This window comes from Pavona decussata, unplaced genomic scaffold (genome assembly GCF_977016875.1).
Source record: "Pavona decussata unplaced genomic scaffold, jaPavDecu1.1 SCAFFOLD_49, whole genome shotgun sequence".
In the NCBI taxonomy this organism is placed as follows: domain Eukaryota; kingdom Metazoa; phylum Cnidaria; class Anthozoa; order Scleractinia; family Agariciidae; genus Pavona; species Pavona decussata.
Genome location: NW_028145471.1, coordinates 740,211 through 812,299, shown reverse-complemented (window position 1 = coordinate 812,299; position 72,089 = coordinate 740,211). Strand labels below are relative to the sequence as shown.

Sequence of the window (72,089 nt, the reverse complement as noted above, 5' to 3'; positions counted from 1 at the left end):
GCCGTCCTTTTCTTCTCTTCATGTCGGTTCACCTCGCCACGTTGCCGATACAATCTACGGATTTTTGAAACAAATGCGGTACTCGTAAAAAGAACACTGGCTGTTTCCTTTATCGAGCTCCCGTACAAATATTGGTGATTAATCACCCGCCACCTCAAGTCTTCGTGCAGAACCTTCATGATTTTGCGAGTTCATCGATGAGCTTGGTAACCTCTCGGTCGAATCATGACTCTCGAATCATGCTGTTGAATCATGTAAAAAAAATCTGGGTCTATACACAGCAATGAAATCAGCTGTAAACAAGAGCTCAAATCATCGTTAAACGTTCAATCTGACTCGATTTGTGCATTTGCATAAAATCAAGCATCCAGGAATGCCATCTAATGGGATTCAATTATTCAAAGCTCAACTCTTTTAACAACTTCGACATTAACGTTTTTCCATTTTTGATAATAATGTTGGATGCATCGAACGTCGAATAACGTTACTCTTAATTTTTTTCTTAAATGCCCATCCGAGTTATTTTCAAGCAAGGTTGGCTAACCTCTTCCCCCACTTTTGCCGCCATCTGTGTTTTAATCAATAATTAAATTTATAGTGAAAAAGAAATTCCCGTCAAAAATAATCGACTTGCAAAAATCACTGCTTAATATTAGAATTTGTAGTGAAAAAGAAATTGCCCCCAAAACAATCGACTTGTAACAATCACTGCCAAATATACCAAAAAGTAAATGCGTGCCTCAACCTATCACACTTTATCCTCGTTTTCCCTTATTGCCATTCCTCAATCTACATTATCAGTTTTGTACTAGGCACTTATCTAAAAACATTCTTACTTAGTGCCAGTTTATCAGTACTATCCTTTTCTTCCTATTCCTCCCAGTAGGCTGTCGTAGTATTTTACAGTATTTCGCACAAAGCCATATTAACCTGTTGAAAGGTCAATGTAAATTAAATATATTTTTTTAATTTTTTGTTTGTCTTCGAAGATGGAACACTTTCAATTTAAGAGACTAGCTTCCCTCTCCGTAACATGCCGTGTAGGGAACGATGCTAATCGCACTCTCACTTACATTCGTCAGGCCATTTCCTCATTCTTTGGTTGAAAGAAATAAAATATTCATGAAAGATTTTATCAGTAGTTTTTTTCTCTATCTAACTCCAGTGCTGTTAAAATAACACCAGTCCTCAAATTGAGTTATTTTTACATTTGCGAAGACAAATGATTGATATAACTCTCTATGGAGTTCTCGGCGTTATTTCCAAATATAAAGGCTTCTTTGTTAGGGAGTTTCCTGAAGATTCCATTTGATTTATTTTATGTCATCTTTCTTGGCACGATTATATTGATTATAACTCAACTAAAATTAGCAAAAATATTAATGTAATGATAAAAATCAAACAGCTCTCAGGAATCAAAGCCATCAATAAGCCTTTACTATTCTCTCATCTGTCCTTATTTATCATATGGATGTTTCCTGTGGTATATATAACTTCCATATATAGCTATTTGTTTAAGTAGCAAAAATACAAAACAGGGCAATTCACAATTGTCATGGAATAAATGTGAAGGAATATTTTTCGTGATGGAGAATTGTTATTGTTCCCACATTTTGATCTTGTTGCTCGTCATTATGCAGACCTAGACCTCCTTAAAATTTCCCGTTGTAAAATTGGGCACACTTGTTTTCTTTATTTGATGTTAAAATTCCATTTCTGAAGTAGTTTTTAGCTCTACAACAATGACTTTGAAACAAACTCCTGAATAACATTAACGCGTAGGCTAACTTTATTGCTGTGACTCAGTGAAAGCCCGTGTCTGAAGGAAGACATAGCTTACCCGTTTCACACCATTTCGGGGGCGGTGCTGACAATTTCTCACTTACCTAGAATTGACTTTTTTTAGCTCATAGTTCATACGATCACACAACCTGTCATCGCAGGAGGGTTTATTCACACAATTCAATATGATGAAGGTCCTGATAAGATCCGAAAGCTTAGACTTCCGTTTAATGCCGTGTAGCGTCTTAAATGCCTCGCATATTCAAACTTACGTGTATAACATTTGTTGCTGACAATTTACTTCGACGTGTTATGATTAATAATGTAATGTATTCAATAAATATAATTTTTGCTCATTTTGTAATTTATTTTCTCGACTCGTTGGAGGCTCTGAGATTGATCTTTACACCAAAGCCAAGCGAAATATCTTCCTGTATGGCTCAATCGGTCAATATGTACGTAGGTCTAGTATTTACAAACGTCAAAGCGATGCCGCACTCTGAAATGGAAACGGATATGGCGGTCTCGAGTGTTTGCATTATGGGCTTTTTTATTTAGTTATCGAAATGATGCCTCATGAAACATCATCCATCCTTTCCAAACTTTTCAGCTGGTTGTAGTGGGTTTTTTTTATGCACAGTCTCTAATTTTTTTTTTCAGTGGTGTGGAGAAGCTCGGATATCGTCGTCCAAAAGGTTCAAGAATTTAGAAAATATCTTTCTACAATTGTATACTCTGTAGAAAAAACGTAGAGGCCATCTTGCCTTGAGGGAACTGAAAAAGGCGTTAAAAATTTGGATATGTGCATTAATGACAGATAAGATACGACGTTGATGGTAGCCTGAGCTACGACACGAAAAGTAAACTACAGTTTTGTTGAAAGTTTTTACTGTTATTTGAAAATGTGGGCCTGATACTTTTCATTCAAGTTTGAATTGCGTCCACCATTTAGTCCGATAAATATTGACTTTTTAAAAAATGCTATAACAGAATATGCAAATATTCGGGAACTGTCATGGTTGAACTTGTTCCAAATTATACGGGAAGAAAATTTGCATTTAAAACTGCGCGATAAAACTCCTACGTCCTTTTTAATTACCCTGCTCAGTATGAGAGGATGACTAACACCTTTCACGTTTTCACATTAAAGCCATCCTAGTAGATGGTAATTAATTGTTTTCCGTCTATCTTTTCTGATAAGTGTCAGTGTATGAGGGAGATAGAAACGTCTAAATAAATAAATTAACAAGGACCGGTTATTTAGGTGTCAATTTAAGACAACTGAGACGAAAAAACTTCCTCATTTTTCAAAATTTTAGACAGTAAAGTGAATGGTTGTGTAAACACAGGAAGACATGAATATAAACGATGTTTAACGTGTAAATACAGAACCACCTGAAGCTAGTTATTAAAACAGTTGACAAGGCTGTCACCACAATTGTACAGGTACAGTACAAAGCACGACAATTGCGGCTTTTCAATTTACATTTCTTTCTGGAGAAATGAACGCCAGCAACACGGAGAAACAAACGGCCATGTCGTCACCAGTTGGCATAGATCTATTCCTTTCTGTTTTGAATATTTTTCTTTCCATCACTGCGTGCCTGGGAAATGTTATGATCCTGGTTGTTCTTCAAAGAGTGTCTTCCATTCATCCACCGACAAAACTCCTGTTTCGATGTTTAGCGGTCTCCGATCTGTGTGTTGCTCTCATTTCGCAGCCAATTCACGCCACCTCGTTGTTAAAGAGGACTATAAAGATGAACTTGACTGTTTTAAGCTACGCCACACAAGTTAATTACCTTTTCAGCTTTATTTTGTGTGAGGTATCGATTTTTACATCGACTGCTATCAGTGTCGACAGACTTCTAGCACTACTCCTTGGGCTGAAATACAGAATCGTTGTCACTTTATGGCGAGTTCGTGCGATCATAATTTGCTTTTGGTTAATAGGTTTTTCAGATGGACTGATGTTTATTTTTCTTAGTCAGGATATCGCCTTCACCGTAGCTATTGCCCTTTCTGTAATTTCTGTATTCATTTCAGTGTTGTCCTACACGAAGATCTTCTTCATACTACGTCGGCGCCAAGCTCAGGTAACTGAACAGCCGAACGGATCGAGAGTCTCACTTAATATCACAAAATACAAACAGACGGTCTCCAGCATAGGATTTGTGCAGGTGGCTTTGGTTGTTTGCTATGTTCCTTTTATTATAATAGCTACGCTTGAAACGTATACGAAAACGATTCAAATCGCATGGGATTCGATAGTAACCCTTCTCTTCTTCAACTCGACTTTAAACCCTATCATTTACAGCTGGAGAATCAGAGGTTTAAGGAGAGCAATGAAAGACACAGTGAGAAAGGTTTGCTGCCCCGCGAGTTTGACAACTAACGTTGATCGAGATACCGACGAGGCGGTGCCGCCAAGTTTAGTTGGAAACTTTAATTGATTCACTAAATGGCGTATTATGCGTTCAAATGTGTTCAGAACGGAAAATCGGAACACTCCCGACTTTGAAGCAATATATCAATTGTTATAGCTATGAATAAAAAAGTAATCATCATTTGGCGTGAAAAAAACGGTATTGTATTGTCCCTGAATGCAAGGTTTTGTGATTGCTGTCAATTTGTCGCGTCCTTGGGCCATCAACAAGACTGCAGACGGAAAAAACATCGGAAAGCTGAAGGGATAAAAGCTTTAATGGATATCTCAAAGAGTTTTAATTGAAGAAATATTGCGCAATATATCCTGTTTTGACCAAGGATTTGTGAGAGAGAATATTTGATGAATAAAGCTGTAATTCCATCGAATTGCTACTCATATTTCCTTATTAGGAATAACTTTAATTCTGAAAGTAATGGGTGTCTCTAGCTCTGTTAATATTGATTTTTACAAGCTACAAGCATTTTCAAAAAGAACTGAGGCAGTCTTGGTAAAATGCGGCATTTAAGAATATTTTAACATTGACATTTTACTTTCCTTTCTCCCTTAGTAATCGATGTTGTATGACTTTCGGGATTATATTTACACCTACAGACTATCAACACTCAACGGGGAAAGGGGGATACGGGGAGTCAAAATAGAGGTCAACTTTTCAACAAGATCGCATTATATAAAGTAGTTTGGCGAAGCCGTTTCAACCTTTTTTGCACATGCCTCAAGCAAAGTAGTTTCTAGAATTAGATACGGCTATTGAGCTCAAAAAAAAAAAAAAATGGAGTCCCTCCCGATCTATGCCTAAAGACATTTGATCACAATTTGTTTTTCGATGGAATCAATCTTAAGATCCCACGCACTCATGAGAAAATACCCAAAATGAAACAAGAAGCGTCACAAAATTGGTTTTCCTCAAAACTGTTTTCATTAAAAATATATATTCACCAAGGGAGGCTCGTGATAAGTTAAAGATCGCCGCTGAAAATTGAATCCTTTATGTTTTGATGCCATGGCAACGATATCAACGACATAAGAAGCAATAGATAGGTAATTGAAAATATATTTAGGTGCTCTTGTAATTTTTATAGATCTCCAAGAGCAAGGTTGCGTGATCGATGGAAGATTGACAAATGTGTATTACTCTCTAATAGAAAAATTTCTCGGGGACCAATCTAACATTTATCTCAATTCCTTTCAGCCAGGCCTGTAGCCAGACGAAAATTTTTACCAAGGCATCAAGACAATTAGAAGAAGAAAATAATAATAATAATAATAATAATAATAATAATAATAATAATAATAAAAATAATAATCTTTACTATAAATGACCAACTTTTAACACAACCCTATGCACTCCTAAAATTTATGTACATTTTCAGCAAATATAAAATTCTCGTATTCAAATTCTTGTGGTATAAGGATAAACATGGTCAAGGTGAAGCTTTAAAATATTTCAGAAAAGGAAAAAATATATTTAATCTACGTTAAAAAACAAAGGAAATATTTGCTTCTGATATATATCATACACTGAAGACTACCAAAGCACATATTCAAAAAGAAAATTCAAACATTACTATTTGTAACTTTAGAAACTCTGGACAGTTATGCTGACACTAGCACTCTTATTTCTGAAATAAAAAAGTAATCTTAATTATAACTCAATCATAAATCATAATATTTTCCTTCTTTCTTCATAACTTTTTACTCTTTTGACAAATAATGTATTCAAAATTGACTTTTTTAACGCCTCCAATTAGTAATTCGTGTATGTATGTCCTTAACACCGCCTGCCTAGATTAGCTCGCTATTTGCAGGCGGTGTTCATTGTAAGTGACTTTTTGGAAAACTAAATAAATTTGAAACTTGAAACTCGTCCGATTCGCAGTAACCGCGTATTTTCTTTTAAAAACGTATAATTTTTATGCACTTCCGTCTGTTCCCCTAACTAATCGATCGATCGAAAGTTTCAGAAGTGAAGTGTGGTCGTTAGGTGTTGATAGGTAAAGACATGTCACTTTGAAAAATTCGTTTTCTGCTTGGACAGGTGAATCGGCATTTTGAAAACGCCGAATTAGTTTTCGGAAACTGAGTCAACAAAAAACGTGTTAATTAAACGAGTTTGAGTGGACTGAGCAGAAGTCTGGTGCCGCTAATTGCTTTATGGCTATTTTGAGGCCACGGTACCCGTATATATATAGTTTGAGCGAATTTCAAAGTCATTTTAGACTTACGACGGAATTGTATTAGTTTGATCAGTATAATTTCCTGAGATGAATATTGAGAACCAGATGGAATTTTGATGTTTCTATTTGGCCATTATATTTCTTTTACACAAACTGATATATATCTACTAAAATATAACATTTAATGGCAGGAGAACTTGGCAAGCTCTAGCGAGCTTTTCAAAGAAGATCACTATACTTCAGTGAACTGAATTAGATATAGTAGATGGATATAATTCCTATATCTAATATTTGTACGGGTTTTGGTTGTCTTAGGAATCAAGTAAAAGCTAATAAAGTTTTTAAATTTTGCACATAAACTTTTGCACACTTTTTAAAGGAATTATAGCACTTCACTATTTTTAAGTAATTTGGTAAGTTATTCCTAATGTAAGGATAAGAATATAACTAGAATATTTGGTAATCAGAGGAACAGATCTAGTTCTCTTAAAAAGCCTCTTGAGAATTAAATCTGTTCCTCTGATTACCAAGTATTCTAGTTATATTTAACAATTATTCCACGAGCGCGCGTTGGATATGAGATGATAGATAGCCAACGAGGCGCGTAGCGCCGAGTTGGCTATAATCATTCCATATCCAACAAGCGCAAGTGGAATAATTGTTTTATTAAAAACAATCAAGAAATATTGCTAGATCTTACTGATTACGCTGTGCAAGAATAACTAGCAGACAATTTAATGGCCGCCATTTCTCGGCCATGGTATAATGGCTCATATACCATGGCCGCTAAGCCAATCAAATCCCTCGAATTGCATTATACAATGATTCAGTTTTTAATAATACGTAATATTAACGCGCCTATGATATTTAAGTCGCCTGTTGTAAAATATCTTTACATGATTATGACTCTGTAAAAAACCCGAAACATTGTAAGTTTCAACTATCTCGCAATAAACCAAAACTTTGCTTCTACAATTAGATCAATTCTCAGCCTTGCTTTCCTCATTTAGTTATTCTAGTTGGTGTTGAAATGAAGGGGTAAAACGTTGATGGAATCTCATTATGTGATGTTTTTCTTCAATTTTTAATAAATCAAGATTAAATCCCCTATCAAAATGTTTATTCTTTTCCGCAATTCTTGTGTGCCCTCCTTTATATGTTACCGATCGGTGAGAGACCCCCCCTCCCCCCCCCCCCCCCAACCAACCCGGTATACAATGGAACGACAATTTCTGATCGAAGCGATCGAACTGAATGCCGGTCATCTTTTTCCCATTCTCCCGCTCGGTGGTTTCCTAAAACCATAATGGAGGACATAATTGTTACGATGCTTTGTGAAGATTCTGAGGAATCTGAAATCGTTAATGAACTTGTAGACTGAGGAATGTGACGACTTGTCAGTTTGGGTGCCGCGAATTGTTTTATGGTTATTTTGAGGCCACGGTGCCCTTGTATATATAGTTTGAGCGAATTTCAAAGTCATTTTAGACTTACTCGCGCCTCATTTGAACAGCTCTGACAGGAAGTCGTTAATACAGGGCGAATCCCACTAAGTAATACAGATAGAGAGCGTTTAACTCTTGAAGAGCAAGTTCTTATTTTCATCTGGACGATGGCTAACCAAGAGATTTCAAGACCAGTAGCTGGTTGATTCAACATAACCCTAAGTAGCATGCCGAGAGCGTTAAAACGTGTCGCTCTTGGTTTGACTGATCTATGTGCTACCTACATCAAATGACCCGACGGCGAGCTAAAAATAATTATACAAAAGGAATATTGATAGACATAATGACCTCAGAAACTTTCTGAGTAACATTTTTATGATGGACTAGTAGAGAGTGTGTAGCAGTTGTACGATTTGTACTAAATATTGCTGAAACAATAGAAAGGACACCTGAAAGTAGCAATTGTTTGATGTCTACTCAATATGTGCAATACTGTGATGCACTGGATTTAAGCGAACATAGAGCAACTGACAGTCTTTAATGCCAGGGGCGTAGCCAGCCAATTTTTTTTTCCATTTAAGCCCGTACAGCGTAAGTCATATATATCAAACTTTGCCAACGTCCAACGTAGGAACAGGTGGTCTTACTAGTTTTATCGCTGGCAGTCAACATTCCAATGCTTTAATTAATACAGATGCACAGCTGTTTCCTTTTCCTTGTGGGGATTTTGTTATATTAAAAGGACAATTTAAAACTAAAGACTGCCTGGCATGATCATGTACATAACTATGTAACAATTATTCCATGAGATCGCGTTGGATATGAAGTGATAAATAACCAATGAGCGCGTAGCGCGAGTTGGTTATGATCACTTCATATCCAACAAGGTCGAATGGAATAATTGTTTTAGTATATTCTCAAATCGGGTTTTTGCCGCCGATTTTTATTTCAACAATTTTACAAAGCGGTCAAAAGAGCATACAACTTCCGGTCACATGCGCGCGGTGATCACCTGATTATTACATCACTGGATGAGCTGAATGAAATTTGACAGCTACACAAACGACAAACTGTGGTCAACTGTTAACGAAAATCAACCTTGAAATATTCAACCGTTCAAATGCAAGGAAAAAAGACGGCTTCGGAAGCTTTCAAGTGGTCAAATAGTGTCAAAAAGATCTTCGCGTCGGATTCGTCCTCAGAGTCTCCAAGGCCGCCTTGATGATTTTTTGTGCTGAGCAGTGAACCAGGCTGTCGTCTGTTTAACTCAAAATACTCGACACCTTGTGGCGTTGTTCTTAGGGAGAGCATTCCAGGGTTCAACTGCCGCTGATTTTCTCTTCCTCGTCGTCCGAAGTAAAGGGTGAGATAAAACCACGCCGTTCTCTGCAGTTGGGCTGGATTTTGACTGTCGGCCGGCCCGAGTTCGCCGCTTTCAAAGAGCCTCTGGATTTGATCTTTTGACACTGCTTTCTTGTGGACAATTCCAGCTATTTTACCCGGCTTTCTGAGATCCTTTACAAAGGCATCCAAAATTTTATTGGCTTCGGTAAACACAGCGTCGGAGATGATAGAAAAATGCTTGTTGTTTGGTGGCGAGCGAAGAAAGCGATCTATGGCGGCTCGAATGGACTTCATGGATGTGTTTTTGTAATAAGTGCCGTCTTTCTTCCTTGCGGAGGTGTAGAAACATTTAAGGCATTCATTTAGCTCCTCTTTGGACATGTCTTCAATTCGTTTCGAAAATTTTGTGGCAACAGGACTTGACAGCCATTCTGTAAATGACAAGGTGAGAATTTTTGTCGTTGTTACGCAGTTATAAAATTATCAAAATATCGACAGTGAACGTAACAATTGTTGCTTGTTTTTGAGTAAAACTCCCAGATACGTACCATTAAATATGTTCATGCCGAACTTTGTGGCTTTCTTCGTTTTTTCTGGAACAGCATTGTCTAGTATCTCTTGAAGTTTAGTGGGAGACAGCTCTTGAAACCTGCCAGGATCGGTCATTATGGAGAGCTGACGTAAAAAACTACGGGCGGAAAATTTTTAAACTTGGCGCACTATTTTCCATATTAGGTAAAACTCCGACTAATGGCTCATAGTCGGAGTTTTTGAGCCAATTAGAGAACTAGAAATGCAATAGTCGGAGCTGAGAATATGCTAAAACGGTTTAACCATCACTCAAATGCAAGCATTCTTGGTTTTCTCGCACAGAAGTCGCTGATGACTCTCGAGGTCAATCGGCATCTCCCCGTATGCGTACGCAAGAGCTAGAGATGATAGTCGCTCTGTCAGTGGACCGCACGTATGTTTTCGCTCTTCTCATGGTGCTAAATGATCTCTCTGGTGTAGCAGTAGACACTGGCATGGTGAGGAGAATGGTAAGCACGGTGGCAACATTTGGATAGAGATTTTCACTTTCACTTGTGCAGCTTAGTGTATCCCACAGGTTATTTGGTCCCCCCCCCCCCCCCTCGGCAAGCGCCCATCCCGTTGTCGAAGACCACTCTATGACTCAAGTCGTTGGAGTAGGCATTGTAAATCTTGTTAGTAGTTTCTCTGTTGAGTGATCCGAGCTGCGTAGGTATGATGTATGGACCCAGGAACCGGTCATTGTGGTTGATCAACCTGCCATTGAGCTCCTGAATAAGATGATTAACAAGGGGCAAATAGAAGGCTCTGTACAAATACTGCTGAGGTGTAACAGCAGGTACGCTGGCTTGGTTACGCTGGATTACAGATATATTTGGCACACCGGGTTCGATTTCAGAACCTGCTTCCAGCTCCTTTGCACGCTTAAACAGGTTACTCCAAAACCGTTTGGTCGTTTCTCTCCTCCCTTAATATACTGATAACTTCCTTTGACTCCTTGGGTGCCTCAATGAGGTTGATAGATTGACCTTGGAGCATGGTGGAAAGTGCGACTGCATTTGAAAGGACATGCTCTCTTGCACATAGCGCAATTATAAACTCGAACTGCAGGATGGAGCTCACCTACCCTCTCGCCTTAGCGTCACCATTCTCTGCGAGGCTCTCTAATGCCGGTATATACCACCACTGGAAAGGCTGTCGGAAAGGTATACAACGAGTCAGCCCTACTTGCTCAGTCATCGTGTCTCACACAGGGTTCGCAACTTGGCGCGCCGTTCCATCTCAACCCTTACTGCCGCATCTTGAGACAAACACTCCTGAAATGCCAACAGTCTCTTAAGAGAGTAATGAAACGCTAGCGCTATCTGCTGTTGGGATCCGAGCATGATTCTCACCAAGGACTCCTTACAAGCATGTCCAATTGCCAAGTTCAAGGAGTGAGCCTTGCAATCGACATAAACTGCGTCTGCATGGTAAGCGATGCCAGATAATTGCTTGGACACCTCTGTGAATCCCTGCCATATTTGCAGCCCTATCATAGCCCTGTGCGCTCATGCGGTCAATATTCAGGCCATTTCCCTGCTGGGTCTTTAGAAACCTCTCGGCTAGCGCCTTTCCTATGGTACTCTCACCTTGTACAAACCCAAGGAACTCTTCCCGTATCAGCACCGTCTTGTTGTCCTCTCGCGTGTGCACAAAACGAGCACAAATGGAGATTTCCTCCAGGTATATGCGAAAAACACGCTTTATTTAGTTCTCTCGCTGATTGATTAATTAAAGTCATTGACAAGCATTTTGAATGATCAGCTTATGTCCCTTCTACTTTCTTTCTAGCGGGTATTCGCTATTGGATAGTAAGCAAAAGAAAATACAGCGTTTCGGCAGTTAAAAAAAAAAACTAATTACGATAATTTTTATTAAGCCCGTGCTTGATGGCTTAAAGGCTAGCTACGCCCTTGAATGCCATTATTGCACTCAACATCTAAAGCTCAACACAGACAGGAGATATCAGCTGAGTACAAGCAAGAAGCCAGTGGAAAAGCAAATACTATTGGTATGATAGACAAAAATACCATTCACTAAATGTCCAGGTTAGTCTAAAAAGGTTATTCTTAAGCATTTTCCCAATCTTAACTGTATTGTTCGTTATAAATCTACTAACACGTTAGCACATCTGTGTAAGTGATTTTTTTTTGGCGGGCGGGGGTGGGGGGGGGGGGGGGGGAGGGCACGGATTTAACGTTAAATTTGGAGCCCCAAAATTAAACATCATACCCTGATGTCATACCCTGCACGTATTTCTTGGGAGTGTTTTGTTGTTCAGACCCTTACGGGAACGTTACTTTTATTGTAATAGTTATGTACAATTGTACACTCGATTTGTGACCACTTTGGTATCCACGTTGCTGTGCGCGCATAATCAGTTAACAATTATTCTACGAACTCTCGTCGGTTATGAGATTTTTTTAAAATTATTTATTTGCAATAATAACACTTAAATACAAAGCAACAGAAACACACACACACACACAAAAGGAATACATATAAATTGCTTACATCAACATACGTAGTACTGATATGCAATTACATTAATAATTAATTAATTAATTACATGTGAGAAAGCTAAGAGAGATAATAATTACTTACATCAACATACATAGTACTGATTTACAATTACATTAATAATTAATTACATGGGACAAAGCTACTCCCCGAGAGGACGGATATGACTTTTACTGTAAGTATCATTTCACGTTGGTTTTTTTTTTAGATGTGTTGGGTAAGTGTGAAAATGTGTCAAAGTTTATGAGATCAACTTATCATCGCTCCTAACACAGTCCTGGTAAACGTTGTAAAACGACGCTGTAGCCCGTCAAACTTTTGAGATCAAGTTATTGTGGAGTGGTAAATGTCGTAACATGATTCTTTGATCTGAATAAAAGACTCCATTCCGTTTACCTGTTGTTTTTATCGGTTTTAAACAGGATGCCGGGCACCGAGGAAGGGCTTCTCGTCCTTTTCTCGTGTTATCAGCGATGAGCTGCAAGCTTTCCGAAAAAGCTCCGTAGTTTAAATTTTCCCTGAAGGTTTTAAAATGGTGAAAAGAGCTACCTTTCGACTAGCCGACGAAGCCATGTTCGACGGCAAAGCTGTGTCAGATTTTGAAGACTCTTTGAAGTTGTCGGGCCTTTATCGTTTGGTCTTCTCGCTGTTTTGTTTCGGCAACAAACTCAGAAGATTTCGTTTCAAAAGGATCTTTGTTTTAGTCCTTTAAAAGAATTTGTAAATGGCCTTGAATTTAGTGCTTTGTCTGTTGAACTTGAAACGATTACACGTTGTACACGTTTCCGCCAACGACGGCCATCAAGTAAAGATCAACACCAAATTTTAAAATCTTATAATTCTATGAAATCACTGCCCGAGTACCGGTACCATGTCTCTAATCACTGTGTAATCGGCAAAAAATCGTTTACAAATATACCTATCGGGCCCGGTAAGTTACTGGGACTATCGAGAAACGGGTCCCTGGACTCTAAAATCCATACCCGTTTTCAGACCTTTGTTGTAGCATAATTACGCTTCGTCTCAATGCCAAAGTCAAGAATTAGTAAAATTCACCCGAAAATTCAGCTCGAATGATATATATTGTATACTTCTCTTTCTACTATTCATTTGGAGTTGAAAAGACAAATACGTTTATACGCCGTCGCGGTTCCCTTGAAAACCATACCAGATTTAAGACCCTAGTGGTCAAAATCTATACCCGTTTTCACACCAAAACGACTAAAAAAACATACTCTTTGGTGCGGCACACACCGTTGGGGATTTATGAAAATCTAGATATTGACCCGGGAAGAAGCTGTTGATAACAAAAAGGGGACAGCAGCTGATCAGCCGAGTCAATGCCTTATGTGAAGAAAAGAGGGAAAATTTGTCCACCGTTCTGTCATTTTTGTGGATTTTTGGTTACCAAGACGCTACAGGTGTCATAAACGATGTGATCGAGGATGTGGCATCGGCTCAAGAGAGTCATGAAGGATCTCGCTGGAGAGGAAACGCTAAGCCAGATTGGGTTCTTTTGTTTTTTGAAACGCGCGCAATAATTTCTGGCCATACATGGCAAGCGGGGACCAACAACAATAAGCAGTTGAAAAAACGGAGGTAAGTTTTCCATCTATTTGTACAAAACTACAATTCGTTGCGTGTTGCGTTCCGTGTTCAGACTAGTAGCCTGGCCTCATTGATGCTTTAATTTTGGCGCGGTTACCAAGGAGATTGCTCGATGTTACCAAAATGTTTGATTTTGGACGATCACGAAGCAATGTTTTTTTAAGATACTCATAACTCTACTTCCCTATTTTTTTTGTAGTTATGATGGACTATTGCTCTCTTACCTGGTTTTATCGTTGATCGAATTTAATGGAATCTATTTGACATTTCAACACATTTTAGTCCATGGGCCAGAAAGTGAAACCCTCCCCCCATCTCGGGATTTTTGCAGACATGTATCATTTTAAACCTCTACCCAAGGGTATTCCAAAAATCGATGTTTGCACTCGCTCGATTGGTGGGTGTGGCCGTACGGTGTCATTCTTTATTTTAATCAAAGTGCCACAGGTTACCCAACCCGAAATTTTACAAACAATCTTCTTAAAAGCTATTATCCATGGAATTAACATACAAAACTATGCATACTTACTCTTCTCCATCAACTCTGTTAGATGATACCTCAACTTTCACTTTTAAGCTTCAAAGTTGACTACTGCGCATGTCACAAAGTTCATTCAGCTTATACCTATACTGTAGAAGATTATGTATACGATCGTGTCGCACAGAAACTTTGCATAATCACTCAAATTTATTAGATGTGGGAATTTCATAAACAACGCGGCATTATTAAGCACCGCAACTGCTTTCCACGATAGTTCGTCGCTATTGGTGTCTTAAATATGCACCTGAGATGATTACTACGCTTTTTAGGGAATGCCAATAAATTTAAACAAAACTACAATTGTTCAAGGTTTGCGAGGGATTTGGGGGAGATCTGGCACAAAAAACACCTCGCCCGGGCAGGGATTTTGTTAAGTACTTGATTAGGAGGGGCCAAATATAACTTAGCAGGGACCACATGGTTGATTTGCTCTAAACGTTTTATATACAATGTAAAAATAACCAGAATGAAGCATAAAATAGGCAAGTAATGGTCCCTGTGTCCCTGCTCTAACAAAAACCCTCCTCAAGTACTTTTCATGCGGCTTCCCAAGATGCATTGCCCAGTTTTCGGCCATCCAATAATCCTTTTACCCTCGGATTTCTAATCAGCCATTTTGGAAAAGCGGACAGCTAAGTTTTTGTTCTCCGACGCTGCTTTCCCTCATTTGCTAAGAAATTTTATGATTGATTAAATATATTACATCTATATAACAATTAGATATTACAGCAAATAATCTCACTTCAGTCGATAAATCAGTCCTTTTCAACGTCTTGAAATGCATATGATTTTTTTTTTTTGAAAATGTGTTTCTCGAGATCATTTGAATGGCAGAAAAAAACTATCGAGTACACACAACCGACATGACGTATGAGGTTTCTAACAAACTTCAAGGCGTTATTTCCATTATATAATTTTTTATTACTAAACAGAACAATCTAATGCTTCATCTTGCAAACCTCCAGAAGATGTGCAGCTTGTTCTTCAGCTTCGATCATCCCAACTATGCAAGGTACTCCACACTCTACCTGGTAATTATGTTAAACCTGGAAAATTCAGATCCCGGAGCGGAGGAATTGTTGAAACGCAATGGCTTCAGTGTCAACAGATCGGATGTACCATCATCCAGGAACGATGTTGACATCACCATCGAGCAAACGATCAACCGCCATGCCAAATCTCACGGTGGCATTGTTGGTTTTAGCAGGAATCATTTGGCGTACTACAGATGGTGTCGTACACCGCACACAAGAGCGAGCTATCTGCAAGCGACCAAAGAGATTGCAAGTATGGACAGCCAGGAGGCTACATCGCACAAGGAGGTGAGAGGATCGCAAATTGTGAAGAGCGAGCAAGACACATGCAGTGTTTTACAGGTCGAAGACAAAGATGCGCTATACTGTCTTTCATTCGGCGCTCCTGCGCCCCAAGATGTCGAAAGTGACATACTGATGGCTGATGACATCGGAAAGAAGGCCCATCGGGTGTTTGTCCAGAAAAGACTAGTAGAGAAGAAGACCACCTTTTACTCTCCAGTAAAGAAACAGAATCTCAAAACGTTTGCTACCCGGGAAGTAAAATCATCAATGGTCTGCGGAAAGGAAAGAAGAAACATAGAAATAACAGCAGAGAGAAACGTCTTTGGGCAGCTGGTGATACTGGCGCTAGAGCATCAAGTTACCTTGGAAAACGTGCTGAGTTATCAGTTGGGCCAGGTCCCTTGGGCACTGGCTACTGCAGATGGTGCTCTGATAAAGACTGACAAGTCGAAGTTGATGCATTCCCTAGAAGAGAAATTGCACTTGGTACGGAGACCTACCGCGGCATTTGATTGCTACATCATAGACGGGAATGCGGTTCAGCAGGCAATGATTTCTCTTCAAAGCACATTTGGAGAGCTAGCTGAAAGTGTTTTTGATCAGCTCCGCACGGGCACAGCGTGTTGACTTTGTGACGGACTCCTATCATCCCTGTTCAATTAAAGGAGTAGAACGATCTTGAAGTGGTTCTGCTAAGGCACACCTAGTGAAAGGACCGTCTACCAAAGTGCCTCGCGACTGGAGGAGGTTTTTGTGCAACGAAGTAAACAAGTGACGGGTGACAAGCGACGTCTCTTGAATATCCATGCAGTTGCAAGAGATCTCGGAGTTGATGTCTTGCCCTCACAGCCCTGCACGCATTTACTGGTTGCGATACTACCAGCGCGTTCGTACGAAATGGGAAAGTGACGCCCCTGAAACTCCTTAAAAAGGAACCCGAGTTTCTTCTCACATTCCATGCTTTGGGAACATCTGTTGATGTAGAAAACAGTGTTTTTGAAGATCTGGAGAAGTTTACGTGCCTAATGTGTGGCAGCAAGTCGGCTGACATCAGCTACATAAGACATGATAAGTTTATTGAGAGGTTCAGTACGAAGCCAGGAATGGTGCTGACAAGCTACGATGGAGTGGATATAAGTCTTCTTCCTCCTTGTCGCGAGAGCCTACGAATGCATATCCAAAGAGCTAACTATCAAACTCTTATATGGAAGAAAAGCAGACGACCCAACACCAAGTATTCCCCTGACTGGACCTGATGGGCATGGCTGGACCATTGACAATAACAGACATCTTGAAATCTTCTGGACTGCCAGCAATCTGATGCCTCAAGAACTGGCAGATATACTAGCCAGCCCCTTGGTCACGCCCGAAGATGAACATGACAGCAGTCTCGATAACGACAGCATGTCTGATGCTGTATTTAAAAGCGCGGATCTGTTCTTAAATTTACCATGGAGAAACTGGGTGACGAACATTAATCACTTTTACTACTTGTAGCACAATGGTCTGCTGACGATGGTGACGCGTAACCTGTCGACCTCATCACCTGATGAAGACTAGCAGTAAGAAGTCAATACGTTGCGGACCACAGCCAGTGACTACATTGTGAGACAAGCAACTCATACTGATTATTTCCAGTGAATCTGAAGAGGTTGCAATCTACTAAATCTAGTAAAGGTGCGTAACTGCTCTGTTTTATTTACAGCAAGGAAACATGAGTAATTCATATGCTCACTTCACATATACCCCTTGCACAGGCTGAATGAACTTTGTGACATGCGCAGTAGTCAACTTTGAAGCTTAAAAGTGAAAGTTGAGGTATCATCTAACAGAGGGGATGGAGAAGAGTAAGTATGCGTAGTTTTGTATGCTAATTCCATGGATAATAGCTTTTAAGAAGATTGCTTGTAAAATTTCGGGTTGGTTAACCTGTGGCACTTTGATTAAAATAAAGAATGGCGCCGTACGGCCACACCCACCAATTGATCGAGTGCAAACATCGATTTTTGGAATACCCTTGGGTAGAGGTTTAAAATGATACATGTCTGCAAAAATCCCGAGATGGGGGGAGGGTTTCACTTTCTGGCCCATGGACTATTTCGTGAGCGAGCATCACATTGACAGAGGTGAGTCAAAAACTGCTTGCAGCAAACTTTCAGAATACTACACACATACAACATAGTGATCCTCCAACTAAGTATAATCCAAAATAATTTCACTAACAATATTTTCAAAACTACAGTAACCTTTATTTCAGAAGGAAATGCTAACCCCAAAATTTTACAGCATGACAGTCACTTCACTGCGATTTGTGAGGGATTACTATCGTCGACAAATTTGAGCAAATATTTTTTTCCTTTTGATGGCACAACAAAGCTCTAGCTTTTTTAAACTGGCTGCGGTCTCTCTCAATGGTCTTTGTCTAATTTTTCATCGGACAGTTTTCGTTTCTTGTGAAAATTTTTTGTCTGCTACTTACAAAAATAGTTTGCAAAACTTTGTTGACCAGTCAGAAGCGCTGATCACACCACTTGATGCATATGAGTTCATTTGTGTGTCTAAATTACTCTAATCACAAACTCCGCTATACCAAACAAAACGCAAGTTTTATACAGTTCATTGTATAAATCTGTATGTTGTCTCCTTACAGGTAATCTTGTTTTATTTTCTTTGAGGAGTGTTTCTGTTTTTTATTATTATTTGAAGGCAGAAAACTGAACAAGTGCTACATGTAGTTAGTTGCACTTAGGCTGCAGTTAATATAACTTCAGCAGGCTTTGGAAAAACAAATTGAGCAGCCTTTTACAGTGAACTTTTCATGAAATTATCCTAACAAAATAAAGGGAAACAATTGTACTTGTCTTTTTGAAACCAAATTTGCAAGGCTTTCCTTTGTTAGTTGTTTTAATAAAATAAAATAATGGTGGAAATCATGAGGGGTTGGTTTCTAAAGAAACTGTTGTACTACGTATGCGTCTATGGGTTGTAGAAACAAATAATGTTTGGTTTTATCAACAGAGTTAATAACTGAGGTAACTTGGCCACCATAAAGAGCATGCCAGAGCAAGGGCTCTGGCAACTCAGTTGAGAAAACAAACATTTCTTACTTAATTTGTTTTTTGTTGTTGTTTATTATTTTGTTAATAATCGAGGAATAAGTATCATTATACATTATTTTTCATGAGGGGAAAATCTCAAGATTCTACTGAAAGACATTAATCATCAAAAAAAGTTACTTAAGGTGAACGGGATTGTCATTGATGCCAAACATTATCATGTACAGTTTGTGTCAACCGCCAGTTAAGATGGAAAAATAAGTTATGCACAAGCTAATAGCATGATTAGTATTTCAAGGTTACATCGGCAATGTATCACGTGCGTCACCCACCAGTTCCGATTGAAAATTTTGAAAAATAAGTTATGCACAAGCTGGTATCATGATTAGTATTTCAAGGTTACATCGCAACTGTCTCAGGTGTGACACCCACCAGTTCCGATTGCAAATTTTGAAAAATAAGTTATGTACAAGCTGGTAGCATGATCAGTATTTCAAGGTTACATCGCAACTGTGTTAGGTGTGACACCCACCAGTTCCGATTAAAAATTTTGAAAAATAAGTTATGCACAAGCTGGTACATGTAGCATAATTAGTGTTTCAAGGTTACATCACATTTTGAATACTGCAACTCTTTACTTATGGGTATAGGTAAAACACTTAACAAGAAACTGGAAGATGCGAACTATTATGGTCTACGAACTATAATGAACATGGGGAAAAGTACTGATTATGAATCAATTCTTAGGATGGCAGACATGAATACATTGGAACATAGACGCATAGAACAATCTTTGATGATATTTTTTAAATGTTTCAAGGAGAATGGTCCAGGCTATGTAGCCAATTTATTCAAATCCCGAGTTACACCATATAATCTTAGAAGCAATGGTCTAAATGTTGTACAAACTTCATACAATAGTAGATTCCTTCATGGCTCATATGCGTACATGATCTCACACATCTGGAACCAGTTGCCATCTGCTGTAAAAAACGCACCTAATGCTTCATCCTTTCGGAGACTTTTAACTAAGTTAAATTTTAACGGCTGTCAATGCAGCAATTGCCTCTGACCCGATTTATTTTTATTTATTTATATTTAGATGTTACTTTTTAATTTAATTAGTAGTTACTATCTTTTTTTATACTGTCAAACACTTATATCATGAGCCTGTGGCTCGGGGGACTGGGAGACCACCCCCTGTGTATTTGACACTAAATAATTTACTTTACTTACTTTTACTTTTTTACATCGCAACTGTCTCAGGTGTGACACCCACCAGTTCCGATTGAAAATTTTGAAAATAAGTTATGCACAAGCTGGTATCATGATTAGTATTTCAAGGTTACATCGCAACTGTCTCACGTGTGACACCCACCAGTTCCGATTGAAAATTTTGAAAAATAAGTTATGTACAAGCTGGTAGCATGATTGGTATTTCAAGGTTACATCGCAACTGTCTCAGGTGTGACACCCACCAGTTCTGATTGAAAAATAAGTTATGCACAAGCTGGTACATGTAGCATGATTAGTGTTTCAAGGTTACATCGCAACTGTCTCAGGTGTGACACCCACCAGTTCCGATTGAAAAATAAGTTATGCACAAGCTGGTATCATGATTAGTATTTCAAAGTTACATTGCAACTGTCTCAGGTGTGACACCCACCAACATGAAAACATGAAAAGGGAAAAAGTCTCTATAGTTTGAAATGAAAAAGGGTAAGGCTAATCACAAGTTACTTTCTTTCGTACTGTTGTTGTCTCTGCCAATAGACTGTAAGATTCCATTTATTAATTTTCTTTTGACAATAGCAAACAGAAACTGGCAAAAGATGTGTCATCTTGGCAGTCCTGCTAATAAAAGATGTGCCATCTTAAGAGCAGGAATGTTTGCTATTGTCACAATGGCAACAAATTGAACTGATATACCCAGTTTCTATTCTTGATTGTTTCTTTGTGTTCTTTTTTCTTTATGCTGCAAGAAGTCTTTGGCTTAACTAATTATACCAGTTTTTGCCTACATTTACATATGGTTAGATCTGCCCTTATGAACACTGACGAATAATACAGACCGCAGTCCAAGATTACTATAAACTCTGGAGACGTTGATAATATGGACATTTTGGTCTATCCCATGACAGTATATTAAGGGTTAAAAGTTTCGCCAAAAGCATACATATAGATTAAATTCTTTGTCGTATTCAAGAGAAAGATATTTCATCTCCTCTATTCAATGTCATGAGGTACTTAATATGCCCGGCATTATTTTGGAAGTCATCACAACAAACTGCTGTAGAGGGTTTCAATGTTTTAACACTCTTTTCTTTTTTTTAACTTTTTTGAAATCCAGGGTCCAGTTGTTCAAAGCCCGATTAAGCTAATCCTGGGTTAACGAAACTTTGATTTGGGTATTTTTACTAATCCGTAAGGATTCGTCCCAAAGATTTTTGTCCTCAGTTTTGCCTTAGACTTTTCTTTACCATTAGATTAAAATGAGCCTTTGAAATCATCTTTAATGAGCGAGTTGCAAACCTTGGTTAACTTTTAATCGGGGATTAGCCTTAATTCTCGGGAAGCGAGGGCCCAAGGCCCGAGCGTAGCGAAGTTAATAAATTTGTCGGGTCGAAGGCCGCGCTCGGGAGCTAAGCCGTGCGAATGCGAGCCGAACATATATTTCCTCGCGAAGCGAGGTTAATAAATTTGTCGGGCCGAGCCGGCCCGAGCGGAGCTAAGCCGCGCGAATTCGAGCGAAAAATATATTTATATATATATATATATGTTGATATATGTTTATATCTTTGAAGGTGTCCGCACAATGACGTCAGACTGTCTGGCGTTGTCTGGAGCAAAATTTGCATACACCGAAAAACATATGCGTGCATGATCAAATTTCAACCGCAATGTTCATCAATATTCACTGGATACAGAAATATCTCTCCAGAATCTTTTCCCTTTCTTTTAGAAATCTTTTTTTGTGAAATAGTGCATTAAAGAAATTACACGCTTTGTGGCCGCGGTAAATAATTTTCCGTGGGAAATAAATTCATCGAACACGACAGCGCTGCACGCCCGTTGTACATTACGTCGCGACAGAAATAGATTTTCAACCGCAAACTACCCCGTGGAACTACGAAAACACTATGCTCATAAAAAAAAAATCTTATGCGCCTTTTAATCTCCTCGTTTGATGCTACAATACGTGTACAGAGGGCTTTCCACCCAGCCCCAGCTTCGCGAGGTTTTGCGAGTCACGTATTTCTAGTTATATATATGTTTATATATTTCCGTGAAGGTGTCCGTGCTGTTGCCTGGCAACAGTGCGCAAACAAAGTGTGAATGACGTCAGACTGTCTGGCGTCGTCTGAAAAAAATTTACATACATCGGAAAAAATATGCGTGCATGATCAAATTTCAACTGCAATATTCATCAATATTCACTGGATACAGAACTATCTCTCCAGAATGTTTTCCCTTTCTTTAAGAAATCTTAGTGAAAGATTGAATTGAAGAAATTACACGTTTTGTGGCCGCGGTAAAATAATTTTCCGTGGGAAATAAATTCATCGAACACGACAGCGCTGCACGCCCGTTGTACATTACGTCGCGTCAGAAATTGATTTTCAACCGCAAACTAGCCTGTGGAACTACGAAAAGACCATGCTCATAAAAAAAATCCTATGCCCCTTTTAATCTCCTCATTTGATGCTACAGTACAAGTAAAGAGGGTTTTTCACCCAGCCCCAGCATCGCGAGGTTTTGTGAGTCACGTATTTCTAGTAGGCTTTCGAACAACCCGGCCCAGTAGTCCTATTGCTATTGCCTGACTATCAAGCTAATTATTCCCTAAAATTTAGAAAGGTCGGCAAAATATCAAACGAGTTGGTCTTGTTATCAAATGCCTGTTTTTTTAAGAGCTTTTTTTTTCTGGCCTTTGATATCCAAACATTTTCTTGAGCTTTGTTTATATGTACAGCACTGGAATAAAAAAGGTGTACATAACTGACTGAGTTATAATACTAAAGACTCAGTAAACAACACACCAAAATAGATGGGTTCCTAGGAAAACCCACCAGGTTTAACTTCATTTATTTACTTTGACACAGTTACCTGCACCAGCTGACCAGCAGACCAGCTTTCAACTGAGTGCCACACATGAACTATTGAATACAGATGAGAATCAAATCAAATAATCAGAAAGTGAAGCAAATACATGTTGCTTGCACCAAGAACGGGAAGACATATGAGTAAGTCACAATTAGTTAATACTTCCAATATTATTGGTCAAGAAAGTGGCACGAAACTTTATAACCAGTCATGAAGTGTAGGCATGTCACCTGTCAAGGGGTAATTTCCAAATTGATAGTAGGAATGTGGTACTGGACGTAGGATATTACCACACAATTAAACTTATATTGATACATAAAGCTTACTACTTTGAAAACATTAAGAAGGGAAAAAGTTTTAAGTCTCTTCAGTTTGAAATGCAAAAGGCTGAAAAAGTTAAAAGTTGACTCCTAGTTTCAAGACAGTGTCTTTATACAAAGGTTTAAAAGCCATAGCCTTCTCAGTTTATTCACAAGTTACTTTTTTTCTGTGGTTGTTAATTTGATCAGATTCCATTCATTTATTTCTTGTGACAATAGCAAACAGAATCTGGCAAAAGATGTGTCATCTTGGCAGTCCTGCTAATAAAAGATGTGCCATCTTAAGAGCAGGAATGTTTGCTGTTGTCACAATTGCAACGAAATGTTTATTATAACTAATTTACCCAGTTCTGAGTTTCTATTGTTTTTTTTTCCAACCAATAGTTCTACGTGAAGGCTTTGGCTTTTGGTTGTATAAGTGGTTCCAAATAAATCTTGTTAACTTTGGAAAAGAGGAAGATTCTCTGCTTAAAATACAAAAGCTAAAAATTGATTCCTTAAGTTTAAAGAGTGTCCTGAAACAAACCTTTTTAAGCCATAGACTTCTTGTTTTATTGACAAGTTACTTTCTTTCGTACTGTTGTTGTCTCTGCCAATGGACTGTAAGATTCCATTTATTTTTTTGACAATAGCAAACAGAAACTGGCAAAAGATGTGTCATCTTAGCAGTCCTGCTAATAAAAGATGTGCCATCTTAAGAGCAGAAATGTTTGCTATTGTCACAATGGCAACAAATTGAACTGATATACCCAGTTTCTATTCTTGATTGTTTCTTTGTGTTCTTTTTTCTTTATGCTGCAAGAAGGCTTTGGCTTAACTAATTATACCAGTTTTTGCCTACATTTACATATGGTTAGATCTGCCCTTATGAACACTGACGAATAATACAGACCGCAATCCAAGATTACTATAAACTCTGGAGACGTTGATAATATGGACATTTCGGTCTATCCCATGACAGTATATTAAGGGTTAAAAGTTTCGCCAAAAGCATACATATAGATTAAATTCTTTGTCGTATTCAAGAGAAAGATATTTCATCTCCTCTATTCAATGTCATGAGGTACTTAATATGCCCGGCATTATTTTGGAAGTCATCACAACAAACGGCTGTAGAGGGTTTCAATGTTTTAACACTTTTTTAAAATCCAGGGCCCAGTTGTTCAAAACCCGATTAAGCTAATCCTGGGTTAACGAAACTTTGATTTGGGTATATTTCCTCTAACAATATTAAGAGCGGTTGTCAGTAACTTTCGAGAATCCGGCGACAGAAGCGAAAATTCGGATTTTTTTTTATTTGCCCCAAAAGACCCTTTTGGTGAACTATTTTCAAAAATAATATTCAAAAGTTCCAGCGAATTTTTATTTTGTCCAAAATTGGGAAAGTTCGAAATCGGCCAAAACGCGACCGATGGCCCGATTGAAATTATGCAAATTAGTACATTTTTAAAACTCTCGTTCAAGACAAGGTAGCGTTTTCTCGAGTTGACACTTTCACAATCGTTTTTACATCCCTTGTGCTTGCTTCTAAACTATATTTTATCTCCACCTGAACATTCTTTCATTTAAAGTTGCCCACGTTAAGAATACAATGTTTGCTATTCCTTAGATAGAGTGATTTTTGCCATATTTCAGATGACCATATCATCAAGGGTATACAAATAAACTGGTAATGAAATCACTTTTTTGAACGGGCAATTGTTCTTATTTATCATGTTAAAATATTTAGTTTGGCCCGTGAAAAGCGAGCGCGCTAGGTCGAGATGTGTGGAATGCACTTTGACACAATTCGCCATTTCAGTACTTCATGTTCCTCCTGTTACTTTGCACTTATCGATACACTTCACGGGGAAGCTTTTAGATAAAAGCCAAGGTCTCTGAGTTCATTTCATGCTTTTATACACGTAAATAAGTAGCTTCAAACTTGAGTGCTCCCCATATTAGCATTAGGTTATCAAATGATTCCTTTCAGGTAAAATTTTCGAGTTTATATTGAGCCGTTCAAGCGAGATGAAAGAGCCGTTCGCAGGGAAATAACTTGAAATCAGTGAAATTAATACCCTGTCTCTCATATCATGCTACACTTCCAAACTACCGTTATTATTAAGCTAGATCAGAAAGTGTAAATGCTCCCTTTTTACGTGACCTAAAACAGAATTTGCCTAAAATATTACGAATAAAGTCCACCACAAGAAAAAACTGAAAAAATCGCGCACCGACGTAAATGTAAACATCAGCTGTTTCTCGACTTGCTACATGGATGAAACGCGTCCGTTATTTTACCTCTGTATACATTTATGATCAGAAAGTAGAAACAAAAAATCTTCTCTATGCCCATCTGTATAAATGCACTCGCCAATCAGGCTTTGATTTTCTGTATGTTTGTCGAAAATACTGAAGAATAGTGCAACATAACAATTTGTTACTGACTACTTGACTCATTCAATCACAACCGGATACATGTAACACGACTGGAAACTAGATATAAAGAAATGCTCTTACTTGTCTGCAATCGTTACTCACATTATATCTGGCGATATCACATCCCCGAGGCAAGGCTGAAAATTGTCTCAAAATCCGCATATTAGAGATTCAAAGTTTTGAACAACGCAACAACTTTCATTGCGTGACAAGTGAAATGTGATACACAAGCGCGCGAAAAGCACCGGAATAAAGAATGTCAAGATTCGCCCTTGAAATTACAAGAAGAAATTGAGGCAAGTCAAGGTCTGCAAGGTATATTTAATGGACTGAAACAATAATCATGTAGTTTTCCTCTTCTGAGATTCACTCTGTATTGTCTGTGCCGGATTCTCATCAATAAAATAACATTGCAGGAAAAGTAAAACCGAAATTAATTTAAATCAAGTTAACAAATTAAGACCTTTTGAAACCTCAATGCAGTACTTCAATACTATCCTCAAACAAAAAGCTATTATATTTAGGAGAGTGAAGTTTGTCTTTCGCCATGGATCAACGCGCAAAAGTTGTGGATCAAGCTCAAAAGATGCGCAATATTTGCAATGTGTTATACGGTTAATCAATGTAATAAGGACGTTCACCATGAATGGAACGAAAAAAAAAACTTATTTTTAGGTTAACTTGTTAAACCTAGCTTTAATGTCTGTTTGAGATGAGTCACTGATGGCGATAAAATGTTAACTGGAAATACACAACATTATTCTGCATTATTGCTTACGGAAGGGCTGATCAAATTTTAAGATAAGAGTTTAACCTTAATTTATTTTCTAGCGCGCACTAGTGTCAAAGGATGAGGGGCACGACTGGTATTTCTCAGATTTTCGTGTTCGGTCTTAAAGACGGTGTTATCTCTTACGGGCCGTCACTGCGTATTAAAGTCTGACGTTGTCATTGTTTAATCCTCCTAGCGTGCTGCAGAGTATTCACCATACGAACAGCCTTTGACAAGGCCAGTGAGAGTATCTTTTGAACCTGTGTACCATAGTCCAGTGATTGTTCAATTTATAGTGGTTTTTCATATGGCATGGTTTAAGATATAAGTTAATTACGAGTTCCACTTGGATTGGCCTTGGGTTAACCCACAGTACATGCATTGACAATGACAACGATTCTTTGCTTTTCATTCCTCGGTCTCCATTCGTCGTTAAAGGTTTCTGACTGTTCCAGTTCACACGAACTGAACTTTTAAGTTTTTGTAATATTTCATTGGCTTCCTCACAATACAATAGTTTACTAACTGTTACGGATGTATTGTTTTCTCCTTCCAACTCCATGACTAGTGATATAGGCTCCCCTTCAACCTGGATGCCTATTATTGCAGGAATGTTTTTGTGCGTGAAAGCCTGCATTATTTGTGCCTGTGTTTTGCATCAGACATTGTTTTTCTACCACCTGTATCTTTAATCTTGTGAATGTTTTTAAAACGCACCTGCCATATGATCCATGTCCTAGTATTAATTCCTTTTCATTGATTGGGTGAAGCTCAGATGGATCAATTAAAGTGACAGGGGGGAATTTAGATGGTCCTGATTTTGTATTCTGGTGTCTAATCTGGAATAAAGTAATAATTATTTTGTCATAAACAAAGAATCAAGATCACCTTGAAAGTGAAGCAAATCAGCTTGGTAAAGATGCACTTGTTAGATTTTGTCATAACAGTTATTGGTGAACTCTATACTCTTCAAATAATAAAGGAGTCAAATCAGTGCCTTCTTCAAGTGTCTCCTTGACTCTCATGTATCCCAACCGACTCTATGTAGTCTATGCGGTTTCATTTCCTTGGCATTTTCGTGGTACTTATTGATGCCCATGGGTGATAATAAAAATATTTTTTGGTGTAAAATTGAATGTCTTATGAAAGATGCCAGTAGTCTGAAGCATTAGACCCTTTGTTGCCCTGCCCCCTGAGGGCACTACTGAGAGAGATACCCAATTGAAGAGGGTAGGGCAAGAAAGAATCCAACAATTCACATTCATAGCTTAATGAAAGGGGACATGCTCAAAGTCCAAAGACTTTTCAATTGAAAGCCATTACCTAGCTGTCTGGCATATTAAAAGAAATGAAGCCATGAAAATATCAGCACATTGCCCTTTTCTGTGTTTTTAATCTCTGTATGGTCCTTCATAATGGTTTCTGAGCTGTTCTTTTGTGAAAATAGAGTAAGAATTTGGCAACTTTGATAAAACAAAGAGGGGGTGTTGTGCATTATGCCATGAAATTCAATAGATTTCGTCATAAGAAGTGGAATTTTTTGGGCCGCATCCCCCGCCCCACTCCGTATCCTACCACCACCCCCCACCCCCGGCCCCACTAAATGTTTTGACTCCTGCCCCCGCGGAACTTTGTAGACTACACGATAGACTAATCATGTTTACCCATGTCGTTCTCTTACAAACTGCTCTTCTACGATGCCTATTTTCTTCTATATTTGCGCCAAGAGAGCCTTACCTTGTTTTGGTCCAGGGTCCTTTTATTCTGTTCGGCTAATGCTTTCCATTTGCCATAGTAAATTCGCGCCAATCCTTTGGCACGAGAATACGCATCTCTTTCCTTTTGTGTTCGAATTTTTCTGTTCTATTCCATAGCGGTCCTTGACAACCATTTTCTTTTGCTTCTTTCGTTTCGCATCCTGCGTTTTTCCTCAATTGGATTTTGTCGAGACTTACGTGGCATGATCCGGCTCTTTCGGAAGGGCGCGGTTTCTCTCGATCTCGCGATTGCCACCACAGTGGCAGTGCGTGTGCCCGCGTTTCCAAATTCGAATGGCAGCGGCTTATCGCAAAACAATAAAACGAGAAAAATTTACAGGAAAAGCTTTGTTCGCTTTGAATATCAATATACAACTAGATCTACGAAGGGTGATGAAAAGTTAAAGTATAAGCTTTATTTCGTGCAATTTACCTGCAAAATTATTGGCAATTGTAAACCTCCTGGTGTAAAGTTGTAATATAATTTGTATTTTCCACGTGTTCCAATCTCATCGGATCCAATGATAATCAGGCTTTCATAAGCGCCGGCATGCCGCAGAATTCTTTAGCTCTGATTTCTTTTCTCATTACTTTGCCGATTACGTCAGTGCAGGTAGTTCGAATTTCCTGATTTCGTTCATGTTTTGTTAGAAAGTTTGACAAGTGATGACTTGTCGCTGATACGTAACATTCCTCCTTGTGAAAACTGAGTCAGTGGAGGTGGTTCGGATTTCCTGATTTCATTCATGTTTTGTTACAAAGTTTGACAAGTGATGACTTGTCACTGATACGTAACATTCTTCCATATGAAAACTGAGTCACGTTTATTACGACTTGATGACATGAAGCGGAAAGCATAGGTGACGAAACCTGGAGCGCAAACAGATACTCCAGAAAAAGCTCTCACAAATCCTTAGAAAAGTTTTCTAAGGATTTATGAGAGACACCGGGAGGTACTTACAGTAAGCGTCTTTTCCGTCCTGTCATCCGGTTACTTCAGGTTAATCTTTCTATTTTCCATTGTGTTATTAAATTATTTATAAATTGCGTACGTTGAGCGACAAAAACTTAAAAACCGACATAGAATATAATTACACATAAAAAAAACTAAACACCAAGACAAACAAAAAAAGAAGAATAGACAAACAAAAAAACAAAACAAATATAATTACACATAAAAAAACTAAACACTAAGACAAACAAAAAAGAAGAATAGACAAACAAAAAAACAAAACAAAATTACTTGCCTCTCCTGGGTATTAAAATACTAACTGGCCTAAAGGATAGCTCAATGGTGCTCGCTAGAGAGGTACATTCAAAAACACTTGAAAATTAAAGGCCTTTCTGATCTTCGTGGGAGTCGATTCTCAATACTTCAGCGGTGATGTCTGTTTCAAACAAATTTTACCGACAACAGTCCATGTCTTACCATTTCGACATTTTTTTTTTTTTTCAGTTTTCTCGCCTCTTTGAAAAGCTCGGCTCTCCACGCCGTTAAATTTTCATTAATTATCTTCTCTGATCCTACAACTTTCAAGTCAGCATTTCAAAGATTTAATCTAGCTTTGTATAGTTTGCTCTTTGCGTTATAATTGCTAAATCTGGCGATGATAGGTCGGGGCTTGTCTTTGCTTTTCGTGTTCATTCGATGCACAATGTTTATGTCGCCGGGTGTTAAATTTACTTGTAGAAGTTTTCCTAATGTAACAACATTCGCTACATTATCTTCTTCTTCATGTTCAGGTATTTCGTGTATAACCAGATTGAAGTTTCGAGTATATTGCTCAAGGTCATCATGTCTTAAGTTTCTGACTACATCTCAAGATAGTCGACGTTGTGTAAGTCATTGTGTAAGTCGTTGCCATGGTAACAGCCGTTGCTTGAAAACCAACAAAAACCTACCATTTGACCATAGGTTGAAAAGGTGTGAGGTAAATTGAAGCAAACCTTCCATGCAAAATATTCATTTCAAAAGATCCACCCAAATGCCAGAAAAACTGCCTCTAGCCTCAGTGCGAACGGTGCCTACTAATACCGAAGTATCTTTGTGCGGTTTATGACCATGCGAAAAAAGGAAGATTTTACCAAGAGCTATTGGAATCCAAAAAGAAAATTGGGGGTAACCGCGCATTTTGCAGAGATAATTTTAAAAACTCTTCTAAGACTTTCTGTGACAACTGCTCCATCTTTGCGATGTACACTGATCTCCATCTTGTATAATTGAGATGGTCATATCTTAATAAAATGTGGATGTGATTGAGCCAGGTTTCAGCTGGCACAGTTACTAAGAATTCATGTTCCTTCAAACTTATCAAGTATACTGCGGATGTTTAGGTGTAAAACAGAAAATTCGCAAGCGGTATCTTTATCATGTATGAAAAGACAACAAACATAAGTTCTTGACACAAACTGCATGCATCAGTAAAATACTGAAAAACCAGTAGCCCAGATTTAATGGGAACAATTTTTTCGGCTTGATCTGAAAGAAAAAAAAAACACCAAAGTTGACCCCGTCAAAACTATTATTATTTTTTTTAACGCGTTTTAATTTAAGAAAAGTATTTTCCGCCATCACAAGGTCTCAGCATTGGACAAATAGTTAATAAACCATTTAAATCTTGGCCGGTAAAAACGAAGAGATGACTTTTCAATCGACGCAACCTCTTTTCGTAAAAAAAATATTTAATTAGACGCTACATAATTGACAAATTATGTACGTACGCAAATAATTGACAAATTACGTGTCAACTGCCTCGGTTACCTCAATACTGGCTATTTGTCTGGTCTCTTTGAATAAATATTTGACGAAGTAAAACTTTTTCAATTGAAAGATGACCTGAGTATATATTTCGTCGAACGAACCTCACCTGGATTTAAAGCAAGTTCGGAAAATATTGATGACCCTGAATAATTTCGGTTAGACTGCCTAACACGGGATGGAATTTTCGTGACTAGAAAACTTGATGTCTTGTTTTGCCTTAGCGAGGTAGTTTTATCATGTGATCAAAGAAATATAATATGATATGACAGTTTAATTTTCTTTGTATAGGTAAATAAAGTAGCCTGTCCTAAAATATATTCATTCTTCTACGTTTGGAATAGTTGACTTCGAGTTTTGAAATAAGAGATATAAACACTCAAAGGTTGAATTTTGGACTAAAAATGACCTTTTATTTGATGTTATTTTCTATCAAACATTTGGCTATTTTCAGCAAAATGATCATTTTGACATTTCATGGGAGCTTTTTTAAACATTATTGAACCGAAAATTCCCTTTATTAAAGTTATTATAAAAAAAAATTAAAGCCCTTGACGCTGTGTAGACGGGCAAAGTGCCGTCGTCGGTGGTCTGGTGGGAGGGGTGATCACGCTCCCCTCCATAACTCCGAGAATATGAAAGCCATAGGAATGACACTTGAGGGATAAATAGTACATCTAAAGATCAAAGATTTTTTCTTCGAGGTGTTGCAAAGGGAATTAAATTCTCTTTGGACCAGTTTGCAGTAGACTCGGGGAGTTGACAAACGTTCTTCGCTCTATCCCTATGAAACAATCTCTCAAATATTTTCGTTATTTTCTCAGTTGGGTATAACGCAGAAATATCCCTTTCACTAGGGCAGTATCAAACTTGGGTATTCAGTGCTTGAATCGAAGGGGAACTCCACTGAATACCAAGAGTTACAAAACCGTGACAAGGACAAATATGTCATTTGGCGCGTGTGAAACAAGGTCAGCTAGGATTTTCTGCAAGCCGACAACAGGGCGGAAAAAGGAGAACAAAATTCCGTTCTCTGAAAGTTTCTGTAAGAGCGGTGAAAATCGATTTGATTTTTCGTTTTATTAAATAAATCTGCTGCTAAAAAGAAATGCCAGATATTTTATGTCCTCTAAGTTATATTATCTTCGGTTCATTAATACTCATCGAGGTATGTTGGTGGGGGCACCCAGAAGACCAAGGAAGCGTGATCTTGATAAGATTATGAGAGACTCCTCGACCCCCAACCCGTAATATAATATTCATAACGAAAAAATAATCAAAACTGACCGTGCCTTTCAGGCATTGACGTTAATCTTTTTTATGCAAATGTTTTCGGCAAACATGTAACAATGACTTGTATATACATATTTATAATCCATCAACTAAAATCCAAAACGTTTACATTAATAGTTTTCCTCCTTTTCGTATCCGCGAGGATCTGAGCTTTTGAAGCTAAGAAAAGCCATTTGTAGGTATGTACGCCTTTTATGATCTTTACAACCCCGGTCGTAATTGTTTGATTGCTGAGGGATATTGCTTTTGTATTAATTCATTTCATAAAAAAAATAACAAATATCACTGTCATAGGTTAGGATTAGTACTGACATTATTTTATGTGTATTTGTAAAATGGAAATAATTGTATAATGGAAATAATTGAAGTAGGCGTTAAATTTCACGGGAAAATATCAAGGTGACGAGATGAAACCGCATTGCTGAGTATTAACCATCCACGGTAAGTTTTATTGCGCAACCTGGGTCTATTTGTTTTACACTTCTCACAAACGATTTTCGTCACTTTTACGCCTACGTACAGAATATCACGTCCCGGGTTACACAAGAACGAGTTACCTCTTACTCTCGCTACAGGTTAACGCCCGATTAGAAGCATGAAGATCATCCTATGTTCAAAGTCGTGTGGTCAAAGGTAAGTATGTCCGTCTTATTGTAAAACTAGAATTTTATTTTCTATCGTGTCAAAAAGTCGGGAATTCATCATGGAGCTATTAACGAAACCAAAAGAGCCGGTGAAGCTTGCTACAGAAAGAAATACATTTAAAGATGGAAAACGCCTTTGTCCTACAACTGCTTTATGAAGTAGTTTTCCATTACTGATGATAACATTGAAAAGTAGAAGTCGGCTGTCGTCGAATATCTTTATTTATCTCGAGGGTAAACAGCTTTTCTTAACATTTATTTCAGAATTTCGAAGATAAAATTATCGCATATTTTTAATACTTGCACCCGTAAAATGCACATGTTCCACTTTTTTGGGACTATATATTTTAATAAGTGGATAAAATTGCTTTTATTTTTGGATACGTTGTTTCGAGCTTTGAATGAGCTCAGCATTTAATGCCGGGTTTTATTAGACGAGCAGGGATGGCGCAGTGGCGAGAGCAATCGCCTCTAACCAAAGTGGCCAGACTCTATTTGGTTCCCGAACTCGGCGTCATATGTGGGTTGAGTTTGTTCTTGGTTCTCGTCCTTGCTCCGAGAGGTTTTTCTCCGGGTTCTCCTGTTTTCCCCTCTCTTCAAAAAACAGCATTTCCAAATTTCAATTCGATCTGGAGAGTGTCCCCATACTGTAAAGCGCATTTGATCATCTCTTACATGGAATTATACGCTATAGAAATCTTCTTTTACTTGTTATTATTGTTATTATTATTGTATAATGGATTTTAAATTTGGTTCACAATAGTAAGAAATGTAAACATTTCTGCCTTTTAAAAGGATTATCTTCGTTTTAAGGACAAATATCCTTTTCTGCCATTTGTATGTCATACCTAGCGAACAAAGACTTCCTTTTTAATTTGTGCTAGTTGTTGGCTCTGTCATGTTTTTTAAGTACCTTTAATGTTATTCATGATACTATAAATACTTTTCTACTCTATGGAGCTGTTTGAAAAAAATTAAAATTCCTATCGTCCTTGCGAAAACGAATTGATAACTCTAAAAAAATTTAAAAGAAGAGAACAATCTGGACATTATTCTTTCGTGATTCTCAGAAAACGGACAAAATTAAAATATGGTATGTTAAATATATATTCAAGCCTCAGGTCAGTAATATAATTATATAAATTTAACAAGTCCAAATTTTATTTCCTCGCTGACTCTTTTTTCCTTCACTAAAATAAAGAGTACACTAGCTAGTGAAAAAAAAAACAAACGCAGGGGATAAGTTGAAACCACAAGTTGAGGTTTATATCAACATCATGAGTGGCACGGATACATTAAATTAATACTGCAACTATAATTTGTGACGTCGTTTAAACGTAGAGTGGCAGTTTCTTTGTTTGTATATAAGACAACGAGGATATTTTGAAGACCAGTAGATTAGGCAAGTTTCCTTTTGCTGAAAACATTAAAAACCAGGCCCTGGAAGAGTCACCTTCAAACATATATGATAAAGAAGGCCTTTATGTTTTATCTTATTTGTTTTGTTTGGTGAGCCACATGAATTTTAACAATATAGATATAATGGACGCACAGTATTGTTATATTAAATTACTGAATGTGTTGCATGACTTTTATTTTGAAAATATAAAAAAACAAAAAACCAACATACGAAGAAATAATGGTCTTCGAGTCTCGTAAAGAATAAAAACATTGATGTCAATATTTCTTTTATTTTATTTGAAGGTGATAAATTAAAACTGGTGTCAATAAGTTTCATGAGACAACCTTAAGTAAACAGGATAAAAAAAGACAGGTGAGTAAATATGATGTAAACGTTCAATATTTTATCCATTATACCTTTTTTATTAAAAAAAAGTTAAATTTTACTTTTACAAACGTCAGCCGCTACAACACAAGAAGCAACATTTCTTATCCAGTCAAATGGGTTTATGATTTCATCATAATTCATTATTTGTAAAAGGTTGCCTCGGAATTGTCACCACACCGTGGTTTGGATATGTGTTCTCACTTACCATGAAATTTTGCCAACTTTAGCTTTGAATTTCTCCAAGAATTATTGATCGTTTGAGAAGCCATATCAAACACTCGAAAGTGTGTTTCATCAGATTTCCAAACACCTGAAGTCGTTTAAATAAACTCGGCTGCGCCTCGTTTTTTCAACCTACTTCTCAGTGTTTGGATATCTGATGAAACAATTTCTCGCGTTTGATATATGACTTCTTGAACGAGAACTCACTTTTTATTAGAATGTATTATATCAGGGTCCCCGAGCTCTGCTTTCTAAGATTGTAAGACCTTACTTTTCCAATACATTTCAATACATAAATACATTTAAATACATTTAATTCCCATCCAACGTATAAATAAATCAATAAATAAGTAAATTAATAAATAAATAAATAAATATAAATAACTTATTACTTCTAGAGCGCTATTTACAAAGACAGGTCAATAGCGCTTTACAATCAATGTATCTAGGATTTGTAAAAACGTATTGACGTAACGCATCACTTTAAATCTGTTATTTCAAGAAACAGAAGCCTTCACTTCAAAACTTTTTCCAAGAAACGTTTACTCTTTGAAGAGAAACCCGACACCATGAATAATTCCACAAGCATGACTTGGCACGAGTCCTGCCAGTACGTGTCAGCACTCTTCACTACAGTTATGGCTTTGATTAGCGTAGCAGCTTTCATTGGTAACCTTCTCGTGATGGCTGCAGTGTACAAGACTCCAAGCCTCAGAACAAGCGTCAACTACTACTACGTCAGTATGGCGGTTTCTGATTTCATGTGCAGTATTACAACATGGCCTCTGTACCTGACTGATGAGTTAATCACAAGAGGTGGAAGTCTGATACAAGGTCCTCTGGCCACAATTGGATGTCAAATAGGGGTGTTTGGCAGAATGGTGTCTCATTCAGTATCCATTCTTAGCTTAGTACTTATAGCAGTAGATAGATTCATCGCTGTGGTGTTTCCGTTGAAAGCTACTCTGCTTACCCGTAAATTAAGGATTGGTTTGATATGTGCAACATGGGTTATTTCAGTGGCGTATTATATTCCTGATATTTATTTTTCGAGGGTCGAAAAAGTAGGTCAGATAACGTCCTGTATATTCACCTGGGATGGTTTGGGAGTGTTGGTGTACTACGGAATAAGCATAGTTATTTTTAATGTTACACCAGTAGTAACATCTGTCGTGATCTATTTTCGTATAATACGTGTTCTACGCCGGAGACTAAAACCAGAATGTATGGATAGAAACATTGGTGACATGGAAAACAAAAGAATCAAACAGCACCAGAGTGTTATGAAGATATTTATTTCGATTGTTGTAGCATTGGTAGTTTGTTTTTTCACATTTGGACTGTATACAACTTTAAGGGTGCCCTTCTATGATTTTTTTCTTAGAGATAAATGTAAGGTTAGTTTAGGTTTTTGCTACTTTGTGTTTCCGTTTCTAAACACAATGATCAATCCCATGATTCTGTATGCGTTTAGTACTAATTTCCGCCATGCTATGCATAAGGTGTGTCCCTTTTCTCTTGGCAAGTGCTTCTCATGTTACAAAATGGAAAGCATTTCTGTATACAGAGCAGATGACAGCCTGCCACGACTTGTGTCGTTTAGATCGACAGAGACGTCCTTTATAATAAGTTGAAGTAAGAGCCGAGAATCAGGAAGCGGAAACCGCAGGAACGACCTTACAGGCTTTCTTTAAGATGTGTTATTCGTTTACAATTTTCATATAGAAACTCTTTATTAGTATACGATAGTAAATTCCAATCGAATAATTCTTTTTAGAGAACGAAATCCTTTAAGGCTAGAATGACACTATATGGCTCTCGTATTTAAAAAAAAAGGGAACGATCAAATGCAAGAAATGATAAACCGAAAAACAAACAAACAAACATAAAAAAAAGGAGCACAATGACTGTAGTTCTGTATATAGGTAGTTATGATATGGTTGTACCATAATATAATAATAATATGTACCATAATAATTATACCACACTGATGAAAAATTACTCCACTATAATCATCCAAGAGCGGCAAATTAGTCTTTACATTGTGGTGGAGTGGAGTGCTACTATCCAAGTGCAAAGGCTATCTAAATTTTTTTTATAACTGCATTCAACGTGGATTCGTAATTCCCTAACCGTAACTAGACCTTTGGGTGGTGTAGGGGGAAGAGACCTTGAACATTTATAACTCGCTTTTAATATTTGAGCTAACACCACCAAACATTGCGATCTTTTATGAATTGTCTTGAGCAATCTGGAGTGGCCGATGTCAATTTATTTACACTGGAAGCTGCATTTTAACAAGCAGTTTTTTCACAAAATTGTAATATCCCTGCTTTTCGTGAACAAGTGTTACCACCGATTTCATTGATACGCGACCCTCTATTCCAGGGTCGCGTATCAATGAAATCGGTTGTAACTTTCTGATAGTAACTTTTATGTTTTATATCATTTTAGGACTCTGTTAGTTTCGATTAGTTTTCGGCCAATTTTTGACGGGGAAATCCAGTAATACAGGATAGCCGTTGTATGAAAATGATGACGTAATTCCAACGTCATATAATAATAATAATAATAATAATAATAATAATAATAATAATAATAATAATAATAATAATAATAATAATATGACGCCATCGCAACCGTCGTGGACCTCAAATGAAAAATTCTTCAACGTACTGTTTATTCTCCAATCAGTTATAGGCCTAAGGCAAACGTCGAATCTTAGTCGAAGTTAATTCGTCGAAGCTATTAATTTTGAAATAGGCACATGAATGGTGCGACGTTTGCCGCAATTAAGTTCGACTCAAATTAATTGGTTCGACTCCAGCATAAGTTCGACTTGCCAAGTCGGATAATGCGACAGTGGTTCGGCGTTACAGCATACGGCCGTTCTAAACACCCGCTGAACTCAATTCATAAATCATGCAAATTACAAAATAATTGATTCAAATGTGATGGACTGCGCAAACGTCACAAAAATACCGACTCCCCCATCTGCCAAACGCTATTTCCCCCCCTGACGAGCATGCGCTGTACAAAGACAATTTCGCGACCAGAAATGGCGAACTGTCGAAAGCCATTGCTGACATCGCACAGCGCGATGGAAATGTGTTTTTCGTGTTTCATGAGCACTAAATATAAAAGATTGAAATGCAAATTGCCTATTTGCAATAAATGCTCAGTGTTTGAATCTTCTCTTTCTATTTTTCGCAATAAATTGCCAAAGAAAAGCACGACGAGCACTGTATTTCGGCATTTCGCTAGCAAGTCCTAGCAATAACTAGCCGCGAATCGAGTGAATAGGGACCTTACGAATGCAAGACGGTGATGCCAACGAAAACGTCATTTGAAAGTATAACTTTATTTCATTTGTGCTACTTCGCGATTATTTTAACTCATTCAACTTGTACACAAACGACAAACTACCCAGGAACCAAATTGGTAGGAGTACCGTTCAAGTTAAGGAAGAGAATGAAAAATTCACTGTCGTGTGTTCACGTTCTCCACAAAACCCTGAATTTGGTCATTTCACGCTGTTGTTTTGCAGGGGACGACAAAGAAATGTACCAAAATGTAAAACGCACGTGCAGAGCGATTGTTTTTGCTCATTAAGCCTTTTGTGTTGTGGCGTTATCGCCGCCGTCGCCGTGGTGTTTTCGTAAGGTCCCTAATAGCACGGGGACACGTGCTTATTCCCGTGTTTCACAAAGTGCAACTTGTGAATTAGGGTCTACACAGGTTCGACGTTTGCTACCACACTGGAATTAAGTCGACTCTTTGTCGAACCTATTTTTAATAAATTCGACGCGACTTAGATTCGACGTTTGCCCTAGGCCATACTCTCGCAGTTATGGAGCTGGAGCGGACCCCGAACTTTAAAGCCCGGTTTTGAAAAACAATTCATTTTTTTAATCACCAATGAAATTTAGAAACAAACGAAATCAGCTTTTACAAAGCACATTGAATATTACAGTGTGACTCTGATAAGCTGACAGGAGAAGTCTATTTCGTTCACAAGAGCGTCTTTTTCACAGGAAAAGTACCCAAAAGTAACTAATTCTTCCCATAACTGTTTTCTGCCATATTTTTCACAATACACTGCGACTGGGTATCGACTAATTGTTCAAAACTGACAATTTAGTTGAGGAACCCTCTCACACTAGGCTAATCTTCCTGTGTTAGCTGTTTATCTATAATGTTCATTGTAGCACAGTGTCACACCATATTAGGTTCGAAAGGCAAATAGTGAGAGATAATAAATAGAGGGAAAATATTATTTTTAACAAAATAATATCCTAATACAAAAAGTCACAGCCGGTTGTAATGCCTCATAACGTGTCGCTCGACAGAAGATTGCTCGTTTCAATAACCTACTTTGGACTTCGGACTGCTCTCGGTTCGTTACCGATTCTTTAGTCTCCGATAAACTTATTGGTCATTCTTACTGTGTTTTCCGGTTTTCTAAATTCTTCCTTTGTTTATTTATTTTTAATTATTGCAGTACAAAAATGTTTAACAACACTTATTAAAAGTATTACATCACTTCACTACTAACCACCGTGATTACGACATTAACATTATTCATGACTACTAAGAAAAAAAAAAGAATTGCATTGTGCAGATTGCTATCACGCGTTGAATATGCAAAGGCACTATATACTACTAATACAAGTATGGTAACAGGTTACAAAACCCAGAAAGACTACTTAATTAGGTAGTGGGGAAAATAAGAACAACAACTTTAACGGAACTCAAAATTACCGCGTGCAGCAAGTTTTATTGTTATGTTATATTGGAGTAGAATTAATAAAAGAGGTATTCAAGTGCATGGAGTTTCAAAAGCTTTCTAAATGTTTGCAGTTACTATTTGTGGTATAAAAAGGACGGTTCCTCCTTTTGCTACTGCGCAAATGTTCTGCGCATCTCAGGATGGTCCAAGTCCTTCTGATTTCTTAAGGACGGTGCCTACTAATTATTCCAAGAGCTTTCGGAATCTCTCCCGTCCCCCCCCCCCCCCCCAAAAAAAATGGGGATATTACCGAGCATTTTTCAGTGCTAATTAATGCCATACATTGTTATGTATTTTAACGCTTTTTACAGTTATTTCTGTTTAATTATCCCCGAAAAATGCGTTAGAAAGATTGGCATATTAATGAAACATTGACACCCAAAGATAAAACGATGCCCTCAAGTCTAAGCCTGAATAAACTTTTTTTGCCGTGCCAGGTGGAACAACACATGATCGCAGTGAAGTCACAGCATAGCAACTGGACTAAAAGAAAGCATCAAAACGGTTACTCAAATTTGTGCAGTATATCGGTTTTTGTAGCAACAAAGCTGGTTTTGTTTCGATTATTTAACTGAAAAATAGTCGTATCTATGACAACAAAAATTTTCCCTGTAGCCGTCCGTTCTTCTTCAAAACACTTGCCGCCACAAACATTAGGACAATTTTAATTCTTACTACGCCACTATTACGCATGTTTTAAGAAAGAATCTTGAGGAAAGTTTAAGGCCATGAAAAAAATTAAAAAAAAAAAAAAAACTCAAGAAAACTAAGATAGCTGCACAATAATGTCAATCATGACGTGAATCCCTGTCAATGGAACGTCATCCGACACCAAAATTTTTCAAAATACTTTGTAACTTGTAAGCTTTGTTGTCTTAGCTGCCGCAATGCTTATGTTTCTGTGTAGGAGAGGAAGCAGTAGGAAGTAAAAAGCCCGAGGTAACTACGGAGTAATGGATCCCGGAGAAAAGTACTTAAGACAAAACTTAGAATTTAGAACCACAAACGCGAAATTCCTTATTTCCTTCAAATGCAGTTTTTGAAAACCTTCTCCCACATTCTCTCTTGAGATCAATGTTGACTAGTAAATGCTGAGAAAATGGCTTTTTCCTGGTGAACCTAAAAAAATTAACCAAGACTTCCGTCAGTAATTGTTGATAGAATTATGATAAATGATCGATCACCGATCTGAAATACGGTTTTCATAATGGAAAATGTATCGCTTATCTTTACGAAGAAATCTTACAAATACAATCATTTCCTTTGATGCGTTTACGTTAATGGTTTTCATGCAAATGTAATTTGCGGCAAACAAGTAATAAATTGCCTGTCACGTTAAGAATACCATTTTAGCCAAATTTTTCCTCATTTTTGTGCTACGCGACTTTCAATAGCATCTACAGCTAACTGCAGGAAATAACCATTTTTACCTCCAACTGGCCTTTTCAGGTATTTACAACATTACAATATCGTTCTAACTCGATTCATTCAAAATGGCAATTACCTTTGTAATTGCAGTTTTCAGTAATCATATTTTTATATTATTTTAGAATTTAATGAATAGCACTGTGACACTTTGGGATTTATTTTTGAATTGTTTTGTTAGGAACAGTTAAATTGAGAAAGGTGAGGCAGGAGTTGAATTTGGCAGGAAAATATTGAGATTTTAAGACAATGCGATATTTAACAATTTTTCCACGAGCCCGCGTTAGATATGAGATGATGGATAGCCAACGAGGCGCCTAGCGCCGAGTTAGCTCTAATCGTCTCATATCCAACAAGCGCTAGTGGAATAATGGTTTTATTTAAAACAATCAAGAATTGTTGCTAGATCTTGCTGATTTTACTTTAAAATAACAAGCAAGACAATTTAATGGTCGCTATTTCTCGGGCATGGTATAATGGCTCACATACTATTTTGTACCCGGGAGAGAGTTATTTTCTACTTCCTAAAGGCGAGTTTCGTCACTGTAAATATTGTTCGCCCACAGAATGTCACGTTTTCGATAACATTAGAACGTGGTAGCTTCTCTAGAATATTTTGATCCATCAAAACATTGGAAGCTTTCCTTCATTATTTTGTGTTAGAATTTTAAAGACAAAAGCATCATGTATGTCATCGTTGGTATATGCAAAATGTGCATCCATTACTCGAGTATGCTTGAGATATGTATGAATGTGTTCATGAGATGTCATGCATTTCTAGCACATTTTAGTAAAAGAAAAAGATCGTTCGTTCGTTCAGTGAGAATTAAGATTTGAATCCCTCTGATACGAATGCTCACAGGCTTGGTGCCAACTCTTTCGGCTTGGAGAACTGAATGCGTCTTCCTCTTGGTGCATTAACCTTCAGCCTATTAGCACAGGTGTACATCTAGTACCTTAAGAATGATCAGCCTCCGTGAAAAAAAAGGCACTGTGTACCATGCTAAATAAATAAATTGAAATATTTAATTAAATTCAAAGCCAACGCGTCAAAACGAATACTGAGTTTTTTCGTTTGCTTTTTGTTTATTTTCAGATCAATAAAAGAACTTCGGTAAAAAAACGTTTTGCCTAGAGCCTTTTGACAGTTGAAGGTAACAAGATTGATATCACGCCATGAACAACTCTACTCACGTCACGGTGCCGGAGTCCTGCCAGTTCGTATCAGCATTCTTCACTACAGTTATGGCTTTGATTAGCGTAGCAGCTTTCATTGGTAACCTTCTCGTGATGGCTGCAGTGTACAAGACTCCAAGCCTCAGAACAAGCGTCAACTACTACTACGTCAGTATGGCGGTTTCTGATTTCATGTGCAGCATTACAACATGGCCTCTGTACCTGACTGATGAGTTAATCACAAGAGGTGGAAGTCTGATACAAGGTCCTCTGGCCACAATTGGATGTCAAATAGGGGTGTTTGGCAGAATGGTGTCTCATTCAGTATCCATTCTTAGCTTAGTACTTATAGCAGTAGATAGATTCATCGCTGTAGTATTTCCGTTGAAAGCTACTCTGCTTACCCGTAAATTAAGGATTGGTTTGATATGTGCAACATGGGCTATTTCAGTGGCGTATTATATTCCTGATATCTATTTTTCGAGGGTCGAAAAAGTAGGTCCGATAACGTCCTGCATATTCACCTGGGATGGTTTGGGAGTGTTGGTGTACTACGGAATAAGCATAGTTATTTTTAATGTTACATCAGTAGTAACATCTGTCGTGATCTATTTTCGTATAATGCGTGTTCTACGCCGGAGACTAAAACCAGAATGCATGGATAGAAACATTGGTAACCTGGAAAACAAAAGAATCAAAGAACACCAGAGTGTTATGAAGATATTTATTTCGATTGTTGTAGCGTTGGTAGTTTGTTTTTTCACATTTGGACTGTATAAAACTTTAAGGGTGCCCTTCTATAAATTTTTTCTCAAAGATAAATGTAAGGTTAGTTTAGGTTTTTGCTACTTTGTGTTTCCATTCCTAAACACAATGATCAATCCCATGATTCTGTATGCGTTTAGTACTAATTTCCGCCATGCTATGCTTAAGGTGTGTCCCTTTTCTCTTGGCAAGTGCTGCTCATGTTACAAAATGGAAAGCATTTCCGCATACAGAGCAGATGATAGCCTGCCAGAACTTGTGTCGTTTAGACCGAGTCATTTTTAATTGGTTGAAGAAAGAGAGAAAGAGGAAGCGGAAACCGCAGGAACGACCATACAGGCTTTCTTTAAGATATATAATTCATTTACGATTTTTATATAGAAACGTTTTAGTATACGATAGTAATTTCCAAATCAAGAAAATTTCTAGAGAACGAAATCCTTTAAAGACAGAATGACACTATAATTGGCTCTCGTGTTAGCAAAAAGGGAACGATCAAATGCAAGAAATGATAAATCGAAAAAAAAAAAACCAAACAAACATAAAAAACAACCAAAAAGGACCACATTGACTGAAGTTCTGTATATAGGTAGTTATGTATATAGTTGTACCATAATGCAATAATAATACCATAATAATTATACCACATGCACCAATGATGAGCCTGCGGCTCGTCTGCCACTTTTTTGTTCTTACCACATTTTGATGTCATCTGTGATCGATTACTGAACAGACGCACGGCAACTTGGAATCTATTTGTTAAATACAAGATAGCTGTCGTATGGAAATGATGACGTTATTACCACGTCACATGACGGCATCGCTATGGTCGTGGACTTCCAACGAAATATTTTTCAACGTACTATATATTCTCCAATCAGTTATATTCTCGCAGTTATGGAGGGGAAGCAGACCCCAAACCCCGTTTTGTTATTCACCAATGAAAATAAGAAACAAACGAAATCAACTTTTACAAAGCACATTAAATATTACGGTGTGACTCTGATAAGCTGACAAGAAGAGTCTATTTCGTTCATAAGAGCGTCTTTCTCAAAGGAAAAGTACCCAAAAGTAACTAATTCTTCCCATAACTGTTTTCTGTCATATTTTACACAATGCACTGCGAGTGGGTGTCGACCAATTGTTTAAAACTGACAATTTACTTGATACTTGAGGTACTCCCTCACACTAAATTATCAGCTAAACTTTCTGTCAGTTAAAGATAACGTTTATTTTAGCATTAAATTTACATGACTACTCTAGCAGTGGGTTATGAAGTGACAGTGTTCATGTTTATTGTGTGAGTCAATCGTAATACACCTGTATGTGTCTGTGTATATCTTTGGTTACATTGTATACACTCAATTGAAAAAAAAACCCCGTTGTGTGGTGCAACGTGTAAATCGTAAACGATACGAAATGAAAAAATTATGGAGTATTCTAACTAACAGGCGCATATTTCGTGTTTTTGTTATCTTCGTCCGCGAGCTCTGAAAACTGCACGTACTTTTTATTTCTGAAACGAAGAATGCAAATAGCTCATAGGTTAAATTTTTCCCAGAAATCTGTTGGATTTTATCGTTCATGGTTTATGCCTTTTACCTGAAAATATAATTAACCTTTTAACAATCGAGTGTGTGTTTATAACACACCTTGAGCATACCAACGTCTCCATAAGTCATGACGTCAGGCATGCTCGATTGAAATAAGGTCATTCTATAATCATTAAAGAAAGGAATGTTATCAATACGCAAAAATGTAACCAAAAATATAAGACAGCTGTTTATATATCATGTTGACAGTAGTACAGTATAACAGCATATTAGGTTCGAAGGCAAATAGTGAGAAATAATTAATAAAGGCAAAACATTATTTATAACACGATAATAACCTAATACAAAAATGTCACCCTCGGTTGTAACGCCTCATAACGTGACAATCGACAGTAGATTGTTCGTTTCAGTAATCTGCTTTGGACTTTGGTCTGAGTTCGGTTCGAAATCTATTCTTTAGTCTCTGTTCAACTTATTGGTCATTCTTACTGTGTTTTCCAGTTTTCTAAATTCTTTATTTATTTAGTTTTAATTATTGCAGTACAAAAATGTTTTAACAACACTTATTAAAAGCTAGCATTACATTACTCTACTACTAACCACTATTACTAGATTAAAAACGTTATTTACAACTCAGAAAAAAAAAGAACTTCATTTTGCAGATTGCTATAACGCATTGAATATAAAAGACACTGTGTACAACTGATACAAGTATAGTAACAAGTTACAAAATCCAAAAAGACTACTAAATTAAGTAGTGCGGAAAATGAGAACAACAGCTTTAACGGAACTCAAAAGTACCGCTTGTAGCAAGTTTAATTGTTATAGTAATTTGGAGGAGAAATAATAAAAAAAAGGATTAAAGTGCAAGGAGTATGTTCCAAAAGTTTTCTAAATGTTTGCAGTTACACTGTGGGTTAAATTTTCGTCTTATGGTCTTATTTCTCCGTATTATGGAGTAATAATCCAAGGGGAAAAGTATTTTTAAAAGACAAAACTAAGAATTTAGAACCACAAACGAGGAATTCTTTATTTCCCTCAAATGCAAAACCTTTCCCCTCATTCTCTCGTGAGATCAATGTTGACTAATAAATGCTGAGAGGAAAATGGCTTTTTCCTGGTGAACCTTAAAAAAATAATAATCACCAAGACCTCCGTCAACGATTGTGGATAGGATTATGATAAATGATCGAGCACCAACCTGAAATACGATTATCATAATGGAAAATGTATCGCTAATCTTTAGAAAGAAATGTTACAAATGAAAACAGTTCTCTTTGATGTGTTTACGTTAATGGTTTTCATGCAAATGTTATTTGCGGCAAGCAAGTAATGAATTGCCTTCACGTTAAGAATACCATTTTAGCCTAGATCCAAATATTTCCTCATTTTTGTGCTACGCGACTTTAGTTAGTATCTAGCTAGAGCTAACTGTAGCAAATAGCCATTTGTACCTCCAACTGGCCATTGTAGGTATTTACAACATTACAATATCGTTTTAAATTGATACATTCAAAATGACAATTGCCTTAGTATTGCAGTTTTCAGTAATCATATTTTTATATTATTTTAGAAATTAATGAATGATACTGATACTTTGGGAGTTATTTTTGAATTATTTTGTTAGGAAATGTTAAACTGAGACAGGTGAAGCAGGGGTTCAATTTGGCAGGAAAATATTGAGATTTTGAGACGATGCCATATTTAACAATTATTCCACGAGCCCGCGTCAGATATGAGATGATGGATAGCCAACGAGCTGCCTATTCAAAGGGCACACTATCTTCTCAGTCACTATCATAAAGAACAAGAATTCATATTTCCTAGCTGTCCTAGCCCATTCCTTCACTCCAAATCAACTGTCCACCCAGCCCTGGCTTTGCGAGGTTTTGCGAGTCACGTATTTCTAGTCTTAAGTTTATTGTCGTTACTTTGACATTTTCATAAACTTTTATCATTTCTTTTTTGGGTTTTATTATCTTAAGTATAATTACGATGGGTTTTAAAGGTTTGAAGAACTCGAGAAAACCAAGATGGTGGATCCAATATGGCGGCCGCGAAAAATTAATGACTTAATTTCCACATCAAATGAGGAAATAGTCTTATTTTGTGGATGCCAAAGAAAATAGTTTAGAACACACAATTTACCGTCGAGATTTCATTATCATGGCTTGAGTGCTCCTGAAGTTACGAATGGGGAGCACGCTTACCTCCGAGGTTCAGGGTTAAACTCCACAACCCGTAATTACAAACAGCAGCTAATTTGGCAGCGAAATTACATTATTACACTAGCACTTTTGGCATAGAAAATGCAAATTGGAAAAAGAAAACTGTTGTAGAATTCCGCTACGCCACAGAAATGATATTATCTTGTCCCCCAAAACCATTTTTTCTTAAGAGGCCGTTATTGTAACAAACATCGGCTATTTTATTCGTTAACGAAGATAACAACAACGTTAAAAGCTTAGAATGTTACGAAATGTGTAACGGTCAAAATGTAGCTAGGTTTAAGAAACACACCATTAGCCAGGAAACAAGCATTAATATAATTTTGAAGTACAATGAATAAGTAGTTTCGAATTTTTGAACTGTGTCACTGCATATGGAGACACTTTAATATTATTTTAATTATTCTGAAAACGTGCGTTGGATATGAGATGATAGACATCCAATCAGGTGCATATAGTGCCGAGTTGGCAATAATCGTCCCGTCTCAGACAAGCCTAAGTAGAATAATTATTTTGTTAAAGACCGCCAAGAACTAGTTCTAGATCTTGCTTATTTCATTTTCGACAAAGACCAGGAAACGATTATAGTCAACCTACGTCACGTGCGACCGATATTTTTCAAATTTGAACGGAGTTTTGGAATTTCCATGGCAGTTTTGAACATTGCTAGCGAGATTTCAGAGTTCCCGCAGAAATCTTTCTATTTTATTGACGTTATAAAGCTATGAATTTTTTTCTTACATTACAGCATTTTTTTAATGGTTTCGGAAAACAAAGGTTTCCCGATAAAACTTGTTTCCCGAGTAGTTTGATTTTTTTTTTTCAGTTAATGCGTTTTTTTCTTCGGAAAGATTTCCAGAGAAATGTTGAAGATTCTATTCAAATGCCAGAGATTACAAAAAGGAATTCGAATGTTCATTTGATTTTCGGGAATACTGGTCTTGTGGTGACGTAGGTATGAATAAAACAGTGCAGCTACAATCCTAGACAAAAATGGCTGACAAAGAGTTTTGAACATTTAGAACACATTCGTGGACTTGTAATCGACTTTGGGTGCAAGATAGTAGACAGGTAGCATTATGATAAAGTGGTTGAGTCAGCCTCAATTATAATATGACATTGCAGTAATATCTTATGAAATGAAATTTAATACAAACATTTCACTTGAATGTGTTGATGTTAACAGTTTTAATGCAAATGAATTGTATATTATATTTATTTAAAAATCTTATTAACTAAAATCCAAAACATGTGCATGAATTGTTTTTAACAAAATTCCTGTCTTTTGAATGGCCCATCTTGGTTAAATTTACTTAAAAGTAAACGTCGATTTCTTATCACGCTGAACAGGTTTGAATGGGATAAAAACAATATCTTGTTGGTATCGCGGGTCATTGGTAATATCTAGTTTTCTCGACTTCAGCCATCTTGAAGCTTCTTGTTGCATGACTTTTCAAATGTGAAAAGAAACAGAAAAAAGGAAACAGAAAACATGACAACGGAAACAAGACAAAACACATTATTTTGAATCTGTTACTTTCGTGTAATTTTTGTTTCGATTTTGCAACCCGCTTTTTACGAACAGCCTGAGGTCATTTAAACGAATTTAAATATATATTTAAAAATCTCATTATAACTAAAATCCAAAACATGTGCATGAATTTTTTAAATTTCTTTATTTCTTCCCACGCCTTTCAATTTCAGAACTAAGAAACAGTCATTTTTGTCTCTGGTTCGTCATTTGTAGGTATGTATACAACGCCACAACTTTGCTTTTAATTCATTGATTCAAAATGGTTATCCCTTTAGCACTCGCAGTTCTTATCGTATTTTCGTTTTATGACAAGATAGAAATTAACAAATGGCGTTGTCATGTTTAAAGAATTATTCTGGCAATATATTTTAAGGAATAATAAGTCGTAATAGCTGAATTATGATTTGAATTTGACAGAAAAAAATCAAGATGTCGAGATATGGATTGCGATATTGTTGACTAAAAATCTACGCCAAGTTTTATTGTGTCCACTGGATCCAATTTGTTTACACTTCCTCTGAACAAATTTCCTAAATGTAAATATTGCTTGCCTCCAGAGTGACTGAGGTTTCCGCTAACGTTAGAATATGCTATTTTCTATTCTAGCAACTAACGAATGTTCGATTGGCGACAACGAAGACTACCTGTTGAAGAAGGGTGGTCAAAGGTAGGTTACGTCGTTGCCATCATGAGATGCCAAACGAGTAGCTTTATCAGTGCTTTATGGCCCTATCGAAAGAACCCCGGAGCTATTCCTGAAACAAGGGAGCCAGTAAAAGCTTTCCGCAGAAAGAAGCATAACTGCCGTTTGAACCGTTTTTGTCAAAAGACTTCTTCGTGAAATAATATGGAACAACTAGTGATAAAATTGAGCTCTCAATTGTTGAAGAACATCTCAATCTGCCAAGGTGTCAGACGAAGTTTTTTTTCGTTTTAGAATTCCGAATATTAAAGTACTATATACTCTTTACTGGGGCGCGCATCTACCGGCCGGGTTAGTAGTTTAGATTATGTCAGTGATAGTGAACAGTTGCATAAACTACTTAAGCTACATTTTTGCAAGAAAGAAAAGCTTTTCCTCTAGTAAGCGCTAGGCATTTAAATGCTTTAATTTGTTTGTGTGTAGTGAATTTCAAAATATATACAAGTAACAGTTCTCTTTGACCACATAAATGTTTAGCTTAAAATCCTGGAGAAAATGAACCAACATCTCTAAATGGAGTCAAAAGAAGGAGTAGGGAATTATTATCTGATGATTTTTCCAAAAGATTATGAAAACTTAGCCATATGGTCCACTAAATATTCAAGCCTTAGGTCAATAATTTATGTAATTAACTGAAGCCAACTTTTTTCCTCACTGAGTCATCCTTATCTTCACTTCTGTGAAAAAGACGTACCCTCCTATTACAGGAAACACTTGCAATAAATTAAAGCCATAATGGTTAAAAGTGGACCGTAATGTGGACACCGTGAGTGAAAAACAGGAAAAAAAACCCAGTGTGGTTCTTCAAACAAATTAGAGTCATTTAAATACGATGCCAACTACTTTTGTTTGCACAAGTGAACGATGATATATTGATGACCAATACTGAGTTAGTGCAAGGAAGGAAACACTCTTATATAGAGGTCAACAAATTTATCCCGTCCGAAAAGAATGGCCTTCAAATCATATGGCACAGGAAGTCTTAGGGTGATCTTATTAGTTTTAATGTAAGCCCAATAAATAAAAAACGACTTAATGAAGTGCATCTACAATATTACCCCTGGATTTATTGAAAGATATACAGAGAAACTTTCTATTACGAGGCCTTAAAACGTGCTAACATTAAATGTTCTCACAGAAGTAAGATACTCGTCTCAATGTTAACAGAACTCTACAACGTGTACTTAATATTAAAGTATTATTTACTCTTTACTGGGGCGTGCATCCACCGCCCGGGTTTTGTTTACATTATATCAGTGATATGAACAGTTGCATAAACTACTATAGACTACATTAGCTACATTTTTGCAAGAAAGAAAATGTGTTCATCTAGTTAGCGCTAAGCATTTAAATGCTTATTTGTTTGTGTGTAATGAATTTCAAAATTTCCTCAATAATAGTTTGAAATCTAAACATTTCCTGTCTTTTGAATGACTCATCTTGGTTAAATCTACCTGAAAATAAAGGTCGATTTCTTATCACGCTGAACAGGTTTGAATACCGGACAAGGATAATATCTTGTTGGTATCGCGGGTCATTGTAATATCTAGTTTTCTCGTGGTCAGCCATGGTGAAGCTTCTTGTTGCATGTTGTCAAAAGTAAAAACGAAACAGAAAACACGAAAAGGGATTAGGAGTCAACACCTTCGATTATATTGCCAATGAAAGCACTTTTTGTATTAACAGATCTCTTTTACCACATAAAACGTTTAGCTGTCACATCCTGGAGGAAATAAACTAATGCCTCTAAATGGATTAAAAGAAGGAATTGGGAATTATTATCTCCTGAAGTTTCAAAAGACAACTCGCCATATGGTCCATAAAATATTCACGGCTGAGGTAAATCATTTATATAAATTATCTGAAGGTAACGTTTCCCTCGCTGATTCATCCTTATTTCAACTTGTGATCTGCTCTTTAAGAGACGTACCCTCTATAATACAAGAAACGCTTGGAATAAATTAAAGTCATGACGGTTAAAACTGGAAGAGAAAAACAGTGTGGTGCTTTGAACAAATTTGAGACAATTAAACACATAATGTCTACTACTTTTGTTTGCACAATAAAACGATGACATAGTAATGGCCAATAAGTAAGGAAAGCTAATTCTTGATGGAAATAATCTTAGAGACCAACGAATTTAACCGGTCCGAAAAGAATGGCCTTCAAATATATATATTGCGCACTGAAAGCCTTATCGGGTGATCTCATTGTTTTTTTTGATAAGTCGGAAAAAATAAAAGCCACTTAATCAAGTGCATGACAATAATTGGCAGGTATACAGTTCCAACGTGAATTAAAGAAAATAGCACTTGTTGCAGAAATCGCCTTTTGTAGTTAATTTCTGATAAACAAACAAGGCTTTCAACACTTTTTTTTTCAAATAATCGCGTAATTGTACCAAAATTCGCTAGCTTACTGATGCTCATCATTTGCTCTAATTGTCATTCATTACATTGTCAAAGCACTTTTTTTATAAGTAACAGTTCTCTTTAACCACATAAAACGTTTAGCTTGAAATCCTGGAGAAATTATGGACTAATATCTCTAAATAGAGTTAAAGGAAGAAACTGGGGATTACTATCTTGTGATTTTCCAAAAGATTATGAAAACTTACCATATGGTCCAAAATAAATATTCAAGCCTGGGGTCAATGATTTCTATAAATCAACTGAAGCCAACCTTTTTTCCTCGCTAATTCATCCTTATCTTCACGTCTCTGTAAAATACGTACCCTCCTATTACAAGAAACACTTGCAATAAATTAAAGCCATAACGGTTAAAACTGGACCGTAATGTGGATAACGTGAGTAAAAAAAATAAAACAAAACAGTGTGGTTCTTCAAACAAATTAGAGTCATTTAAATACGATGCCAACTACTCAATGTTTGAACAAGTGAACGATGATATATTGATTACCAATAAGTTAGGCAAGTTTATTCTTAATGGTAACACCATTATATAGAGGTCAACAAATTTATCCCGGGTCCGAAAAGAGTGACCTTCAAACCATATGGCACAGAAAGCCTTAACAGGTGATCTTATTAGTTTCAATGGTAAGCCGGATAAATAAATAAAAACGACTTAATGAAGTGAATGTACAATATTACCCCTTGATTATTGTTATTTATATATTATTTATATTATACAGGGAAACTTGCTATTATGAGGCCTTAAAACGTGCGCGCTAACATTAAACGGTGTCACAGGAGTAAGACACTCGTCTCAATAAACAGAACTCAACGCCGTGTACTTAACAGTAAAATTCTAAACTTACACAGATTAATTAAAGACACGCGATATCATTTCTTAAACATTATTTTAACCCACATATAACTGGTCAATACAACTGAAAAAGGTCAATTTGGCAGTGTTTTTATTTGTTTAGGTTATCGCATATAAATCATCTCTTATTTATATAGCTGTAGCGTCCCTAAGGTTATTCAGTCTTCCCATAATATTGCTTCGGTTTGGATAATTAGCAGTTTTTCATATTTTCTTTGAAGGTGACATTTACGGAAAACTAATGGCAATATTTCTGAAGGGACAACTTCAAGTCAGAAGATTTAATAAGCCAGGTGAGCAAAAATAATCCATTGCATATTTTTGTTTCCGTCAAAAACAATTTAAGTTTACATTTGATTTCACATATTTCACGAATTCCAATTTGACCTGGAAACAGTGGACGAATAGCCACTCTGTGGATGTGCCACTAAAATTTCCATTTATTTTATTTATTTCATCTCCTTCAAAGCAAAAATTAGCAAAAAAAAAAACACATTCTAAACCTTGCCTCGTATTCTTAAAACCAGTAATTCTGGGAAAAAAAAAAGAAAACGTTTTTTATATTTTTTGCCAGCATCCCTAGTGCTTGGATTAGTAACAATGTTTTCCTATTTTCCCTGAAGGTGACATTTACGAAAAACTTGTGGCAATATTTCAACTTCAAGTCAAAAGGTTTAATAAGCCAGGTAAGCAAAAATAATCCATTATATATTTTTGTTCCGGAAAAACAATTTAAGTTTACATTTGATTTCACATATTTCATCTCCTTCAAAGCCAAATTAACAAACGGGTTATTCGCAAGGCGGTTCCTTGAAAGAACACATTCTAAACCTTGCCTCGTATTCTTAAATAGCCCAATTCTGGGAAAAAAGAAAACTCTTTTATATTTTTGCCACCATACCTAGTGCTTGGATTAGTAACAATGTTTTCCTATTTTCTTTGAAGGTGACATTTGCAAAAAGCTTGTGGCAATATTTCTGAGAACACAACTTGAAGTCAGAAGATTTAATAAGCCAGGAAAGCAAAAGAATCCATTGTATATTTTTGTTTTCTTCAAAAGATTTAACTTGCATTTTCCTTTTAAAAATTTCATCTTCTGCGAATTAGACATATTAATAAAATTGGTTATTCACAAGGCGTGTTGTGTTCAACTTATAATGTAAATGATGTATATTAACAATGGTCGCAATGTGTCTTCTTCTTGCTGCAGGGGCTGTCAAACTTTAACAAGTAGCTGGATTCTAGTAACATCCAGGCCTCTTAAAATAAACAGCCTGAAACACTGATCTCTTTATTTTTATAACTATCCAATGTGTCCTTGTTTTATTTTTTTTTTATTTTCAGATTAATTAGAGCCATCCCTTTCCAAGAACTGAAATTGCCAAGGGAGGATTGACTTCTGAAAGCAAACACGATTGACAGCATGAACAACTCTACTCACATCACTGAGTCCGAGTCCTGCCAGTACGTATCAGCATTCTTCACTACAGTTATGGCTTTGATTAGCGTAGCAGCTTTCATTGGTAACCTTCTCGTGATTGCTGCAGTTTACAAGACCCCAAGCCTCAGAACAAGCGTCAACTACTACTACGTCAATGTGGCGGTTTCTGATTTTATGTGTAGTATCATCACTTGGCCGTTGTATCTGACTGATGAGGTAGTCACAGTCACTAAAATTCTAATAGAAAATCCTCTGGCCACCATTGGGTGCCAATACGGGTTGTATGGCAGAATGGTGTCTCATTCAGTATCCATACTAAGCCTGGTGCTGATAGCAACGGACAGGTTCATCGCTATTGTATTCCCCCTGAAAGCTATTCTGCTTACTCGTAAATTAAGGGTAGCTTTGATTTGTGCGACATGGGCCTTTTCACTGGCATGGCATATTCCTGATATCTATTTCGCGAGGGTTACAAAAGAAGGTTCAATAACGGCCTGTAGGTTTACTTGGGGTGGTTTGGGAGCCATAGTTTACTACATGGTTGGTTCAGTCTTCTTTAATATTACACCAATCGCAACGGCTGTCGTGTTTTATTTTCGTATTATGCGTATCCTACGTAACCGACTGAAACCAGAATCCACGGATAGAAGGTTAGGCGACATTGAAAACAAAAGAATGGAACAACAGAAGAACATCATGAAAATATTTATTTCCATTGTTTCAGCGCTGGCAGCTTGTTTTACCTTTTTTGGACTGTATGTGCCTTTAAATGCTGTCTTCTACGATTTTTTTCTGAAGGATAAATGTAAGATAGCTATGGGTTTTTGTTACTTTGTATCTCCATTTCTTAGCTCAATGATCAATCCCATAATCCTGTATTCATTTAGTACCAATTTCCGCCATGCTATGCTACAGGCGTGCCCTTTCTCTCTGGGCTCTCTCTGTAAACGCCCTTCATGTTGCCAAAATAGAAAGATTTCATCAACCGTAGCAGATAGCAACCCACCTGAGCTTGTGTCGTTTAGATCGAGATAGACTCAAATTAACTAATGCAAGGAAGAACAGATATAAAAGGAGACCGTAGGAGTGACCTCACAGGCTGTTCTTTTTGAAAAGATGCATAATTTGTCTTTCAATTTTTACAGTTTTCACAGCTTGGCAGAAAACGATCCTAGTTTAAACCTGACCACGAAAGTAAGTTAAATTAAACACTTACTAGGCTCTTTAAAATCATGTTTAATTAGTATGGCAAATCGAAAAAGGAGATATTTTGGTCAATATCACTCCTAAAAGCTTTTTAAAGAGAGAGACGCAAAAGAGAAGAAAAGTAATGGCGAGTAGATACGTAATAAAACGTTATCTCATTATGATTATCAGGGAGTTTGCAATAAACTCTTAATATTAAGTTCAAGTTTTCATCATTGGTGCCGTATGGATCATCTAAAACTGTGGAGATCATGCGAGGTCTTCCAAAGGAAACGGAACCACCTTTAAGATTTTCAGATATTATGTAAAGTTGACAGATATTTACGGGAATTTTTGGACGATTTCAACTAGATTTAATGAAGTGAGTAGCTGTAAATACTCTAAGAAGGCATGTAATTTGGCAGCGTAAAATACTTATAAACTGCGTTTTGGGGGGATAGCTAATAAAAATTAAAACCAAAATCAGGCTGCTCTCTTACCTGCGTTGTGAGAAATGGCAAACAAAGAAAACATTTCTTTTAAGCAGGATATTTATTTTCGCGTTTTATTTATATGAATGCGCTGGCCGTGGAATATGAAATGATGGCCCTATTTGTAACAAGCTGATAATAACGCTAGCCTGGTTACATCCACATAAAGTCAGTTATCAGTTTAAAACACAATAGCTTTTTGGTTTATACCAAAAAACTGTTAGGATATAACAGCTTTTAGAGACTATATTCGATGAAGAAAACTATACATAAAGGTTATATAAATATTAATAAGCTATAACTAAAGACAGTTTATTACCTCAGAAAAAAAAAACAACAACAAACAAAAAAAACAAAAAACAAAAAGAGCACAAAATACGTAAATAACTTTGTAACTCAGTCCACATGTGACTTCGGGGAAGTGGTTTGGAACATCATTGTCTATTAATGTTTGCAATGAAAACTTGCCGTACTTCATTTCTTGTGCGAAGGTTCTTTTGAGTAAACCACTGTTGTTGTTTATGTTATCCATTCTTATATATTATAAAAAGGATATGGTATCTAGTTATGTATCATTCGATAGCTAAATAGATAAGTAGTGAAATCAAAACAAATAAAAAACAAACAAAAACAACACCTAAAAATGGAATGTTATTATTAACATATAAAAACATATAAAAGCCTTATGTGGTGGCATTATTTCAATATCTATATGGACATATTTGTTACAAATATTTTATCTGTTGATTCATTAACAGCACTTGAGATATTCTAGGTGTTGCGTTATGAGATCCCTACAAAAGGGTTTCCAAAGCACCACAAATCCGTATTTATAAAAAGGCGGTCAATTGTGTATACAATGGAGAGATTTATAAAATAATCATGGGTTTAAATAAAATAATCATTTAAGAGATATATAGGGGCATCTCTTCAAAATGTATATGGACATAAATTAAGCCCACAGTATAGCGGACTGACTAGGAATGAACCTCAACCATTATAAGCTCTTATCATGATTATGATATATAAACGTTAAACAATAACTATGTTATGAAATGTATGGAGGCTGAAAAGTACAGCAAAAGAAATGTATAGCCACGAAACAAGCATTGTACACTTAACCATTTAAAGGTTGAATCTAATAAAGTGCATAATCAATATAAGCAACCACGTTTGTCTTCCCTCCTCCAACATCTAACTTTCATTTGCTTCGCAGGACATTTTTAACATAGTGAATGCAATGAACAAAACAACCAACCAAACAAACAAACAAACAAAAACAGAACGGAGATGATTACGAGCCGGAATCCCTTCAAAATTAGGCAGAGTGCCGTTCGACGGTATTTAAAGGAGAAGAACTATTCACTGAGGGAGTGCACTACAAATGAAGCCTCAAATCAAGAAATTGCAATCCAACGCCAACGAGCCCACTGGCTCCCATTCATCACGTGTACACGCCCGAAAATGATCCCCTCAACGGAAATGATCCTCAGATTGAACCGCAAATGATCCTTGGACGGGAAATGATTCCCAGACTGGACCGCAAATGATACCCGATCGCCTCACCATAAATATAGAATAGAATGGACTCAAATTTGGACAGTGGATTTAAAATTTATGGACCTTTTTTCTTAATAACACCAGGCATGGTTACATTGAAAGTATCTACATGCAAAATTTATTTAAATTTCACAACTTTTAAAATTGTAATTAGTAGCTCAGTGCAACAGAACCTTTTCCCTATAAACTGGAACATACATGTATATGATTCATTTATACCACTACAATGCCTAAAATGTGCACGAATTGTGCGAACCTCTTTCCCAATAAAGACCGAGTCAGTTAAGACTTTCGAAAAAGGAAGAAGAGTCGGTCAAAGCGCTTGCCGGATGGCGGTCAAAACTCCCCCACTATCGTCGCCTTAGTTCTTTTTAGTCTCGGTCGTCCAATACGTTATCGTGTAATTTGTTGATTTTGTCCTTCGTTTTCATTTTGCCGCTGATTGGACTCCCAGTCTTTCCTTTAAACAATTTTTACAAAACACACTGTCGTCGGCATAGACCTGCAGAAGACCATTGTCCCCCTCATCGAAGTCTGGAAATAGCTCTCAATTTTTTCCCGTATTTTGGAAAAATTTGATCTTTATTAATTCGCCCTTCTCCATGCAATACTTCAATTTTAATTCTTCAGGTAGATCAGTTGTTTTTGTTTCCATTTGCTAAAGGCTATGGTAGGCGCTTTCCGCTTCATTGCCCACGAAACTCAATGCTGTCGAAATCAGCTTCTCCTTGACTGTGGTTACTCAGGTAGATTATATGTAAGCCTTCTTCTAAGCTAGACACCACAGCAACTGGAATATCGGGAATTTTCACCAGACCTAGTAAGGCAACGTAATCACCACACTCGCGGTCCATGGACATCCGTCGAAGGTACATCTCCCATCCACCATGAATTCTCTAAATTGGATGGGATGGGAGTGGCTGGGTTACTTCAGGGAAAGCTTACTACATCAGTGCGTAATTGTGGCACTCTCTGAGGAGGCTTTCCCATTCGAGTAAGTTGGTCTGTTCCAGTTAACTATTTTTGAGTAATACCGTTAAAATTTATTTCGTATTCTTGGTCCTTTTTGAAAAAAGAGGAGTTTCGTACAATTCATGCACATTTCGGGCGTTGTACTGGTATATAAGTAGATTATATACATGTATGTTCCAGTTTATAGGTAAATTGAAATTTTCATACAAATAGTTTAAATATAACGACTGGTGTTATAAAGAAAAAAAATTAAGCCTACAAAGTTTAAATCCACTGTCCAAATCTGAGTCCATTCCATCCTATATTTATCATGTGGCGTTTGGGGATCATTTGCGGTCCAATTTGGGGGTAATTTCCCTTCCAAGGATCATTTGCGGTCCAATTTGGGGATAATTTCCCTTCCGAGGATCATTTGCGGTCCAGTTCGGGGATGATTTCCCGCCCAGGGATCATTTGCAGGCGTGTACACGTCCAACAACAAGGCGAAATGCGTCAAACCATGGGGCTCAATTCATGGTTTTCAGCCAGCTGGATTTTCGGGATTTCCGACAAGTTTTCCTTCCATGTTTCAGTACCGCATGGCAACCATCTCTTGTGCTGGTAGTCTCGTTTCATCGCAGAATTACACAGGCTGCACCTTCAATTTCTTCTCAAAAGACAACGAGAAGTCTCAACCACAAACGGCGAAGGGCTTACATCATTGAGTCAGACGACGAGGATTGAACTTTGAAGTAGACTGTTTTAGCTCTGACTTGAGAACTGATCGAATTTCCTTTAATGAAACGTGTTTTTCCTTTGTTATGCTCGACTGAGTTTTTGACAGACGTTGAATAAATATTTGTGTTTCTTAATTAGTAAAGATTGCTACTGACAATAATAGTTACATTGTTCGAAATAGTACGGTGAACATGCTAAGTAAGATTGGCGATACCGTGTGCGATATTGAATGACTCCGGTGAAATATGCAAAGAAAACAATAACACTTATATGTTAGTGTTGGAACATGGTCGAATCATGTTCGGTACCACGTTCATTAAACCACACTCTTAATATGAATCCGTCTTTCCTATATGTTCAGTACTACAAGCTGGAAAAATAAGTGTATAAATTTTGTGAGACTTAAAGCACATGGGGGTATGATTGTTCGAGCAAACATGTTTTTTTTTTTTCAGCACGTCGGACTCAAATGTAATTTTGATCGCAAACTGTTCACAAAAGAACCTGTTTTACTACTACGAAACATATCTTTCAGAAATAACACAAACGTGTGAATATTACTGCATTGACACAGACGGCTCAGTGTTATTAAAGTGGGAAAATGAACAGCTTGTTGAAACCCTTTTAACCTGCGATCAGGCACTCTTATTTCTTTTTCCCGACCGCCGACTCTTGCGCTGCCACACTTTCGCGCTCCCCCCAAAAAAGAACGTCTGATTGCAGGTTAAAACTGTTTAGTTTTGAATCTCTCGTAACAGAATACTAATGTGTTTTAGGACCGTTTTGCACGCATAAAAACAAACCATATTTAGCCATGTTTAGTATTAAGCCATTTATAATATCTGTTACTAGCATTTACCCACTAGTTGTCCGACATATTAGCAACTGGTTCCTATATTAGCTTATATTTAACCGCATCATTCGAAGTCTAATATTGCACATGTATAGTAATCAGTTCAATTTATTGATATTTAGCCACAGTTACATCAGGGAATTACCATTAATTCGTTAGCTTTTAGAAAAAAAAGTTAAATGTTACTTGTTTTAGTCGACCAGGACGTCGAGATTTAAGGAGGGCGTACGTTAGGGGAATTTTGTCAATATTTATCGTTTGTCCTTTTCTAGTATTTATAAGGAGTAGTTTCATATTTATCAAGTTCATTTACTGGGGTTTAAAGTTTTAAGTTTATTTATTGGTTCTATCATATTACGTTTTGTAAGAGTAATGGTAACCTAAGTTTCGCTTTAGCTTTTCAATAATTCGCCTAAGCCGTTCAAAAGATCTTGAAAAACCTTGTGTTGTACGTCGCTGTGTTGTTACATTAGGCGTTAGCATTAGCTGCCTTATCATGCTCGTTACTAAAAACGAAATACATTTAAAATAACCGACAGTAGATATGGTAGATAGTCAAAGAAATATTTAAATTACCATCCTAAATCAGTATTTATTTCGATTGAATTAGATCTAGAAGTGTTGCTCGAAGTATAAATAGGTTTATCGTTTTCGTAAAACACTAACGAAACTCATTACTTGTTTGCTACTTTCACACACCGCAAGAACATTTAATTTAGGACTGTTTAAAAAGATCTGGTTCTCCTTGATTAACAAGCAATGTGATCAATAGTGAGATTTTTTTAGTGTGAAATTTAAGTTTTAATCTTCTGTGCGCTATTGAAAGTCCTGCCGCTTCCACTGTAATTACTTTTCGCATCCTCATGTACAGACCATATATAAGCAACTCAGAACACTTTGGATTACAACTTCAACTGCTAAACGAACTTATGTCGTCCTAATTCGACAATTAAACTACTGCTGGAACCAAAAGTCAAGTTGCAGTTAGACCTTGGTACCTCAAGGGGGTCCGGCGTGTCCCCACAGGCGAGTTCTCCGTTTGAGTTAATCCGTCCATAGAGCCGTTACACAGAAGTTTTGAATAGTACAGAATAGTTTGTAACGTCTCCGTTCACTTAGAGTGGAAAAACCTCCCGTCAAAACAGCAGCAGAAATGCGATGACGAGTCACAAATTGCCACAATATCATGTAAACAAAAAGACAAAAAAAAAAATAGCGCACTCTCTTAAATAACTAGCACATTACAAAATTCTTGTTTTTCCACCCTATTTTCTGTGTTTGTTGTTTCAGAATACCCTCGTCTTTCGAAAATATGAAGCCAGTATGATGTGGTATAATTAAGGAGAAGAAGTAATGAACTTGTTGAAATTAGAAATAACAAATTAGATAATATGATATTGCCCTTTCTGGTAGGTATCATTTTTCGAATAACATACTCAGTGCCAACATAAATTGATATTGATTTGATTTTTGTTTAGACGAGCCACATGCCGATAAGTGAAGAAGTTAGCTTTCCAAGACAGTGAGAAAGTCCGAAATCTGAAGGGACGAAGTTCAATTTTGACTATTATTAACTTTTTCAAATAATTCAAATATCAGCCACCCATTTATTCCATTGCACATATGCCATACATTGACATTCAACTACTAAGAGTATGCGATGTTTGACTAATGAACCTAGTTTAATGACCTTAGCTCCCACGAGTCTCCTGTAGCTCAGTGATACTAGTAATCGGAAGGTCTTAAATTCGACTCCTTTACTGAGGGGCTATAGAATCACTCGGATTTTCTTTTTCCGAATATGCCTGTGTCACTCACAAAATAATACATCATTCTCATAATCAATTGCTATTCGTAGTGACTGTGCAATTAATTAGATTTACGACCCAGCGAGATTGTCGCTCTAATTTTTATCGTATTCAAATAATAGATAATCTACTGTGTAGTATTTTTCTTACTTATATCAATCTATAATTCCAAGCATCTCAATTGCTGTTTCTCTATTTGTAGCAAAAGTAGACAAGAAATAATCTGAAAATGTGTTTAAGTGTTGTTTTGATTCGATTTACGTCACCGTCTTCAAGGACCTCAGCTCGTTATAGCTTGCACTAAAAATGATGGACAGGTAATTAATCGGCATTTCAAACACTGCATATTTAAGGGCGATAATTTCGAAAGGAACTTTGTAACAATAGCTACAATTGAAGCTGAAGAAGCGTCATAAACAATTGGCCAGACGTCGAATCAACGGAACATGGATAATTACACTATTGATGATCTCCCAACGTGTTCTCGTAGCTTTTCCACGCTCGTCGTATCTGCGATATCCTTCGTTAGCGTTGCATCGTTCTTTGGCAACAGTCTGGTGACAGTAACTTTCCTTATGGACACCAAGCTCAGAACAAGAACAAACTACTTCATAGTCAACATGGCGATTTCTGATCTCCTGTCGTCTTTAACCAATTGGCCGCTTTCAGCAACTGAGGGGTTCCTCTCAAGAAAACCTATGATTGAAGGTTCAGCGGCTACGCTTGTATGTAAACTTGGTGTTTACTGCAGGGCTATTTCACAAGCTGTGTCTGTTCTCAGTCTGTTGTTGATCGTTGTGGACAGATACTTTGCGATTGTCCATCCCTTTCGGTACGTTCTGGTTACAAGAAGGTCGAGAGTTGCTCTGTTGTTGTTCACTTGGATTATCCCATTATTGTTTGGTTTCCCTTACGTCTGGACTGGTAAACTCATTCAAGAAGGTCACAAAGCGGAATGCGAGGCTTTTATTTCATGGAAAAAGATTGAACAAAATGCATTTCACACAGCGGGATTTTTGACGTTTTACTGTGTGCCTCTCGTTTCAATAACAGTACTTTATTCTCGGATCATGAAGAGGTTACGACAATCCAGACCAGGAGAAGAAGGACAAGAAAGCACGAGAATAAGAAATCTGCGTCAGAACCGTACTGTCATGAAAGTTTTCGTTTGGATTGTTTGTGCCTTTTTCATCTGCTGGACTCCCCTTTGTGTTTATATTGTGCTAAGGAAGGTCTTGCCAGCCTTGTTTTCGGCCGGAGATCCTTGCATGCTGCTTCCCGGCTTATTTTTCTACGTTTTTCCAACTCTGAGCACAGTGATTAACCCAATAATTCTCTTTGCGTCCAGCTCAAGATTCTTTAAAGCACTCAAGGTAATGTTTAGCTGTTTCACGTGTAATCCCTCTAAGTGCTGTAGAGGTGGAAGTATTTCACCAGAAGACGTTGTTATGAGAATGCAACCGAGGAATTTCGAAATAACGCTGAAGAACAGGAGCTCGAGCCAGGACCCTTTACCTGTATTAACTTCCTTCAAGGCATTCGTTTAGAAGGTCGGATTTAAAATCCAGAAGTCCCATGCAAAAAAAGTATAATGACCATTTTCTTATAATCTTTATTTTTTTATCGTTTCTATTCAAGTAAACAGAAAATAGTCAAAACTATTTGCAGATGTAGAGCGCCTATTTTTTAGATTAACTGTGTGTTATTGGCTGATATTTTTAGCACTGGCGGCTTTTAATAAAGCAAGACCGATATCGCGCCTTTTTGCTCAATACGTGATCTGATAACGACTAACGACTGCTAATCATAAACCCAACTCACGTTTCTTTCCAGGCTTCTCAGTGCAGCTGTTAAAATTGCCAGTGGAATGCATTTCTTAGATGATCCTACTAAATTTTTGCTTTCAACGTTCGAATCTGTATTCGGGGATTATAAAGGCCTTTCACGAACCAAACGTATTTGGGCAAGCAAACTTTTATGTGCGAGCGAGACTTAACCTGTCATCTGAAGTACTGGTCGATATTTAGCTTTGTGTGCTTTATTGCATCCAATATAATATCGGTTGTATGATAGCTGGAGAAATGAGCAAATAAACACAAACGATCTAACGCTGTTGTTTTTATATACAATCGATTCAATTCACATATTTATTTATTTCTCTGTTCGTGAGCGGGCGGTATCCTGAAAATCCTGCAATCTGATTAGCTCCGCGGGAAATCTTGAAGTGAAATCCTTTTACCCCGATCCGGCGCGACGAAACGTTGGCTTTTTTCTCTTCCTCTTGAAATTAAACTTTTCCCTCACTAAATGTTGTAAAACAAACGAAAAAAACCAACAATGGAATGAAAGGCCTGGTTATTCTCCAAAGAGTGTTTTCAAAACTTTGCTGTTTTTTGTTCTTGTTTTTTTCAGTGTGTTGACACGCCGTCTAACGTAATAGCGTTAACTACAGAGCAGTCTTCTCAGCTCAGATTTTCGGTCAATGTTCGTTATTTCCCTTGGAGTTTTATTTTCTAATCTCGTCCCATTTTGCTTGAAGGAAATTTGATTCTCGCCTCGCAACGCTGTATCGTTGGCATAAACTACTGACAAGTTTTTCTTGCATACATTTCTAATTTTAGCATTGATTTGTGACAATCTTGACAGAGAGGATATTACCTACATCCTAGTCAATACGCGATTTGATATGACTTCCAACAGACCCAACATATAGCTGCTTTTTATACAAATGATACTCGGATGCCAAGTAATTAATACATTTAACTTTGCAGTAATCATTGTTGGTAAGTCATGTGGATTGAATTTGGAAGAAGATCGCACTGGATATATGTTGTTTAATTTTAGAGCCGAAAGTCAATTAAATCAATACCCTTACCGTAAAAGAATATATTATACCCCTGGTTTAAGCTTAATATCGCAAAGAAAATATTCACTCTGTTAATAAATAGCCCGGTCTTTGTTTGATCTTGTTAGCCCGCAGGGACTCGTGACGGATCCCTTCCCTGCTCTACAATTCTAGGAGTATTAGTAAGGTAAATTAGGGAGATAAATTTTATTTTTTGAATATTTCGGGACAAACGTGGACAAATCGATAACCGGAGGGATTAATACAGTTCCAATTTTCCTAAAGTTGGAGAAGCAGGCTTCCTCCAACTTAGTGTTTGGCAAGTCTACAGGGAACCAGTCACGCATGTTGGGTGACACTGCTTCAGTTTAGGCACCATAAATACAAAACATTTTCGGAAGTACGTTTTTAATTTTTTTAGGAAAAGAACTTGGAACAAGACGGTAAAGTGTTTTGGTCCTCTACACAAAAGGCATTTTTCCAAAATGTCGCGAATATATCACACTCTGTTGCCGACTTAAAAGTAACTATAAATTAGAAAAAATAAAGGGGAAAAAAGTGGAAAACATGTACAATAGCCAGAAAAGCTGGAAATAAATCAATACACCTTTTAAGATGTTTTAATAATCAAGATTGTTTTTGGGGCAGCCGATCGATCACGAAAATCTGAATTCGAGAACGAGTCACATAAGTTTCATAATACGCTTTTGCTCACGATTTTGCTGCATGTAATTTTATCCAGCGAAAATATATCATTTAGGCAAAACGTATGGGAAGATATAACAAGAAGAGCAGTTCGTCATATCATATGGACGAATTCGAAAGAATACCGGATGCATCACATACACGAAATTAACAACAACAATATAATGCATCTCAATATGCATTTTATTCATTTTCAATATTCATTTTCAATATTTTCAATATTCAATATTAATGTTTATGTCATTTTAGGCAGGAAAGGACGAATACTGTAGCCGATTTACAGATATTCAAGATTGTTCATTTCTTTTGCATTTTATTTATGACTTACCGAGTTTAAAGGGGAAGTATCATGGGGGTTTTGATATCTTCTGTTAAAAATGATGAAATAAGACCTTCAATCAGCTGCCAAATAATTCTAGAATGACGAGAGGAAAGAAATCAACTCAATTCTTGAAAGGAATACCTTGTGATCTGTTCTAGCACATTTTGGAAACAAAAATGCTAGAACTTGAGAAACATTAGCTTAACATTTTTCAAGTTTCAAACCATACCGGCCTAATCTGTCTATGGCCAGAGTCACTAATCGACAGTTTTATTGCACTGGGGTGATAATTTATAACAAACTTGACAATTATTTCGTTGTTTCTGCTCACAGACAAACATTTTTGGGTTTTGAAATGACAGCAAACTTACGTGATACTTCCCCTTTAAAGTATTGGCTACTAATTTCCGCCTTGAAGTTTTGGCTTTTTCTTCCGTAATTTTTTTTTATAAAACGGAGTAAATTTCAGATTTCTACTCCTTTTGGAAATTTTATTAGTCATAGTCACTTTCAGATGAGTGCAATTCGTGTTTACAGAAAGCAGGTACTCGAGTAAAGTGGGCGTCACTTTTGTTTTTTGCGGTTTGTGAATACACGCATATTTTTAGTGTTAAAGAAGCGTTTACTTATGGAAGTGTTAAACTCGATAAGAAAAGAAACACATCTGGCAATTACGAACAGAAAAAATATTCGAATGTTTTCTTTTATCATTCTGGAAAACTCTTGATTAAATTAAAAGGTTTTTATCCACATCCTCGTGTAGAAAAATTGTGATTACAAGCCCTTCACTCAATTATTTTTTGTACCAGAATGGACTGACAAAAATGTTACGGAAAGCGTTTATAAAATTCAGTTATCTGCTAATAGCTAGCAAACTGCTGAAATGCGGGCTTTGTGGAGTATGGATATGAACTATCATTGAAATCGGACATAATTGTCGGGCATAATTATTTTTGAATATTTTTAAAACGCGCGCTAGTTTACTTGTTTTATTAATTTATTTTTGGGCATCCTAAATGCTTTTCCACTTTATTTACCTAATACAGGTTAACCCTTAAGTGAATTATGCCCCAGCCACCATGTTGACTTTTTTAAATAAACAAGCTTTGGCTAATTCTTACAAACAACTGTCGATAACGTTGATTGGCAGGCACGACCTTTAAAAACAGGAAGTTTAAGCTAAGGATATATTTTTCATAAAGGGAAGTGAATTCATCGTAAAGAGATACTTTCATTCATAGGTCCGCCAACGAAACATGAACAACTCCAGTATTGCCGATCTGCCAGCGTGTTCTCACATCGTCTCCGCGATGCTAGCATCGGCAATTTCGTTTGTTAGTTTTGCAGCGTTCGTCGGCAACAGTTTGGTTACAATAGCTTTTTTGACGAACACCTCGCTGAGAACAAGTACAAACTACTTCATAGTAAATATGGCAGTTTCTGATCTTTTGTCATCTTCAACCAACTGGCCACTCGCAGCAACAGAAGGCTTCCTTTCAAGAAAACATACAATAGAAGGTTCAATGGCCGCCTTTGCATGCAAACTGGGGATGTATTCCAGAACTGTTTCGCAAACTGTTTCAGTTCAAAGTCTTTTATTAATTGTTGTGGAGAGATACATCGCAATCGTACTTCCCTTTAAAGCTATTTACGTATCAAAAAGACTTAGGGCTGCTCTTTTGGCATTCACTTGGATTTGTCCAGTATTGGGTGGCTTGCCCTATGTAAAGTCTAGTAAAATAGTGCATGAAGGACGCCAAACTTTTTGCAGGTTTACATGGAGCAAGATGAACTTAACGATATTCTATATTGTGGGCTTTCTAGTGCTTTACTGTGTGCCTCTTATTTCAATAATCATACTCTATTCTCGGATCATGAGAAATTTAAGAAAAAAAAGACCCGGAGAAGAAGAACAAGAAACCACGAGGATGAGGAATCTGCAGCAGAATCGAATTGTGATGAAAGTTTTCATATGGATTGTCGGCGCCTTTTTTATCTGTTGGACTCCACTCTGTGTGTATATGGTACTAAAACTTTTATTTCCGATGCTGTTCGTTAAAGATCCATGTATGTTATATCTCGGGTTGCTTTTCTACGTTTTCCCACCAATGAACACAGTAATTAATCCTGTAATTCTTTTCGTTTCTAGCTCAAGGTTCTCTAAAGCACTGAAGAAAATGTTTAGCTGCCCAAAATGTAAGAGGTCCTCTCATTGTAATCAAAGTGGACGTCGTGTAGAACCGCAGAGGGACGCAATCATGTTGCAAGTCATACGATAGCACTGAGATGTGGTATTAGGGAGATTTAGAATCGAGTCTACAACAAACGGCAGACGGCAGATTCGCGTCTACGTTCCTAAAAAATAATCAGCAAGTAGATGAGAATAGTGCAAAATAATTCTAACCTTTGATGATTCAAAGACTCAAGTAAACTTAGGAACGAAAAACAGCGAGTGGCAAACATACGTGGTCATCTTTGCCGTTTGACGTTTTTCGTAAACTTGATTCTAAATTTCTGTGTATTCTGAATAAATTGAAGTGAGAAAAGTTGTCAGAATATTGCTGTTTGGTCGAAACCTGCCATATAATTAATTGCCCAAAAACGGAAAAAATGAATGCAAACATTTAGAAGTAAGCAGGCATGGATTCAGCAAGGCTTGTTATAAATGTTCGTTGCTTGTTATGAGAATGATTTTACGTAATATAACTTCCTTCAAAGAAACTGCGCTTGGGTACTAATTATTCACTTTTAGTATAACTTACTTCAATTAAAATGCAATGTTTTGAAAAAGAGTTTGCTTTAATAAAGATGAGTAAACGGAAATATCGTCAATCCAATTCTTAAGCTCTAGGTGTCCTTAATGTATTTATGAATGCCTGCACGTATTAACCTTCACACTTATCCGTACGTGCTTCGCCAAACCGCACGGCGATATTAATGTTGCGGTTATTTACTTAACTAATGTTACACTGGCTGTATAAATTTTAACAAGACCGAGTGACTCACAGGTTGTTTACCATTAAAAGAGAAATTTCCGGAAACTCTGGTTGGGATTGAAATGAACACAACTTTTTTTGGATCGTCCCAGTGGAAAATTTCCGTAAGAAACTGAACTTTTGAAAAGGTATTCCCGTTTTGTTCTTTCTAATGGAAATTCGTGTTTCTCAAGATCTTACCTGTCTCACATCTTTCAAGTGAGTTTCAGTTTACGTTTTAAGAGTAATGGAACACGTTTTTTCACGGATGGAAATTTCCATCGAAATTTCTTGGTGATTCGTAAGCAAACTTTGAGGAAATTCTTATTTCTTTAATACGTTTCGTTTCTTTCATATGAGGTTCATGTTTTAAAATATGTAACACGTTTTTCCCAGATAGGAATTCCCATCGAAATTTCCGGATATTCTTAATAGATTGCAAAGTAACAATCACAACTATCTACCCATGAAAACCATTTGACGTTATATGGGTACTGTTTTAGTGGTTATGATGCAATAAGGAAATGCTGGAGAGTGTGTAAAGTGTAGAGAGCTAATTCATAGGAAGGCTCAAGGCTCGGAAACAGGTATGTTAGAAATATTTGAAATTTTGTCAAATTGTTCTTTATTTACATATATAAAAAAAACAAAGTTGAAGCAGCTACTACGGGATATTCATTCGCCTGTTGAACATTGGGACTATTTGTAGCAGCGCGCGTCTAGTGGGTTAATTCTCTGCAATGGTCTACGATGAATTTGACCTTAAAAGACAAAGTAAAAATGGTGATTATTGAACGCAGCTATTTGAATCTATTCCACTTTTCAGTAGTAGCAGGAATTAAAGTTACGTCTACGATTTAAAGAATTTAAAGAATCAGTCCTTCAAATTGGTACACTTCATTTATGGACTGACCGTGCAGTTTTGACAAATGGAAAGCACCCTTGTACTGTAGAACTTGAAATTCAAAGAGGAAAACGAAAATAGACCGGTAAAGCGGACTTGTGAGGCGAGAAGCGCTGAAAGCGAAGATTCTTACTCGGGAGGCCCTACAAGACCTACAAGGAAAAGCGGCGCATTTTTATTCGTCTCCCCAGAGCGGTCTCACTGGCCATTAACTCATGCGCTTTAGACTTCTCGTTTAAAGACTGCGCACAAAATCGTACGATGGAGTAACACATAAAACGGACTGTCTTTCATTTTAAATCGTGTTAGCAAATCATGTTAGGTAATCGAGGCAAAATCGCGTATCTCTATCTTACCAAGCTATTCCATATCTGAAGCAGAATTGAGCCTTTCAAGACTTTTAAAATAACGACCCGTCAAGTTTAATTTAATACTTTAATTACCATTACTGTATAAATAAAGAATGATTGATTGATTGATTGATTGATTGATTGATCGATTGATTGATATCAGATACCTATTCCATTCCGTGATAAAATTAAGGGAGATAGTCCTGAGTAATATTGACTTAATAAGTTTATACGCGTTCACAACAAATTTGTTTCATTTGTTTCATATTCGCCGTTGTTGAGCTCGAGGATGAAACAGTGTAATAATTTGGCGACAAGATTCGCGTTTTGAACACGATTTGAACGAGTTTTAAATGGGTTTTCAACCCGTTTTGAACGCGTTTCTTAGGCGTTTTGAACGCGTTTTGAATACGTTTCAAACGCGTTTTAAACGTGCTTTTTGGTTACATCTGCACAGAAATAGATTTTGTTCGTGAAAACTAAGACTAAACAAGTCCGCTAAATCGACCTTTGGGTGTCTATTTCAACAGTTCTGTCCGAGTACATGGTCTCGCTAGACCGTGATTCCAAGGGAGCACAACATGATGTTTTGTAAATAAAAGAGAAAGGAAACAACGACCAAGCTAGTTATGTCCATGTCACACAACACAGCACGATTGCAGAGAACAGCTCTGCCGATCCTTTCCACAAGGCGAAATAACTTGGATTCCAACAGGCAGAGCTTGATCAAAGAGTCACTCACTGAGGTTTCACTTCAGTTCGACGCATTTCTTTTCAGCAGTTTCTTCGATAGCAATACGCGTGTGCTTTGAGCTGAGTATTGTTCGGCCAGCTTTCTGGCTTCTCGTTTTACTCGTTATTTTATTTATTTGTATTAGCCGTTGAAACCCTTCTCACTCTCTGCACCGGATTTTAGGTCTATTGTTATCGAAGAATTTCCTCGAGTTTGTCTTCGCTCGGATGGGAAGAATTCTTATGGTTTTTACAAATACCCAAAATTCATTCGTGGGAAGGCTATACAGTCGCGAAGAATTTCAAAAACAACCCGAGATACGGTATCAAGTATTACTCATGCAACAATGATAGCACTTGTCAGCAGAAAATTTGTTATAATAACGACTCGTCAAACTCATTAATAATTCAACAAGAGAAAACAAAGAAAATCACTACTGTGACCGTGGTTTGAATGCGTGTTCCCAATTACCATTACCTAATTACCATTTTGCCAACTTTAGCCTTGAATTTCTCCAAGAATAATTGATCATTTGAGAAGCAATATCAAACACTCGAAGGTGTGTTTCATCAGATATCCAAACACCTCGAAGTCGTTTTAAAAAAACGCGACTGCGCCTCGTTTTTTTCAACCTACTTCTTTGTGTTTGGATATCTGATGAAAGACGCTTTCTCGTGTTTGATATATTACTTGGAGAAATATTTCGTGCAAAATAACCTCCCCTAACATAAAAACAAAAATTTTAACCTTTTTTGCAAAACAAAGCTCTTAATATATAAGATAAATCTCAAATTATGCGAAATGGTCAATTTTTTTCATGGCTAATTTACGTTAATGCAGCTGTTTGTTCCCATGGGAACAATTTGTTTTAGGGATAATTCGATCTAATTTATTAGCAAAGATTATCAAACATCAAAGGTCTTTTTAGTTGTTTGATAACCTACTTTTTTCACCACAGGACTTTTTCTTAGAAAATATAGTAATATAGTCTCTTGCGATTCCCAGCGAATTTATCGTGTACTTTAAACTTTGTTTAGGTTGTTTACTTTTGTCAAAAAAGTAAGCTTTAGGATGACAATACAGGCACTCTAGTTAAAATTTCGAACGCTTTGTGCTTTTGTTGCTAATCGTGGGATTGTTTGTTTTTCAAGATAAACTTCTGGAAAGAGCTCAACAAAAGCTCAGTTAATAGGTTTTTTAAGTTCAAAAGGTAGTCAGGGTTTTGCATCCTACCTTTCCGTGGTTTTCTTTTACGTTTTAAATTACACTCTGTATTTGAAAATGTCGGACAAGCTGTATAGTATTACATGGTCTAAGAACATAACAAACGTGTCGAATACGAAATAGTCAAAAATACATGGCAAACATGTTCTTCCATTGTTTAGACGGTTTTTTCTAGTAGCATTTATCTTTTTTTCTAGTAGCATTTATCTATGGCTTACGGCTGGCAAAAGTGATTGATCTCGCTTTTTCTTGTGCCATTAGGTTTTTTGCCATGAAATGACAACCCACAGAAAAGAGATTTTTCTTACAAACATTGCTTTAGTTAAATATTATTTTGATTCAAGCAAAGGGTTATGAGGATACGATGGGCAACTATAATTTATTCAGTCTAATAATATTCCATAGTTCATATCTTGTGTACGTGACAGTGGCAAGATAGTTTGGGATTAATTGGACCCTCTTCCGGATGTAAACGATCGAAAATAAACTAAGTAGTTTTAGGTATGGATTACACTGCGCCCTGAAGTTTTATCAGTTAATATTTCCAAGCATCGTCAAGGCGGTTGTCATTTCCAATTTTGTAGGAAAAGCAGACAAAAATTAAGTTTCAAAGAAGCAAAAAAGAAATGATGGTGTATCAAGTTTCATCTAAAAC

At 37.0% G+C, this 72,089-nt stretch overlaps 4 protein-coding genes and 2 long non-coding RNA genes across 7 annotated transcripts; 5 read left to right on the top strand and 1 right to left on the bottom strand.

Annotated features, from left to right (window-relative positions):
- The first annotated feature begins 3,041 nt into the window (after positions 1 to 3,041).
- Positions 3,042 to 5,203, top strand: LOC146481507 (melanocortin receptor 5-like). Its single transcript, XM_085108191.1, has one exon. The coding sequence runs from the start codon at positions 3,285 to 3,287 to the stop codon at positions 4,233 to 4,235; it is 951 nt and encodes a 316-aa protein (XP_084964317.1). The 5' UTR covers positions 3,042 to 3,284; the 3' UTR covers positions 4,236 to 5,203.
- A 15,337-nt stretch (positions 5,204 to 20,540) lies between these two features.
- LOC146481506 (uncharacterized) lies at positions 20,541 to 24,438 on the bottom strand. The gene is made up of 2 exons (XR_014864432.1): positions 24,371 to 24,438; positions 20,541 to 21,145 (listed from the first exon to the last, which is right to left on the bottom strand). It is a non-coding gene; the product is annotated as an uncharacterized LOC146481506 (long non-coding RNA).
- Positions 24,439 to 32,780: 8,342 nt separating this feature from the next.
- LOC146481505 (uncharacterized) lies at positions 32,781 to 45,364 on the top strand. Of its 2 annotated transcripts, XR_014864415.1 has the most exons (4): positions 32,796 to 32,869; positions 34,585 to 34,654; positions 35,394 to 36,629; positions 43,535 to 45,364. It is a non-coding gene; the product is annotated as an uncharacterized LOC146481505 (long non-coding RNA). The 2 variants fall into 2 exon arrangements; XR_014864414.1 differs by lacking the exon at positions 43,535 to 45,364 and having other exon boundaries at positions 32,781 to 32,869; positions 35,394 to 37,209.
- Positions 45,365 to 53,772: 8,408 nt separating this feature from the next.
- Positions 53,773 to 55,346, top strand: LOC146481504 (neuropeptide FF receptor 1-like). The gene has a single exon (XM_085108223.1). The coding sequence runs from the start codon at positions 53,773 to 53,775 to the stop codon at positions 54,823 to 54,825; it is 1,053 nt and encodes a 350-aa protein (XP_084964349.1). The 3' UTR covers positions 54,826 to 55,346.
- A 4,481-nt stretch (positions 55,347 to 59,827) lies between these two features.
- On the top strand, positions 59,828 to 63,484 carry LOC146481503 (QRFP-like peptide receptor). Its single transcript, XM_085108286.1, has one exon. The coding sequence runs from the start codon at positions 61,823 to 61,825 to the stop codon at positions 62,921 to 62,923; it is 1,101 nt and encodes a 366-aa protein (XP_084964412.1). The 5' UTR covers positions 59,828 to 61,822; the 3' UTR covers positions 62,924 to 63,484.
- A 2,757-nt stretch (positions 63,485 to 66,241) lies between these two features.
- On the top strand, positions 66,242 to 67,530 carry LOC146481502 (QRFP-like peptide receptor). Its single transcript, XM_085108285.1, has one exon. It carries the CDS (start codon positions 66,505 to 66,507, stop codon positions 67,525 to 67,527), a length of 1,023 nt encoding a protein of 340 aa, XP_084964411.1. The 5' UTR covers positions 66,242 to 66,504; the 3' UTR covers positions 67,528 to 67,530.
- Positions 67,531 to 72,089: the final 4,559 nt, after the last annotated feature.

Excerpts from the sequence above, each read along its gene's own strand:
- LOC146481507 (XM_085108191.1), top strand. The coding sequence starts at position 3,285 with ATGAACGCCAGCAACACGGAGAAACAAACGGCCATGTCGTCACCAGTT.
- LOC146481504 (XM_085108223.1), top strand. The coding sequence starts at position 53,773 with ATGAACAACTCTACTCACATCACTGAGTCCGAGTCCTGCCAGTACGTA.
- LOC146481503 (XM_085108286.1), top strand. The coding sequence starts at position 61,823 with ATGGATAATTACACTATTGATGATCTCCCAACGTGTTCTCGTAGCTTT.
- LOC146481502 (XM_085108285.1), top strand. The coding sequence starts at position 66,505 with ATGAACAACTCCAGTATTGCCGATCTGCCAGCGTGTTCTCACATCGTC.